Source organism: Aedes albopictus, chromosome 1 (genome assembly GCF_035046485.1).
Source record: "Aedes albopictus strain Foshan chromosome 1, AalbF5, whole genome shotgun sequence".
NCBI classification, from domain to species: domain Eukaryota; kingdom Metazoa; phylum Arthropoda; class Insecta; order Diptera; family Culicidae; genus Aedes; species Aedes albopictus.
Window position 1 is genome coordinate 225196299 of NC_085136.1, and position 72089 is coordinate 225268387.

Here is a 72089-nt window from a genome sequence, read left to right on the forward strand (position 1 = left end):
ATCATGAAATTGTGGAACAGTATTTCAACAGACGGCAAACAACACCGACAACTTTGACGAGGGATCATTTTGCTTGCTGGAATTACCTCCCACCGTTTGTCAATCACACAACTCAACCCATCCAAGCCACTGCAAGCAGGCAGTCGGTGGTAGACACTTGCACGCCATCAATAAAACTCTCCAATTACGTGACTGGATCAATAGGGAAGCAAGCGGTAATTAACGCGACACCAGTTTCCATTTTAATGTACTAGACACCCCATTGAGTGCGTTCCCAAAACAGGCGAAAAAAAAAATGGAGAACCAGCGAACGCAGGATGATACATCATACTTGCATGTGTACCTAGCCAGTGCTATATCGCGTGGGGTCGAACCGGTAAGTAAGCCACCAAAGAGTTAATTAAGCGCTTCATCGTTATTCGACTATCTACGGTTAACCACATGGACACTACAGTTCGATGCGTGTCGTCCTATTGAGTTGCTTCCAGCTGGTGGTACGAAATGCCATAATTCGGTGTATTTCATCCTAAGGGAAGATGGATTCTACGCTTGGTAAATAGCCTGTCAATCACAATCATCACTCTCATTGAAGACAAGCAGTCTACAATTATGATAAGAGTTTGATTTGATGGGCGATTGCTGCCACTGTGTGCACCCCACTTGGAGCTCACTCTCACTCTCATACTAAGTACTCTTCTCTGAAGCGCAGAGCGTGAGCTACCGAATGTGACTACGCGCAAGTGTCGAAACTTCGGCATCGTATGGTTCTATGATATAAAAGTGAGATTGAACTTCATTACACGTGCTTCTCGGCTTCGGACGTTCGACGTCACCGTTTTGTTGTGATGCACAACCGGCGCCACAGTCATTGACCTACATCGGTAAACGAACCGGTGCGACACATTTGGAGCAAGAAGCAGCACACTGAGTTGGTGTAGCGTCACATGGAGTTTCCTGACCATTCTCAATAATCGAATAAAACCTCACTTGTAATCAATTTTATTGCACTTTAATAGACTTCTCTCACTGGAATAGTTCATAACAATTTACAATAGTTTCATTAGAAGATTCACTCCGGTCACTGCCATGACTAGGAAGGAGGAAATAGCTAATGTGGCACCGGCAGCCTTCTCGTTTTCTTTCTTTAGGAACTCGTACAAAGGAGCATAGTACTCCAACAAGGCATCGGTTTTCAGTTCTGTTTCTCCGGTCATCTCCCGCAGCGCTTCGGACCAGTGGACGGAACGACCCAACGACAGACCCGCCCTCAACCGGTCACCGGCCGCTTTCGATCCGTCGATATCACATTTGTGAAGAGGTTTGTCCGAATTGTTCGGTTCGTATTCGCCGGCCACTTGACAAAGAGCCTTATGCAGCTGCAAATCTAAGATGTGGGCGATGAAGTAGCTGAAAAAGAATACCGGTTTATTATTACGAATTCATTTCCAAGTATCTTGGAGAACTTACGAAATATACTGGCTGTCATATGGAATATGATACTTTGCGCCTGGGTCGAACGCATCCAAGTCACGCTCAACTGGAGCCGATACCATCTGGTATTCTTCTCTCAATTCCCACCAACGCTTGTTCCAGTTGGGAAAATCTACTTTACCGGCGAAAATCTCCCAACGCCACATATCAATCACCAGTCCAAAGGGTAGGAAAGCCACCCTGTCCAATGCCTTCTGGAACAGAGCATTGATGTCGTTCTCATATGACTCCTCATAGTCCTCCAGCAGTCCGATCTTTCGGAAGTGAGCCGGTGTTGCCACCGACAAGGCTATCGTGTCCCCGACAGCTTCATGGAATCCTGGATTGGCGCCGGATCGCAACGTCACCGGTTGATCCTTATACAAAAGGTAATAATTGATATGGCCCATCTCGTGATGGATCGTGATAAAGTCCTCCATGTTCATCCGAGTGCACATCTTTATACGGAAGTCCTTACGATCGCAGAAATCCCATGCCGATGCATGGCAAGTCACAACTCGGTCCGTCGGTTTCTCAATCACTGCCCCTAGACTCTCGTCGTAGCTCATACTATTATCCGGAAGACCTAGACCTACGTAGAAATCATTGGAGATTTCGAATAGCTGCTTCACTGTGTAACCCTTCTCGACCAGTGCCTTCGTGATATCCAGGTCAACCGTGTTTTTGAACGGCTTAATACGATCGTACAAATTACCCCAAGCCTGTGCCCACATGTTACCCAATAAATGGGCAGGAATATTCGGATTCTTGGCATCCATCTTATCTCCATAGATCTGCATCAGCTCCCTCCGGACGTACTTGTGCAGTTCGCTGTAGAACGGCTTCAGCTGACCCCACAAGCGTTTCATTTCATCGACAAAGTTCTCCTGCTCGAACGCATCCCTCCACAAGCCTCCCATATCGTCGAATCCAGCCACTCCGGCGGCCTTATTCATCAACCGGACATAGTCGGCGTAATCGTTCTTCATCAGTCGCCCGGTCTTATCGCGCCACTCTCTCCACACGTACAGCAGTTCATCGTAATCCTTGGAATCGGCCATAACCCCATACAGATCCGGATCCAGGCTCATACTGGCGTCAGTACAATTTTGCTGCTCGTACGGGCAAATCAGAGTGCTACTGTAGATGTGCTGCATCCTGCCAAGTGCGTTGTTCAGCTGAAATAAAGAAAAGCTCCAATTACTGCTAAGAAACATAATCATTGGGGAAGGCTAAATCAATAGTCCATACAATGTATACAGGGTTTCCTAAAGAAAACTTTTGGCGCAACCTAATGGGATATTTCTTAAGGAACTCTATCAAAATCTCGGTAATTCTCGGTCAATGCCCCATGAAACTTATTTTCTCATACCTAATACATCGCTTATTACACTATCGGAGAATCTTCTGCTTCCTTACATGGAGTAAGCCTCGCAGGAATCTCAGGAAAATTAACTGAAAGAAACCAGTCTCAGGAAATCTCAGGAGAAATCTTAGGAGAGATACTGAAAGGAATCAATGGACGACTCTCAAAGAATTCCGTGGCAAGTGTCTGGAAGAATCCCGGCAAAAATTCCGACAATAATCCATAAAAAACCTCGGTATGAGTCCCTAAATGCATCCCGGAAAGAAAACCAGAAAAAAATCCAGAGCGGATTCCTGTAGAAATCATTAATAGATCATCGGAACATTTCCCCGAAGTAATCCTGAGAGAAATTGTTTAGGAAATTCCTGGAAAAATCAATGAAGAAATCGTCGGTATAATCTCTGAAGGAAAGAATCCAGGAGAAACTCCCAAAGGAATACTTGAACGAATCCCTAGAAGAACACCTGAATAAATACCGGAGGAATTCCGGAAGAAATCAATGAAAAAAAAAACCCCGGAAGAATTATCTCAAGGGATCCCGGGAAAATCCTTAAATGAATTTCGAGGGCAATCCATAAAAGAAACCCGGGAAGTATTGATGAAAGGATCCCGGAAGCACTAAATGAAGGAATCCTGGGAGGAAAAAAAGGGATTGGAGGAAAAAAGGGAAGAGGAGTTCATGTACGAATCATGGAATAAATCCCGGGAGGAATCCCGGAAACAATCCCCAAAGGAATCCTTGAAGGAGTCCTGGAAGCAATAACTGAAGAAAGCCCAGGATGAGTGCCTGAGCGGATCCCTGAATGAATGATTAACCCTTCAGGACGCGCGCTGTTGTAAAAAGTACAACACTACCAAACAACCTCGCTCGTCGTAAACAGCGCGAGCGCGGTGCAGTTTCAGTTACTTGATGGCGTGCGTCCTGAAAGGTTAAAAGAATCTCGGGAGAAATCTCTAAGGACTACCATAAAAAAAACTCCGAAAGGATACTCGGAAAAATCATTGAGGGAATTGCGGAAGAAATTTCTGAAGAAAACCCTGAAAGAAGACAGAAGGCCTCTCCAATAACATTTCTAAATGCATTTAGGAAGGAATCCCGCGAAAAATTAATGAAAGAATCTCAGGAGGGATCCCAGGAGAGATCCCCACAGAAATCCCGGGAAGAAGCCTTGAAATTAGCCTCGAATGAATCTCGGGAGGAATTTCAAAAGAAAATCTGGGAAAATCGATGAAAAAATCCTGGGATGAACTCTCAAAGAAATCTCAGAAGAACCATTGATGCAATCTCAGGAATAGCGTGTGAAAGAGTCCTAGAAGGAATTCTAGGGAAAGTCCCTGATGGGATGCCAGTAAATATCACTGAAGGAATCCATGGAAAACGAACGAGAGAAATAAATAAAAGAATTCTAAAAGAATCTAGGAAAATATCGACAAAGTATCCTGAAAGAAGTCTTCCTAGAGGACAGAATTTATGAATAAATTTACGATAGATTTCTTGAACATGTTTTCGTAGAAACTCTCAAATTAATTCCCAAAGGAATTCCAAAGTTTCCGTGGTAACTCTTGGAGGAATGCCAAAAAAAAAACTACAAAAACCCGAAGTAATTCACAAAGCGATTCTTGGAGAAAATTTTGGAGGAACTCCTTAAAGTGTTTATGAAAAATTCTGAGGGAATTTCTTGCGGAACTCCTTGACGATTTCTTAAAGAAAACTCCCCGAGCAATGATTAAAAAATCTTCTATAGAAATTTAAAAGAGAACTCCCCGAGCAATGATTAAACAATCTTCTATAGAAATTTAAAAACAAATCCTGGAAGAACTCCTTGAGGAATTCATAATGAAATTCCTGAAGGAAGTCCCGATGTAATTACTGGCGGAATTTCCGATCGAGAAATTCATGAAGGGATTGTTCAAAAAAAAATCATTTCCTTGAATTCTTTAAAAAAAATAAAATTCAATTCCCGAAGCACCTTTCGAAGAATAAATCCTGAAGGAACTGGAGACTAGAGTGAACGCCTAAAAAAATTTTCGAAAGAACTCTTCAAATTTTGTGAAGATATTCCTGATGGAATTCCAGATGGAACTCCTCTAGAGATTTCAGATGAAACAAGAGGAACTCCTTGACAAATTCCCACGATAACTCTTGGAGGAACTCCCGAAGAAACTCTTTGTGGCACTGCCGAAGGAACTTAAAAAAAAACTGAACGAACTGGAAAAATCGCACCCTAATCGCAGAACTTCGAATCATGCAGCCCATCATCGAGGAGTCTATTTTATGCTTAGCATTTTTGCCAAAGACACATTATTTATAGATCATCAAGATTCCGAGTAGTGAAATTAATAAAATTTCCATGCTTACTAGCGCTACTCAGTGGCGAAATATCAAACTTTGCGGCCCATCATCTAAGAATCTTACTATATTCCTTTAAAATTTATAGGAAAAATCAAAGATTTTATTTTATTTTCTGAATTGTACCTTTTTTGTATTGAAAATCTCAAAAATTGTTTTTTTGTAATTACGTGAGGAAAAGTTGAACATTTCAGTTGGCTGAAGTATGCTGAAATGGCCTACTTTTCACCCCTAATGCAAGTATGCCGTAAAGTACTACTTTTCGGCACTCTTAAGAGTGCTGAAAAGTAGCACTTTTCGGCACTTTTGCTTGTACGCACTTTTTACTTACCGCCATGCCTTGCGTAGATTCAGCCTCTACCTCTACATCTACTGAGCAGCTTGAATCCAAATCAGGACGATTTCAATTCGGATACGAACTTCAAATCAAGTGTAGAGGCAGCTGCTGAATTTGCTTTTGCTTTTGCCCGTGCACAACTGTTTGACAACGGGAGCTCGATCATTGGTGACGCCTACTACACCAGAGCCTACCAGTTCAAACGAAGAACCACGCCAACAAGCATAAGTGCGCACGTGGTTCCTACTGATACATGTTTGTGTTGCATGAAAGATCGCACTAAATGGGTGTTTTTCGTAATTAAAAAAAAAACTTTGTATGCAACAAGTTGCAAAATGATGATTTTTTCAGCACGAGTCGTACATTTACAACTTGTTGCATAAACAACTATTCTTACGCTTGTTTTGGAAATCGAAACAAAATGAAAATTCAAGATAAAATAATAAGAAGCATTTGACCATCCTAGGCAAGTTTTGAGGCTGAAAGTTAGTTTTCCAAAAAATAATAATTTAAAATCGAATGGAAAGGTTTCTGGTAAATTTAAATTAAAAGACATCTAACATAGGTTCGCTATGAATATTACACTCAGTGTATTTTTTTCTTAAAGTTTTTCAAATATTCTGAAACATCTCTTATTGTGATGGCCTCTTTTAGATTTACTTGTAAATATCCTAAACATTCCACGTAAACGATCAAAGAAAGTCGAACTCACCGCAGTAAACTCCTCCGCTGGCAGATGATTGATCGATATCTGCGTCAGATATTGTAGCTGTCGGCGAAGTTCTGGCTCCGTGTAATCCTCTGCTTTCACCTGGGCAAAGTACCGGTTGTAGTTATCCAGTACGAATTTGGTGTTTTCGTTCATGATTTCCGTCAGTTCCTGCAGCAAGGTAACATTTCCTACGTCGACCTGCGTGGCATACTGAGCCTTGACCTGTTTATTGCAGGCCACCTCGTACTCCTTGCTGTAGTTTTCCACCACGGTTTGCATGTCTGCATTCTTCATTTTTTCGTTCTCCTTCTTCAAAAAGTCGTATAGCGGTGCAAAGTATTCCAGCAAAGCGTTGCCGCTTATGCTCTGACCTCCAGTCAGCTTCTCCAGTGCGAACCTCCAGTCTTCACTGTAGCCTAGCGATAGGCCTTCCTTCAGTTTGTTACCTGCAGCCTTGCTGTTGTAGAAATCACACTTATGCAAAGGACTGGCTGAACTATCATATGGATTGTACTCTCCAGCTTCAATGCAAAGCGACCGGTAGAACTGGAATTCCAAGATATGTGCCAAAAAATATGCAATGTACTGCGAGTTCGCAGGGATATGATACTTCGCGCCAGGGTCGAAGTCATTTTCCGATCGCTCGACAGGAGCATACACCTTCTGATACTTCTCTCGCAGACTCCACCAGTGAGAATTCCACTGGCTCTCATTGACCGCTCCGCTGAACACATCCCAACGCCACTGATCAATCAGATAACCAAATGGCAGGAAGGCGACTCTTTCCAAAGCCATTTCAAACAGCGCATTGATGTTGTCGGCTTCACTGTCAGCGTACTCATCCAGCAGTCCAACCTTCTGCAAATGCTTTGGAGTGGCTACGGACAAAGCAATCGTATCGCCAACGGCTTCGTGGAACGCTGGAGTTGCTCCGGTCTTGAACAACTGCGGTTGATTCTTGTACAGAATGTAGTACATGATATGACCCATCTCGTGATGCACGGTTACGAAATCTTCCATATTGACGTTGGTACACATCTTGATGCGGAAGTCTTCGCCATCACAAAAGTCCCACGCCGAAGCATGACAAACCATTTTCTGTGGTTGCTTTTCAATAACTGCTTTCGGTCCATAACTCATGGCACTACTTGGAAGCCCAAGGCTTTGGTAGAACTCGTCCGACATCTCAAACATTTTAGCAGCGTTGAATCCTAGTTGTTGCATTTTGGCGGTGACATCTACCAAACTCGCGTTCGGGAAGGGCTTAATCCGATCGTACAGGTTGACCCAAGACTGTGCCCACATATTGCCCAGAAGGTGCGCCGGTATTTTCTCATTGTTCCGATCCATTTTATCGCCTAGAGAATAATAAAGAAAACATGCATAAGAACTCGATATAATCCTAGATCCAATCAACCTTACCATACTTATCCAACAGTTTGTACCTCACGTAGGTATGCAGCTCATTGTAGAGAGGTTCAACCTCTTTCCAGAGCCGCTCCAGCGTTCCTCGTAAATCCGAATCGTCATACCGAGCTCGCCACATTTCACCGTAGTCCGCATATCCGTTCAGTTCAGCCGCCTGGTTTACATAGTCCACGTACAGTTTGTAGTCATCGCGCATCTTTTTTCCGGATTCCTCACGCCACCGCCTCCAGGTGTACGATAACTCATCGTAATCATTCGACGTCGCCATGACGTGTTCCATCTCCGGATCCAGTGTCCACTTTTGTGACCCTGAAGCACAATTTTGGTCAGTGTACGGACAAACTTCCGCCAGCTGATAAGCCGCATCCATCCTTCGCATAACTTTGTTGTAATCTTCCAGATCACTGGTTGGCAGCGCAGCCGTTCCGAGGTCCTTCAACAGTGTTAGCTGCTTCCGCACCTTCGGATCCTCATAGTTTTGCACCTGAGCATCCTTGAAATATTGATCGTAGAATTCGTTCCGGAATTTGGCGTACTCCAGCGTCATATTGTTCTGCAACAGATCGAGTGAACAGTTATTCATTTACCAAAAGAAACCTGATTCAACTTTTCTACAAGAGACTGTCATTGAATCATCAACGCTCATTTGAAACTTTTTTGTATATCCACAAGATAATGGCACCTTAAACCGTCAAAAAACTTTTAATGAGCCATCACATCTGGGATAAACCCATTGCTTCCCCCACACCAACCTGTTCCTCCTGATAGGCAGTGTTCTCGGTGTCAGTGGCAACATTCCAGTTGGCTTGCACCTGTCGGTTGCAGTAACTGCGCACTTCGGTATCATACTGCTTTAGGATCTGCTTCATTTCCTCTTCGTTGAGGACATCACTTTTGACCACCACCTGGGGAAGGGGGGCTGCCCGATGGCACATGCATGCCACCAGTGCTACGACAAAAACCTGCAATAGGGTAATAGATAAAGACGTGATTTATGAGTGTTTTATTTTTGAACAAATGAAAGATCATATTGATAAGGGTATCGATTGAACTTCGAAATAAGCTGATAAGGTGGTCAAATTTTATTGTAATATGAGCCATTACACGACGACTGGTTTGTTTTCTAGATTCACAGTTAATTTCTTTATTCGAGAAATGGTAAAATTTATACCGAATAGGGGGATTAGGGGCATAATGGACACCCTAAGCAAATGAGTATGTTAGGCCTGTATAACAGATAAAAATTTAACATATTATCAGTTGGCTTATAACTTTAACATGTTTCCTACGTATTTCAATCATTTACAGCAGGTAAAATGTCATTATTGTGAAGAAATAATGAATTATAAAGCGTGTGTTTTTTGGGGCTGGCAGGAAAGGTGCGGGGCGAAATGGACACCCATCGGGGCATTATGGACACCCCTACATATTTTATGCTGTATCTTTGATAGCATCGACCAGTTAAGTAATTTGTCTACGAAGATCAATACCGTAATACGGGGTTCATTGATCAGCGGGGTAACATTGATCGGCATGACCGACCTCACGAAATGCTCAAACAAGCATTTTACATTGAATCAGTTTCTGCTATTGAATAATATATCGTAATCTGCTATTATTTAGCTATTAAATGACATGTAATTCATAAAAATTGAATTACATAACTATTGATATAAATCTATTTTTCCAAAACTGTGTTTCATAACGCCATGAGATAGATTGTCAAACATTCATGCTTGGCATGAATACTAGATACAATATGAGGTTCGAAATCACTGTATTACCTCAATATGATATCCTGGACTTGGATTAAATAAATGAAACTTCTATGAAAGTGCTCTTTTTCAATAAAATATACGATTTTTTAAAAGAAGGCATTAAATTTCTTAAGGCATTGCCTACCTTTAGGCGTTATTCGCAGTTTAGAGGTTTTTAATCTTTAAATAACTTAAAAAGTACAAAACTTGTGAGAATTTGGACAACGTATTCGAGATCAGCGTCCCCGAATTTAGTAAGTAAGGGTATTTTCAACACAAACGAACATTGATCGCTGACTTGATCAATGTTACCCCAAATCAACAAAATCAAAAATTAGATTAAAAAGTCTATTTAAACATGTTTTAAAGTTTTACAATACTTTTTCGAGTAGCTTAACATATACTTAGAGGGCCAGTACTTGTTTTAGAAATGTAAAACATGTAACGTTTGCTTTAACAAGAGAATTATTCAAGAAAGAACGAAAATTCTGATCAATGTTACCCCGGATTACGGTACCACAGATATAGGGGTATTAGGGGCATAATGGACACCCTAAGCAAATGAGTATGTTAGGCTTGTATAACAGACAAAAACTTAACATATTATCAGTTGGCTTACTACTTTAACTTGTTTCCTACGTATTTCAATCATTTACAGCTGGTAGAATGTCATTATTGTGAAGAAATAATGAATTGAAAACCGTATGTTTTTTGGAGCTGGCAGCAAAGATACGGGGCGAAATGGACACCCATCGGGGCATAATGGACACCCCTGCATATTTTATGCTGTATCTTTGAGAATATCGACCAGTTAAATAATTTGCCAACGGAGATCAATACCACAGATATAATACTCCATCTTAGGCGAGTTTACATAACTTCAAAGTTAATTAAACAAATTTTGGGCTAAAATAATCGGATTGATTTTTTTCTAACTCTCTAAAACGCCTAACAGTATGCAACGCGCGTACATCCATTCATAATTGCCAGTGTTCATTTCGCCCCGAATAGACTACAACATTGAAATTGCTATTTTCAGTGTGTTCTGATCAAAAATATAATACTTCATCCATTACTAAATCTACGTATACATGTAGATTAGCTAACAATTCACTTGTTTGTATGGTGGACACACTCAATCACTCGTAATACTTTATTTACTGCTGCTTCAAAATTATAAGAAATCCACCATATAAAAAACATACTTCAATTTCAATGATATTTTGGTTATTTTAAAGGAATATAAATGGTATTTTTGAAAAATAGAACAATGGCTTGATCCTTTACACTTATGCATTGAAAGTTTTACATAAAAGTCAGCGGTTTCGGCAAAAACAGAGGTGTCCATTTCGCCCCGGGTGTCCATTATGCCCCTAATCCCCCTAATACTCCATTTTAGACGAATTTACATAACATCAAAGTTTATTAAATAATCTTTAGGCTAAAATAATCGGATTGATTTTTTTCAAACTCTCTAAAACGCCTAACAGTATGTAACGCGCGTACATCCATTCATAACTGCCAGTGTTCATTTCGCCCCGAATCGACTACAACATTGAAATTGCTATTTCAAGTAAATTCTGATCAAATACAAAATGCTTCAACCATTGCTAAATCTGCGTATACATGCATATACCTTATTTGCTGCTGCTTCGAAATTATAAGAAATCCACGATATGAAAAACATATTTCAATTTCAATGATATTTTGGTTATTTTGAAGGAATATAAATGGTACTTTTGAAAAACAGAACAATGACTTGTTCCTTTACACTTATGCATCAAAAGTTTTACATAAAAGTCAACGGTTTCGGCAAAAACACGGGTGTCCATGTCGCCCCGGGTGTCCATTATGCCCCTAATCCCCCTATGTCATATAATTGCGCACATACAGGCTACCCAATAACTCCTCTTCTTACCTCCTCGCGGCACCAGCTGAGCTGCGAATAACCTTAGGGAAGGTCAGGTAACCAACCCCGGTGGGAGCTTTGGCCATAGGCCGACAGAAAAGGGGGTTTGTCTCTGCAAGCCTGAACGTCTGTTCTCCAGGAAGAACAGCTCACAATAAGTATAGTTAAATTATGCATCATGATCCTATGAAAAACGAAAAAAATGCACTGGGAAGGTCGACACCACGCCTGCTTCCAACTGCGAACTGATACCGCGTGCAGAGCGGTTTGACCTTCCCGCAAGTAAGGCTCTATCAGCTTGTGCTAGCAGAAGCTACAAGAACTTGCAGACATGAAGCCTCCAAAAGCCCCGGACTTTACTGGGATCCCCTTTCCATCCCGGGGCACGGATCCAACCAAGGATGTTCTCCGCGTGGTCACTAGCCTATACGTACTTTCCAGCTTACCACAGTAACTGTCGGTACTTAGGGCCGTGCCTCAAGCCATGCCACCATACATTAGTATGGATGGCGCGACACTAGCCAGACGCTAGTGCTTACTGCCATTCACCGCAGACCTATTGAACATCATCCGGGACAGTGCCACTATTGCTTTGGAGGCTCTCTTCCAGGCACGATCAACATGAATACCAAACGGTAAACTTACCGTCGATCATCACCTCCAAGTGTTTGACGCAGTGATAGTGCAATCGCCTACACTGATCATCGCTTCCGGCTGTTCACAACCAACACCTCAGTTTTGAGGTGAGCCAACCAATTCCAGTTTCCTGAAGACTCCTTTCTCCTCAACTGTCATCGAGTGAGCCGCAGTCAATTTCACTTTTTCGATCGATTCACCTTAGACTGCTTATTTTTAGTCCTGGGCACCCACGGTGGTGCAGGGGGCTGGATTCAAAGATCACCATCCTGGGCGATTGGCAGACATCGCCTTGACCTGTGGCCAGGTTAAATTTCTGTCGACTTGCTTGATTTCGTTGTTGAGGCTGAGCCACCATGAGCCTCTGGGTGTGCCTCTGCTGCGATATCCTGCTGGGTTCCAATCTAACGCTTGCTTGCAGATTTTGTTTCCGCCCCTGCGTAGAGTGTGGCCGACCCACCTCCACTTTCGCTCCCAAATTTCTGTCGATATCGGCTTTTGATGGCATGGACGACAGAGCTCCACGTTGGAGATCCAATTGTGAGGCCACCATGCCCGAATTATATACCGCAGGCATCTATTGATGAAGACCTGCAGCCGTTGAGTGTTCTCCACTGATACACACCAGGTTTCACTGGCGTATAGCAGCACAGATTTCACGTTCGAGTTGAAAATTCGGATTTTGCATACATTTCTTAAACTTGCAAAAACAGCCCTCGCCTTCTTGACCCGTGCACCTATGTCGATCTTGGTGCCGCCATTCGCCGCCATTTATTGGCTACCAAGATATTGGAAGCTTTCAACATTTCCCACTGGTTGCCCAGCTACCGTAAAGCTGGAAGGGTTGACCGTGTTTGCATCCAACGATTTGGTCTTGTTGACGTTGATGGTAACACCTGCCGCTGAGGAGCGTTTGGCAAGATCATCGAGCTTGCTCTGTGTATCAGTGCGCCGTTGAGCTAGGAGAGCAAAGTCATCAGCCAGTTCGAAGTCATTTAGGTTCTCCATGGTAATGGGCTGGCACAGCAATCCGCGATTTGGTTCACGGTCCATTGCACCTATCAGGATCTCGTCGATAACGATGAGGAACAGTAGCGGTGATAGTATACATCCTTGCCTCACTCCATTGTACTCCAATGAGGCCGATGATTTTCTCAATGAGACACTTGCGCCTGAGGGCTTCCCACAAGTTTTCGTGAATGAGACGGTCGAAAGCTTTTTCGTAATCTATAGTAATTAATTTGAATACCAACCATCTGTTCCATTTGTTCATTAAGTCGAATTTTGTGTTTGTTAACAGAAATTGATTATTTTACGATGTGCAAGAAAGTACTCATGACAGGAAATTGAATGAAAAAGGAGTGTTAAATTAGAATGTCAGTTTTCATTTTGAATCTTCGTTTTTTTTTGCGCTTTGTTCCAGTGCTCGAACCAGCCAGCGCCATCGTTTTAACTGGTGAGCCGGGTCGGTCAATAGCTGTCCAGATGTGTCTTTCACGGACATCATAGCATTCATCCCAATCCCACTAAGGCGACGTGAGACAACGTAGATGAGACGGATATCACCGGTTTTTGTGGCTTTCTCGCTTTCATCAGCTAAGGAGTTCGCCCACGTTCTTTTGTCCCGTCTACATGAGCATTTCACTTACTTCGCGAGAATCGAATAGCACTGACGGGCTACGGCTTTGGCTCCTAGTGTTTTTGCTCGCTCAATCGCGCCTTTCACGTTTCTTCTCGCTTCTTCCACGTGTCATCTGTGATCCATTGCTTTCTCCGGGTGCGTGGCTCACCCGCTGAATACGTTCTTGATGGTGCTCCATTGATCTTCTACGCTTCCACATTTCGCAATGTCCGTTGACGGCTGTTCGAGTCCGTATGACGTTGATCATCAATATTAACTTCTTTTCTCGATCAGCCTAGATAGCTGTGTAGTGTCGGTAGCGATTGTCTCAATTGGCTAAGAATAATACTACGGACCGCCTGTTCCGGTGGTAAGAACCCACCAACAGGTGACCCCTAATTCATGGTGTGATGCGGCTTTATGCTAACCGTGCCTAGGAATGAATGGCTAAGGGGGTCTAATAAAAACCTAACCGCTAATGGAGCCTGTGGAGTACCAGGGAGCCCTCCACAGTATGTAGCCCTTACTGCGCTAACCGGAGCAATGGTGCAGTGGACCTTGTGTTTCTCCGAGACAATCAGCTGCCCTTCTTTAGTCTCACTTGAGGCTAAACAAGGGCGGGATTATGAAGATGTTGTTAATTAGTTTAAATTTTCACCTATATGGTTTCGCATTATGCGATTTACACAGTGTATTCTGTGTATCCTCGCCTTTGGCGTTTTCCAACCGATACCGATTTGGTTTTATTGATGTTGTTCTTTGTTGTGCTGTTGTTGCGAAGAGTTTAATCTTACCTAGTTTGGGTAGTGGCTACGGTTAGGATAGCTCAGATCAATCTTCAGCATAAAAGAACAGCAACGATCAATCTTTGCAGACTTATGCAAAATGGTACAGCCCAAGTGGCCTTGGTACAAGAACCTTACTTTCGTAAGGGAAATTTCTATCTAGGAAACCTTGTGAACCCGGTTTTTGCTACTTTCAGTAAACATGAAATGGCAAACTCGCGCGTCATGCCTCGAGCCTGTGTGCTTGTCAACAATGCAATAGTTGCTGCACTCATCTCTGAACTAACCACCAGAGATGTATGTGCTATCACAATTGATGTATCTGTTGGAAACCTCAACAGGAAATACGTATTTTATTCGGTTTATTTACCGCATGATGAACCATCCCCTATGGATGCTTTCAAACAAGTCATCGCATACTGTACTTCAAAAGGCCTTCCACTAATTGTTGGCAGTGATGCTAATGCTCACCATATCATCTGGGGCAGCTCAGACATTAACTTGAGAGGCTCCAGTTTGATGGAGTACTTGAGTAGTACAGACCTTGCATTACTTAACATAGGCAACCGCCCAACCTTCATGGTATCTGCTAGAGAGGAAGTGTTAGATATAACGCTTTGCTCTAGCAGAATTAGTCACGAGCTGACCAATTGGCATGTGTCAGATGAAGAATCTTTATCTGACCATCGCTATATCTTTTTTGAACATTTAAATGTTACTTCGCAAACATTGCGTTTCAGGAATCCTCGGTCAACAAACTGGGATCATTTTACTGATTTGGTTGCGGCCAAATTTCATGGATACTCACCATCCATTGACACTCCAAGTGATTTAGATGATGCCGTTGATACTACAACGACCTTCATTATGGAAGCTTTTGAAGAAGCATGCCCTCTACGGTCTGTGAAGATCACAAGAGGAACCCCTTGGTGGAACTCTGATCTGGCGAAACTCAGGAAACAATGTAGAAAGAGTTGGAACAGACGACGTTCGGCTGGTTCGGAGGCTATCAGTTCGCCTCGCAAGGCCTACAGGAAAGCTCTCCGGTCTGCTGAAAGATCGGGCTGGAAAAATATTTGTACAAATGTTTCCAGCTTGAGTGAAGTCAGTCGGTTAAACAAAATCCTTGCGAAATCTAAGGATTTCCGGGTGAACGAACTTCGTTTGCCAAATGGCGATCTGACTTCCTCTGATGAGGAAGTTCTGGAATGCTTATTCAGCACACACTTCCCTGGATGTGTGGATATTACATCTTCGGATGAACCTGATGTTTTTTGTTGTAGTTATGATTCTTTCGTTTTGGCTCGGAGTATTGTAACTATAGAATCGATTGAGTGGGCACTACATAGCTTTGCTCTTTTCAAATCTCCTGGGGCAGATGGGATTTATCCTATTTTGCTTCAGAAGGGATTTGATTATTTCAAACATGTTTTGAAAAAACTACTTGTTTACAGTTTTGCTACAGGGTATATTCCCAAATCCTGGCGGGATATTACTGTAAAGTTTATTCTGAAAGTGGGTCGTGCGTCGTATGAAGAAGCAAAGAGTTTCAGACCAATCAGTTTGACCTCTTTTCTTCTGAAATGCTTAGAACGCATTGTGGATCATCACATCCGTGATGTTCATCTGGCCAACGTGCCTCTTCATATGAACCAACATGCCTACTTGTAAGTCCACTGTGACTCTTTTACACAAGGTTGTTTACGATATCGAGAAAGCATTCGCTCAAAAGCAGTCTTGTCTGGGTGTTTTCTTAGATATCGAGGGTGCCTTTGACAACGTGCCTTTCGATGCCATATTGGAAGCCGCACGGAGCCATGGTATATCTCCAATGATTTGCAATTGGATTCGTTAAATTCTCACAAACCGGTATCTCTTCTCGACATTGCGTCTAGCAGGGATTAGGAAATTGAGTGTTTGTGGGTGTCCCCAAGGGGGAGTCTTGTCACCGCTTTTGTGGAATCTCGTAGCAGATACGCTATTGAGGCAACTCAATAATAGCGGTTTTCCTACTTATGGTTTTGCCGACGACTACCTAACATTGTTAGTTGGTATGTGCATCAGCACCCTTTTCGACCTGATGCAAAGCGCCCTTCAGGTAGTTGAGGGTAAGTGTCGCCAATATGGCCTTTCGGTAAATCCGAGTAAAACATCTATTGTTCTTTTCACGGAAAGGCGAAACCGTAATGGCGTTCGACCTTTGCGTCTCTTTGATTCTGAAATCGATGTGACTGAACAGGTAAAGTACGTTGGAGTCATTCTTGATTCCATGCTTTCCTGGACACCTCACATTGAGTTCAGCATCAAGAAAGCTTGTATGACCTTCGGGCAATGCCGGCGTACTTTTGGTACAACTTGGGGTCTAAAACCCAAGTATATTAAATGGATTTACACAACTGTGGTTCGGCCAATATTGGCTAATGGATGTCTTGTGTGGTGGCAAAAGGGCGAAGTGAGAACGGTCCAATCAAAATTAGGCCATCTCCAAAGGATGTGCTTAATGACAATGTCTGAAGCGTTCTCTTAAACTCCCACGGCAGCGCTCGAAGTTCTCTTTGATGTTGCCCCACTACACATTCATCTCAAACAAGAAGCACTTTCTTGCACTTACCGTCTACGGGTACTCGGTTTACTAGAGGAAACTCCTGTGAACCGCAGTTCAACACACACCTCGTTGTTTCAACTTTCGGTGAATTAGAACAAAGTTGTTCTTGCTCCAAATGATCTTACAATTACTTGTAATTTTATATAGGACATTTTCCACGAATTTCCCTTTCCGGGAAGAGTGAACATCTGGTTATCTGGAAAGAAGTATTTCAGACGGCATCGTATGTTACACTGATGGCTCCCTTCTCGAAGATCGAGCAGGTGCCTGTGTTTATTCTCGTAAGCTAAGGCTGTATCAGTCTTACTCACTTGGTAGACACTGCACCGTTTTTCAGGCCGAAATCTTTGCTCTTATGTGCGGAGTGCAATCAGCACTTCAGCAGCACGTAATGGGCAAAGTAATATACTTCTGTTCAGATAGCCAGGCTGCTATTAAAGCACTTGCTTCGGCCAACTCTAGGTCGAAGGTAGTTATCGCTTGTCGAACTCAAATCGAGGAGCTGAATCCAGCAAACGCTGTTCACCTTGTATGGGACCTGGCCATTCTTCCATCGCTGGAAATGAATTGGCTGATGAGTTAGCTCGCACTGGAGCATCACATGACCTCATTGGCCCTGAGCCAGCTATTCCGATATCGAAGTGTTGGGTATTCAGATTCACACCTGGGCTGCCACTCAACACAGACAATACTGGAATAGTTTGGAGTCATGTCGTCAAACCAAATTGTATTGTACTGAGCCATCTCCAAGGATGGCGAAGTATCTTACAAATCTGTCAAAGCAGAATTGCAGCATTCTGGTCAAAGCATTGACTGGCCACTGCCGACTCAGCTATCACATGGCGAATATTCAGCAAGATGATTCATTTGCATGTGATAGCTGTGAATCCGATTATGGAACTTCGTATCATTTGATATGTAACTGTCCAGTTTTTGCGCAACTGCGTTTCCGAGTATTCGGTAAACACTTATTAAGTGAAACTGACTTCAGAAACCTGAATCTTCAGGTTATTCTGTTATTCTTAACCCGCTGTGGTAAAGAGCTATAGGCTCTCTTTCGCTTTATGCGTTATTACAGTACCCTTTTCAGGGCGCTGTTTGAACCCATTGTGGTACGCTTGTGCGTTAGTACCCTCTTCCAGGGTATTTTTCCTATTTCCCTACCTGTCCCTATCCCCATCCAAATCCTTTTTCCTACCTTTTCCCTCAGGTAGATGATGAAATAGGCTGTTATTTTGGCGATGGCCTTCTGATACCTGATACCTGAATGTCCGCAGCACGGTTCTGTAGCTCCTCGACGAAGGACCTTTTACCGCAGCGTCTTCCAGTCGGCTTGTGTTGAGCCGGCATCCGATTATCTAAGCAGGAACCCAACTTCACGGTGACGAGGAGCGTGTTCGCAAACGAGGCGAACGCCTCGTAGGCCAGAGTATATGTAGCAGAATTTGACCCGACGACAATCTGTATTCTGGGGGCTGAAAGTCTCTTTAATTTTTCAGGACGCGCGCCATCAAACAATCGAAACTGCACCGCGCTCGCGTTGTATACAACGAGCGAGGTTTTTTGGTGGTGTTGTACTTTTTACAACAGCGCGCGCGCTGAAGTGTTAATAAAGACAAATCAATCAATCAATCTGTATTCTCCAAAGTTCGGCCAACGGACTTCGCTTAGTCCTATGATCTCAAGCTTCATAAGGCATGCCTTATTGGCTAGTTATGATAGTTTACCCTGCTGCTTAGAGTGATACGTACATGTGACGCTTGACGGATCGTCATTGTTCGTAACCTTAGACAGACTGTAGCAAAGCGATGCTCTTTCGAACCATTGTCACGCGGCATCGCGGACGATATCGACATCCTCGGGATCGAACGTCGGGCCGTGGAAGTGGCGTGCTTCATATCTTTTAAGAGGGAGACTGCGAGGATTAGACATATACGATTAACACCATGAAGACTAAATACATGATTGCTAGTGGAACCGTGGTAGTTGTGACGAAGTGGTGCTAGGTGGTGATGTTGTGGACGAATTTGTTTAGTGACGTGCGATAATTATGTTACCCGCGAGGTGAAAAGACGGACTGCGGCTGTGAATTGAGTATTTTTCGGTTTGCGAAACCTGCTGAAGTCCCGTACGCTGAAAACGAAGACAACTTTGGAATCTTCGAACGTAAAGTACAACGAACGTTAGTCGACGGTAAAAAATTTACCAAGATATGTAGACTTGATGTAGATGTAGATTGATGTAGTGAAGCAAACAAAAAACGGCAGGCTGCGGTGGGCTGGGCACCATTGGCGTATCTAGGATTTTTTCCTAGGGGGTGCCTGGGGGGTGCCAGTTTCAGTGGCTTCCAGGTTGTTTTGCTTTTTGGTCGGCGTTAAGTCAGAGGGGACCAAGTAACAAAATTGACGAAATTTAGATTTTTAGGGCATTTGATTAAGAATTACAGAAGCTACTTGGAACATTTACCCAATTTTCTTAATGTTACAATTAACGAGAGTAATAGCACAATTTTCTTTTGATTGAACTGCAAAAATCGATAATAGTGTGCAGTCAGAAAGGACCATATCCTTGATGTCAAACGAGTTGAAAAAATATGTTATGGTTAAAATCCAATAAATATAATAGTTTATCATCAAAATGTGATACGTTTCCAAATCGTATGGCTCCCCAACGCATTTTCTGATGATTATTGGTCAAAAAAGCACGTGAAATTCCATTTTATAATGGTCAATATCGTATTTTACAGATCATCGTGTTGAAGCATATTGTGGCATTTTGCGTGCAGACAGAGTGGACCATGTGTCTCTAAGAAAAATAGTTGAAATTACCTTATTCTTCGTAATCCTTTCCAAATCAAAATATGTTTGTTTAGTAGCTGTTGGGCATCATATTGAAATGTACCATTACCCGTTTCATGAAGAAATTTATTTTACCGATTATTTAAGAATTGTGCACTTGGTTCACTCTGTCTGAACGAATTTTTGAAAAATGCCAGTCCTCTGAATAAATTATTATGAACTGTGTAACTACAATATTTCAAGAAACGTACCGAACTATGGAAATACATTCAAAAGTTGTTAGCTATTAAATGTTTAAGTTAAGAATTCTTAAATAGCTCATTAATTGACTACCCTTCATGTGATATTGAACTGTTGTACTTGGTCCACTCTGACTGAACATAAAAATTGAAAATGGTAATCAACAGTGTAATAACAAAAATATCAAAATCCAAACTTCCTGCTCACATTATACACCACTCCTATTAACTGCTGTCCTACTTGTGCATTATTTTTTCATCAAATATGTAAAAACTTGAGCGTGAACTGTAGTTGGTTGAAGGTTTTTCAAAAACCGTTCAGTCAGAGTGGACTAAGTACAATCAATTACTTAGCATTTTCTCGGTTTCAAACTTTATTTTACGTTTTTTCGCGATCAATACAGAGCGATGCTGTGATGAATAGCTATTGAGATTTATGGCAAAAATTCAAGAACATTGGTTGAAAAACTCAAAACTTATACAGTTGCAAACTTTAAAGTCATTTTTCTAGAAATTAAGTAAAAGACACATGGTCCTCTCTGACTTAACGCCGACCAATTGTAAGAGTCTGTTTTTCCTCCCCTGTTGTGGAAATTTGACCACTGTGTCCAATAAGCTGGACTTTTGTGGCATTGTAAGAGTTATAAATACCGTAAACTGGGGTGTAGTCAGACGCGCCAACTTGGTAAAATTATTGGGGGGGCAAAGCCTGTTTTTTCTGGCTTTTTGTATGGGAAAATTGAAAAATCGTCAAATATTGGGAGGGCAAACCTATGCTTGCCCCCCCTAAGTTGGCGCCTATGGGTGTAGTCGATCAGTGGGGTGAACTTGATACTCTATTACCCGCGGATGGCGACTTTTGAGGAAGCAACAATTCTTTTTCAACCTTTTGCAATCCAATGACGTAACATCAAAATGGAATGGTAACTTCCTTGAAAGTCGATATACGTGGGTAATTGAGTGATCAGGTTCCCTCCACTGATCAACTACACCACAGTTTACGGTACTTGAAATTGCAAAATCAGGATACATATTTGCATTTTCGGTTAGACTACAACATTCTACTTTTCTCTTCGGGATTCTGATTCTATGCTATAATATAATACAAGAAATTTGTGTTTTCGGCAAAAATTGTTTCTGTAATTTCTCAGGGAATATTCCCGGCAGTTTATTTGCAATTTATTTTAAATAGGACTTTTTTAAGAAATCTCTCAGCAATTCCTTTGAATTTGGCAATTTCTTCGGAAATTTCTTTAAGGATTTATTTGGTAATATGTCTGGAATTTGATACTAAACACCTTTTACGCATCCTTTGAAAATTTCATCGGAAATTGCTTTGGAAATTTCTTCGGCAATTCCACTTGGAGTTTATTTACCTTTTTTTTCTTTCATTGGCAAATCTTTTGAATTGTTTCCTCGGGAGTTCCTTCGCCAATTTTTTAGTAGTCTTTCAAGCGATGTTCTGTTAATGTCATCATAATTCTATTGATATTTGCTTTTAAAAATTCTCCAACTACTCTTTAGGCAATTCCTTTGATTTCATTCGACATTGACTCTGGGAACTTCTTCACTTGTAAATGTCTTCCACAAGTCATTCTACTTTTTTTTTCGGATTTTCGTCGATATTTTGGACTTCCATTATCTATGCTATTAGGTATTTCTTCACCAATTTCTTCGAAAACTCCTTCGGAAGTTCTTTTATAAAAAGGCACGGACAACGTCTTCAGCTTTCGGCTGTACAGACTGTTTTAAACATTAGACAACGGACAACGGAGCATGCACCAGTGGAAACGGGGAAGAAACTATTCTCACGAAAAGTTTCAACGCCCGAAGCGGGAATCGAACCCTCACCCCATAGCATGGTGCGATTGTAAGCTTGGTGACCCTAACCGCACGGCTAAGAGGCTCCACAATCGCTTCTATAATTTCAATAAATATTATTTAGACAATTTCTTCTAGATTTCTTCTGTAATTAAGTAAGGAATTCCTGCAGCAAATGATTTCGGAACACCTTCGGCATTTCCGATGTTACTTGCATTGAACATTTGTTTGGGCCTTTGTAAGTCTTTTGGAAATTTCTATTATTACTTTAGGAACTTCTTCGGTAATTCTTTTGAACATTTATTCGGCAATTTTCTTAGATATTACCATCGGGAATTTCTTTGAAAAAAAATCTCTGGTGTTTTTTTAGAAAAATATGTTACTGCAATCACTTTTGGAATTCTTTCTAAATTTTCTTCAGAAATTTCTTTGATGATTTCGGAAAATTCTTTGAGAATTTCTTCGATTTTTTTTTTGTGAATGTTTGTGGAAATTTTTATGGAATATATTTTGGCAATTTATTGTGATATTGGGTTCGGCCAATTTTTTTTAAAAAACCTTTCTATTTTTATCAGGATATCCTCTGGTAGTTCTTTTATGAATTCTTTTGGCAACTACTTTGAAAGCTCTAAGGTAATTTTGATGGATTTTTTTCCGGCAATTTCTTTGGGAATTTGTCAGGAAATTTTTCGTGAATTTCATAGGATTTTCTTTAGGCAAGTCCATTTGAGAATTTATAAATTTCCAGTTCAGCAATTTTCGTAAGTAATAATTTTAAATACAATTGAATCATGAAGAATTACGAAAGTAATCACGAGAAAATTGCCTGAGAAATTTGCAAAATAGCTGAGAAGGAAATTGCTCAAATAATTACGGATGAATAGCCATTGAAATATGAAAAAAATTGAAAGAAATTTTAGATTGCATTACAGGCGTACCTCGATAGTACGTACCCTCGTTAGTGCGTACCCTCGATAGTACGTACCCTCGATAGTACGTACATTTTGCCTCGATAGTACGTACACCAAAATTAATTTAATTTTTAATCTATAAAAATGGGATCGAAACATTAGTAGACGTATAGCAGAGACTCCGATACTATGAATTTGTGTTATGCAGACTCCTATAACACGGATTTTCAGTCATGGTTTCCCAAACTGTGGGTCGCGACCCCCCAGGGGGGTCGCCGGCCTTCATCCAGTGGATCGCGAGAGTCAGTTGAATAATTTACTGTAACCAGGGCCGGATCTAAGGGAGGGGGAGGGGCGGTTTGAGGCCCGGGCCCCGGGCCCCCACATATTAGGGGCCCCCACAAAAACCTTTTTTGGTTGCTATTATTAGCTTTATTTTTCATATTTCTCAAGTACTGTTCGAGAATGAGGAAAAAAGGTCATCCTCCACATCCGCTCGGGCCCTGGGTCCCCACAATCCTTAATCCGGGCCTGACTGTAACAGGCAACAAATGAGCGAATTTCTATGGTGGGTTGCCGCAACTGACAAAAGAGGGTCGCGCAGTTAAAAAGTTTGGGAACCTATAAGCAGTTTTAAAATGTAGCGAAATGTAAGACATGAAGGAATACGTTTGTGAAATGATTGCAGTATTCTTCGCTTTACAGAGATATTTTCTGCCAGTCGTAATATCTGGCATCATCATTCTGGCATTACATCCCAGCTGGGGAGGACTGCTTCTCGGCTTAGTGGTCCTTCAGCATTACTCCTTCTAGAATTACCTTGGTAATTTTTCCTGATACACTTCCAGGTATTCCCTCCGTGGTTTCTCCGCAAACTTATTCTAGAATTCCTCTAGGAGGGAGGTATAAACTAAGTTGCTTTTTGTTTATTCAAGAAAATTCTACAGAAACTACATGGGGAATTCCAAAAACAAAATACTCTAAAAAGATCATAATGAATTCCAGGAGGATTTCCATTACAAACATCTGAAAGAATTCCAGAAGCGTCTGCAAGAATTCCTGACGGAGCTCTTGGTTGAAACCAAAAAAGAGTCCCTAGATGATTCCTGGAAAAAGTTCTTGAAGAAATCCGGGAATCAGTTTCTGAAAGAATTCCTAGAAGAAGCTCTGAGAGGAATCCCGGAAGAAGTTCCTGAAAGTAGTTCCTGACAGTCACCCAGAAGTAATTCACGGAGGAATCCCGGAAGGAATTTCCGAAAGAATCCTGGAAAAATCCCAGAAAGTTTACCTGATAAAATTATTGTAGGAATCCTTGAAGGGATACTTAAATCAGAAGTAGCTCCCGAAAAAAAAAACCGGGAGAAATTCCTGGAGGGATCTCGGAGAAGCTTTTAGAGGAATACTGAATAAAGTTCTTGTCAGGGATCTTGTAGGATTTCTGGAAGGGTTTTAGGAGAAATTCCTGAAGAATTCCCAGAAGATACTCCGGGAAGAATCTCGTATGAAATTCCAGGAATAAATCCTTACGGTAACAATTTCTGATACAATTCCCGAAAGAACTCCTAGAGAAATTCTGGGTGAAGTGAAAATTTACAGGAATACCAGGAAAGCCCAAAAAAAAATCCGGAGACATCCCAAAAGAAACTGTTCGGAGAATCTTGGATGAAATTCCTAGAGGATTCCGGGGACTTTTTGAGAAATTCTCAAAGGAATCTCTCGAAGTCCGAACGTACACAAAAAGGTCACAAAACATCAAAAACTTAGAAAAAAATTCTTTAGCAACCGCGGCTTGCATTGTCCTATAGGCTGTACCAATTCAATTGTTTCTGGGTGAACCCAAAATGTGGAATTCGGGGAAAGACATTTCGCTTTCTCGCTTGCTTTAGGGATTTCTTCAAGTTTCAAGTTTCTTTCAGTTCCGAAATTCCTCTAAATGTTGGTTCCGAGATTTCTCCAAGAATTCTTTCTGGAATTCCTTGGGGATTTTTCCAGAGTTTCTTCTGCGATTCCTGTTGAGATTCCAGGGTCTCTTTCAAAGATTTCTCCAGAGATACCTTCCGAAACTTTACCAAGAATTTCTTCTGTAATACTTTCGGGACTTCCAGGATTTCTTCAGGAATTTCTTCCTGAATACCTCCAGGAATTTCGTTCCGGGAGTTCTCCATGAATTCATTCCAAGATTCCTCCAGAAATTCATTCCGAGATTCCTACAGGAATTCTTTCTAAGATTCATAAAATAATTTTTCCTTGAATTCCTCAACGAATTCCGGTATTCCTCCACTCTAAGAATTCCTTCTCGTAAAAAAATTAAACTCTTGGAGGTGTCCTAGAAGGAGCAATGTTCAGAAGGTTTTGAATATATCAGGGCAATAAATATTGCAGGAGAAAATAATTCTATAATGTTTCTATAACAAGATATAACTGATCCAGATCGATTTAATTATATCTAGACCAGTTTGGATGGTTCTAAAAGATGATTCAAATAAAATCAATATAAGTTCCCAGAGACGAGATGCCTCTACGAAGCATCCCCAGAGCACAAGAAGATTTTTACAATAAAGATATTATCCTAAACAAGCAAAATTACGTAATTAATAAACGGACCCTTAGGCCACATGTAATTTTTTGGCAATCCTGGCGTTCTAGAAATAACATTCTTTGATTTGAAAATAAAATTTGAAAAAAAAATTATGATTCGATAGTACGTACGTTTCGATAGTACGTACACTAAACGAAGCGGTGGTGTACGTACTATCGAGGTATGCCTGTACCAAGAAACGTAACAAGCTGAATATCAGTTTCTTAAACTAAAGTTTGCTTAATATGGTTTGCTCTTCTCCCATAAACTAAAATGTTTCCCATGAACTAAAATGTTGGTTGGGTTCTAATGAAACTGCCATAGAAATTAAAAATAAAAACATGCCTAAGGAACCCTTATAAAATGGCCATACTGCGGTTTAGCAAATACGAATCCCAACAGAACGCGATTTTTTTCCACAAATTCATCTCTCATTTTGTCAATTAGCAACATTCTGTGCCCCTTCTAATTAATTTCAAGTTTTTCCCGTGCATTCCTATAGGATTTTACTAGAGATTTCTCCAGTAATACTTCCAAGGATTTCTCTGGAAATTCCAACTGTTCCCGAAATTCGTTTAAGGATTCTAGAGATTTCTATTGAGATTCCTTCAGCTAGAATTCCTTGAAGAAGGCGAAAAGAAGTTCCAGGTGTAATTCCATGATTAATTTCTAGAGTAATCCATTAATTCCTGGATGAGTCTTTAGAAAAATCCCTGGAAGAGTCAATGCCATTTATGGAATTACCCTAGGAAAACTGCCTAGAAGAATCCTGGCAAGAATTCCAGGAGAAATCTCTAGAGTCTAGAGGGATTCCTGCAGGTATCACAGTAAAAAATTCTGGAGGAGACCTAGGAGGCATTCCTGAAACATTAGAAGCAGCAGGGATCGCGTATGGAATCCTAGGAGGAGTTCCCGGATGAAAGTCATAGTTCCTGAAGAAGTCCAACAAGAAATATTTAGAGAAATCCCAGATCTTTTTTAGGATTTCCAGGATGACACAGCCTGGGCCCATATAGCCGAGGCGGTAAACGCACGGGTATTCAGCAGGACCATGCTGAGGGTGACGGGTTCGATTCCCGGTCGGTCCAGGATCTTTTCGTAAAGAAAATTTCCTTGACTTCCTTGGGCATAGAGTATCTTCGTGCCTGCCACACGATATACACATGCAAAATGGTCATTGGCAGAGGAAGCTCTCAGTTAATAACTGTGGAAGTGCTCATAGAACACTAAGCTGAGAAGCAGGCTTTGTCCCAGGAGGACGTTACGCCAAGAAGAGGAAGAGGAGGAGGAGGATGACACAGCAAAGGTACTTCTGCAAGACTCCTAGGAGATCCCAGCAAGTTTTTGAAAGAATCTCTGGAGAAATTTTTAGAAGAATCCCTAGAAGAATTCTGTGAGGTATTACTGTAAGAATGACTGGAGGAAGAACCACAGAAGGAATAGCTTGAGAAATCCAGCTGAAATTCCTGGATGAAAGCCAAGAGGAGTTCTTGTAGGAATCCAACGGGAAATTTATGAGAGAATCCGTGGACAAAATATCTTGGATTAAAAATTCCTGGAGGAATCACCGCAGAGTTTCAGAAGAAATCACAGGAAAAATCTCAGGAGGTATTTTAAGAAGGATTCTGGGATATATCACTGTAGAAACCTCAGCTGAAATTCTTGAAGGAATTGCTGGAGAAAACTGTACAGGAACTACAGGGGAAATCCAGAGAAAAAAATCCTTGGAATACCTAAAGAAATCCCTGCAAGAACCGGTAGAGGTATTCTGGAAAATTCTATAGAGAGGGCTCTGAAGGAATCGCAGGAGGATTTTCTGAAAGAATCTCAGGAAGAATTCCAGCCATAATGCTAGGATAAATTCATATAGAAAACACTAGGAAGAATTTCTGGACGTATCATACTAAGAATTTCTGGAGGAATTGCTGGAAGAATCACAGGAGGAGTTGTTTGAGGTATTCTTGGAGAACGGCCAAAAGGAGTTCCTGCAAGAATTCCATGAGGATTTTCTGGATGAATCTTAGGATAAAATTTCGAGATGAATTCCTAGATGAGTCCTTGGAGAAATCCCTGGTGGAGCAACCAAATGAATTTCTGCAAAAATTCCAGGAATATTGCCTGGAAAAGTCTCAGCAAAAAAGCCTGAAGAAAGCTCTAGAAGAATTCGTAGCATAATTTCTGAAGTACCGCAGTTAGAATTTCTGGAGGAAGAATAGCTGAAAGAACCACATGAATTGCTTGAGCAGTCACGGCTGGAATATGTGGAGGAATTCCTAGAACTGCGGGACCTATTATAGAAGTAATTTCTAGAGAAACCCTAGAATCAGCAATGCCAGGGGTATCTTAAGAGAAGTTTCTTTAACATATTCCTGGAGGAATACCTACAGTTCTCCTTGAAAGAATCGGTAGAAGTATACTGGAGGAATCCCTGATGGAATCGCAGGAGAAATTTCTGGAGGCATCTCTGGAAGATTTCCCGAAAGTATTGCAGCAAGTAAGTATGCCAGGAGAAATCCCTAGAAGTATTTCTGAAGCAGTCCTAATGGGAATTGCTTGAAGAATTCCTGCTTTAATTCATGGAAGACGGTCAATAGAAGTTCTTGGGGAAATCCCCTGTGGAATTTCTGGAAGAACCTCTATAGAAAGTTCTCGATACATGTATGGAAGAATCTATGAAGGGATTTTATAGAAAAATCTCAGGGAGATATTCCGGAAGAATTTGCGGAAGAACTTTCCTAGTAGAATTCCAGAAGGTACCACAGTGAGAATTTTTGAGAAGAGAAATTGGAAAAATCGCAGCAGGAGTTGCTTGAGAAATTCTACCCACAATTCGCGGATGAAGGCCAATATGAGCCAAGAGAAATTTCTGGAAGAATCTCTGAATGAAATCTCTGAAGGAATTCCTGGAAGAATCTCCGAGGAACTTCTGAAAGGATCCCAGGAAGATTACTTGAATAATTTTCTGAAGAAACCCTAATAGATATTTTTAGAGCAATCTGTAAAAGAATTCCGAGAAGAATCATAGTAATAATTTTCATAGAAATTCTAGCAGAATTTTTTAGCAGAAATTCCTAGTATGTATGTACAACCCCATCAGAACTATCTGGAGTATCCTAAGCGAAGTTTTTTGAATATATATCCAGAGGAATCCATAAAGTAAGCCTAGAGCAATCACTGTACGAATTGATAGAGGTATTTCTGGAGAAATCTATGGAGAAGTCTGTTGATTGTTCTTACCAATATATACAGTTATATAAGTAATTCCGGGTGTGCTTAAGTTTTGTTCAAATGTGCCATTAATAAATATTGCAAATATTGTGTGAAGTTTTAAATTTTGGGTGACTGTCAAGAACAAAAATCTAGGGGGTGCCAAATTTGTTCTAGGGGGTGCTAGGCACCCCTGGAACCCCCCCTAGCTACGCCAATGCTGGGCACGTAGTCAGAGAAAAGACTAGCTAAATCCATATTCAGTATAGAATCAGGAAGAGGCCGTCGGGTTCGTGGTAGGCCACGCACACGTTGACATTTTACAGTTGAGAAAGACCTAAGCACTCTAAGGGCCGATTTCTTCACCTCGGCTTAACCGGTAAGCCAGGCTTACCCATACAGTTAAACCTGGCTTAACGCTTAAGCCAGGGTGAAGAAATCGCCCCTAAGCGTTCAGGACGACTGGAAGTAAGTGGCCCAGGAACGATACCAATGCAGGCGAATGCTTCATTCGGCGTAGACTCATCGCTACGAGTTGTAGTCCATCAAGTAAGTACATACACTGATAGAATAAACCTAGTAATAAATCATTAATTGTTTGTACGTCGGCGATGTTTCAATTTCACTGCTGGCCCTAATTCATCAACACACCAGCAACAGAGGATAATCTCCACACAAATTGATTACTATATGCGTTACGAATCTCGCATTGACCCCGGCAGCCGGCCGGTGCGAGCGTGCCAAACAACCCAACGTATTGACTATTATCGCATCAGACATCAAATCAATCAATCAGCGACAATCGATATGGTATACCTAACTACTTCAACACTTGTTGAACACTTCGCAGCTCGCGCTGGTCATCGTCACAGTCATAAAACGTTTAGATAGGTACACTGAAGGAAGGACGACGAGTGAGTGATTGCCCACTGTGTGCTTGTCAGCAGAACGAACGAGCGGCCAGCAAGTGGTCAGCTGATTTACCGAGTTGTTTTTACTGCGCTCGGTCGAATGGAAGCGCAATTTTGTTTTTAACGGTTATGAGCTGGCGTTGTCTTCGAATTGGTGTGTACCGGAATTTGCATATTTTCCGATGAACGAGTGTACCGTGCAACAGGGTATGTTTGATAAATGTGGGTACCGTAATCTGGGGGTAAGTTGATCACTATGAGATTCACGTCCTTCAGCCACTGAAGAAATTGTTGAAGAAGTTATGATAACTGTCATTCCATCGATTTTGTTTTTTTAATATTATTTTTTCTGGATGTATAATAAAGCTCTATGAAAGACTGGTGTCTTTCAAAATAGCGCCTCCTACCAGATGACTCACAAAACATTTTCATTCATTCCTGGCAAGTTTATTGAATTTAGATTTAGATATGTTACCATATTTTTGATTGAAAAGCAAATTCTTGCGAAAGTTTATGAAAGTTTCAATGAAATTGCCTACATTTAGGCGTTTATAGCGGGTCATTCTCTAACTTACTGAAATTTATTAATTGAAACAAACATTATTCAAATTCAGCGCCAACAATATAATCATCATACTTCAATCCTAGAATGTTGTGTCCGTGATTGATTAACTTCATCCCGGATTCAAATTTTTCAAATGTCTTTCTGAGCATTTTGCTAGCAAAATGTTTTAATTTCTTGTCAGAATTTCGTTATCAGAGCTTGAATAACGTTATCAGAGCTTGAATTACATGATTCAAAAATATTTGTTTGGGGTCGTGAGCATTGTTCCTGTTTTTATAGAAAATTATAAATAAAAAGTGAGCAACTTCCCGCAGATGGCGGTGACCAATGTCACCGCGTCTTACGGTACACAAGTTTGGAGCATATATCAATTTACAGCGGGGGTGGTGTTAGGTGAGGCATTTGAATGAATTTTCCTCTTCACTGACTCAGACAATCGACATCGATGGGTGGTAATCCGCAGTCAATTAGATTCGGCGAAATGTTGATAGGTAAGTACATTTGCAACGTGAAAAAGTGCACCCCACAATGCAAAAGGCTCATCGGCGGTCGTTGATTGTTTGAATGATTGACATTGCCCTTAATTGTTCGTTCGTCGGTGCTACCTACTGCATGTGGGCATTGTTGTGAGAATGGCATTCGATATAACAGTGCGTATCATGGCACATCGAGAAGGAAAGTGCATGTAAGTGCAAGCATGTAGAGCTAAGTGCAACGATGAGTAATAGCCTTCGATGGTTGCAATTTGCATGGCCGTGTGGTAATGGGCTGGAGCCTGTGTCAGGTGGTAAATTCATAGCTATTTAGCAATACCATGCTGACGGTGTCTGGGTTCAAACCCTGGTCGGTTCAGGAACTTTTTGTAAATGAAAACTGTGGCTCAGAATGAATGAATTAGGCTGGTTCTCAAAGGTAGCAAAACCTGTAGTTTCTTAGAAAAAATCACATTTTGTATATAAAACATTTAGAATAGGATGAAATGGATCACGTTTCGTTCCGTTTTTGGCTTGAATTTTACACTTTACAACAATAATTGGAGACCAACATATGAAAAGAGTGGAGCTACCATTGCACGCTTCAATTTCTTCCGTCACTGCTAAGCGTATTTTAATATATTCATAAAAAGTTATCTTGTTATGAGATAGAGGGTCGCTTCAGAACGTCTCTAAATTTCAAGGGGCTCTCTATCTAGGGTATTCTTGAGGGCCTCATGAGCGCTTCAAGGATTCCAGGGAAGTTCCAAAGGGTCTCAAGGGCGTTTCAGGGGGCTCCTGAGGATCTCAGGGTCGCACTCCAGAAGGGTACAGGAGATCTAAGTTTCGCTTCAGGAGGTCTTAGGAACGTTCCAGAGAGTATCAGAGTGGCTCCAGAGGGTCTTCAGGGGCATTTTCGAGAGTACCGGAAGGCCTCTGCGGCGTTTAAAGGTGTATCATGCGATTCCAAAGGGCTACGGACGTTTCAGGGGACTCACAGATGGTCTTTCAAGGCCCGAAGGTGTCAGGGGCGTTCCAACAGTGTTAGGAGAGTTTCAGAGAGTCTCGAGGACGTTTCAGAAGTTTCCAAGGGCTTCCAGGAGGGCCCCAGGGGATCTTAGAAAATTTTACGAGTGTTTCTGTGGTCCTTCCGTAGGTCCCAGAGGGTTTCACGGGGTCTCAGTCCCACTTCCAGGAGTCGCAGGGACATTTTAGAGAGCCATGGGCGTTTCAGAGGGGTTGCAGCCAGAGATGCCAGATATACAGATGTTTCTGTATTATACAGATTTTTTTCTACCAGTTTCTTTATTTTGTAGGCTCACTTGTTTACTAAAAAACTCTACCGAGCCGAAATTCATGTTAACAATTTGTTATTCTAAAAAAAACTACCAAAGCACAATCAGTAGCGAGTCCTACGAGGAACCTTCATTCTGGGCCCGGATCCGGAACTGGAGGCAGAACCAGAACCTGTAGCCGCAAATTGAGCTCTTCGTTGGCTGGCTTGTGAGTTTCGCATCGCTTCCGTGATAGCTTTCGCAACTTCTTCCAGTGTCTCCAAGCCCTCCTTACGCCGCCTCTCTTTTTCAGAAACGGCTGCTGAATTACAGATCTGTTCCACTTCCTCCGTAGACTGGCGAATACATTCTTCCTCATCTTCCTCCAGAACTTCAATCACGTCGTCCTCCAAAGCTTCCGCAATTTGTTGTTCTTCCAAAGTTGTTCCGTTTCCAGAAACGATGTCAGCATACGAACATGATCCTGAGTTTCCTAGCTTTTTCTTCTCCTTCTTCTTCCGAATTTCTCGCTGTGGGCAAGAATCTCTCCGGTGACCCAATTCTCTACACAGAAAGCAAGTGTCTTTCAGGCCTTCATAGAATATCCTGGCCTTCCTATCACCGACATCTATCGATGGCGGAATGTTTGTTTGTACACTCATGTATATTCCTCGCACTCCTGTGTACATGTGATCCAAGCCAAAACCCGGTGGGAACTTTTCTCGTACCACATGATCTATTTCGCCGAACTCACCGAGGACCGAAGAAAGAGTAACATCTGGCAGCTCCGGTGGTAGATCGAACACACGTACATACTGTGTGTTCACTCCTGCGATGGACATCCTCACTACAATACTTTTACCGTTTGCATAGGTAAAATGCCGCGGTTCCATATTTTTACGCAGCGACTCCTGCATAGCCTCCGGAGATGTAAATTTAATAAACAGCGAGCGATCTTGAGCTGACTTGTAGGTAGCTTCAATCGACGTCAGCTCCGTGTCCAATTGTTTCAAAAACGTGGCCACTTCCACCAATGACGGTGGTGGACAACCCGTCGGGAAGCGATACTGCACAGTATTTATCATCATTTCGCTCATGTCTATTTGCTGCTATTCTTACGGGACCGATAGCAGCAGCGGCGAATGCAGCAAAAGTGAACGACCGACGAACAAAACACGCGTACAGTGTAAGCGGGCCACAATGCGAAACCGAACAGAAGAGACCACAATTGATTCCGTCCGTGCTAGGCGACGGCAGCGATAGAACTGTATACAGATTTTTTACCTTCTATACAGATAAGATACAGAGTACAGAAAAATACAGATTTTTAAAATGTGATACAGATTTTTCCAGAAAGCATTAAATGTGAAATTATTTTCGGTAGATTTAATAAAATCTTTATAAATTGCTGCATAAACTTTTAAGAATTTATGAAAATTTGAACATTTCCACACATGTTTTAGAATCATAAATACCAGTAAAAATTAGAAACCAGCAGGGACAGCAGGGACGGATGTCCTGGGGCCTGACGCACCCCCCCGCTTGCGAGTCAGCCGCGTAGTTGCCGGCTAAGAATAGGACTACTAACCCCAATTCAAGGTGTCAAGCGACCCGTGCCGAGGAATGAGTGATCGAGGGGGTGAAAAAGATGCTCGATCTTTAACGGAGCCTGTGGGGTACCTGGGCACCCCCCACAGTATGCTGTCCCTTACCGCGTTAATGCAGAGCTCTGGCGTGGTGGACATTATTTCTCGTGCAACTCGTGGGAACAATGAGCAAGAATTCAAAATCAAATAATTTAGGTGGAAGTAGCGGTGCGATCAACCCCTTCGCAAGAAGCGGGTTGATGAGGTCTCCTACAAGGAGAAGCGAGGAGTCAGGTGCTGGAAGCTGCTTACGCAGCTCAAGCGTGGGAGCTCCTGTCCACTCCACGGCAAGCCAGCCGGCGGAGGTCATGGACGGAGCATGGTTGCTGAGGGCCATCAGCCAAGTTGCAGAAAAAGGACGGCCCGCATTTGAGGTGGCTGAGCAGCAGCTCGGCAAAATTATCGACTTTGCGACAACCAAGTCGAATATAAGCAAGGACCTGAAAACGGCCTTGCTTCGGCTTAGGGCGTCTGTCGATAATGCCAAGCAGGAGCACGCGGTTGCGTTGCTGGCTGCAGCAGCGGCGGAACCCGCAAAGGAGAAAGCGTCTAAGTTTACGCAAACGGAGGCCTTCTCCTTCGCGGGTAGTCCGAAGAGAGTGGAAGCGAATGCTCGCGACAAAAGCGACAAGCATTCGCAGAAGCGGGCGAGGCAGCCGTCAGGTGAGGAGCTGTCTGGCGGCGCCCGCAAGGCCAGGCGTATAATAACCCCGAAAGCCGGTGGTAACGCTGGAAAGTCGGACCCCAGCCAGGGTTCCCGGAAAGCTGGGAAGGGTGGGCCTGAAAAGGCCGGCCCGTCCCGGAATGATGGGAACAAGGGGTTGCGACCAATGGTGGGCCCTCAGCAGCCACAGAGCAGGGCGATCCAAGGAGAGGACCCTCCTTGGACAAAGGTAGAGCGGAAGAGGAAGAAGAAGGGGAATCCGCAGGTAGAAGCGCAGGTCGCCAAGCCAAGGCGTAGGAAGGCAGGTGCCAGGCGCGAAAAAGGTGACGCTATCGTCATCAAGACCGAACAGTCGAAATACTCGGACGTCTTGAAGGCGATGAGGTGCGACGCCAAGCTCGAGGGTCTGGGAGCCGACGTACGCAGTATCAGACGTACTCGTACGGGCGAAATGATCCTGGAGCTTAAGCGCCAGAAGGATCACAAGGGCGCCGCCTACAAGAGGCTGGCAGAAGAGGTCCTTGGAGATGGAGTGGAGGTGAGGGCTCTTACGCATGAGGCGACTCTGAAGGTCAAAGACCTAGACGAGATCACCGAAGCGGAAGAGCTCGTCACGGCACTGCGGCAACAGTGCGATGTTCAGGTGGCCGCCACAGCCGTCAGGCTGCGGAAGGGGCCAGCAGGGACACAGATAGCTCTGGTTCAGCTACCTGTGGCGGATGTTAAAAAGTCCGTTAAAGTAGGGAGTATTAAGGTGGGCTGGTGTGTTTGTCACCTGACATTCCACGAGCCACCTGAGGTTTGCTTCAGGTGTCTGGAACCAGGACACAAGTCGTGGGACTGCAAAGGCCCCGACAGGCGCAAACTGTGTAGGCGATGCGGCGCTGAAGGTCATAAGGCCCAAAGCTGCACGAGTCCGCCCATCTGCATGATCTGTACCGGGAAAACCTCGAAAAACAGACATGCGATGGGTGGTCCAGGGTGCCCGGCCTTTAAGAAAGCCGCAGTGAGCAACAAATCACAGTGCAGGTAACGCAGCTGAACCTGAACCACTGTGATGCGGCTCAGCAACTGCTTTGTCAGGCGGTTTCTGAGTGGGAGACGGATATCGCCATCATTTCGGACCCATACCGAGTACCCGCCGGCAACGGCAACTGGGCCTCGGATGGGACCAGGAAAATGGCGGCGATATGGACGACGGGTAAATACCCCGTGCAGGAGTTGGTGTCTACTACCTATGAGGGCTTCGTGGTCGCCAAAGTAAACGGGGTCTTCTTCTGTAGCTGTTATGCGCCTCCGCGGTGGCCGATCGAGTGGTTCACGCAAATGCTGGACCGCTTAACGACCGTGCTAACAGGGCGAAGGCCGGTGGTAATAGCGGGTGACTTTAATGCCTGGGCTGTGGAATGGGGAAGCCGTTTCACGAACCAGCGGGGTCAGATCCTGCTAGAAACACTGGCCATCTTAGATGTCGACTTGGCTAACGTCGGTACCAAGAGTACCTATAGTCGAAACGGAGCGGAGTCAATTATTGACGTGACCTTTTGTAGTCCTGGCCTAACAAGTAGTTCGAACTGGAGAGTAGATGATGGCTACACTCACAGCGACCACCTGGCGGTTCGCTACAGTATCGACTACAACAACAGCAGTCAGCGGATAGAAGAAGAGGCGGCTAGGCCAAGGCCAAGCCCTCGTAGGTGGAAGACATCATACTTCGACGAAGAGGTATTTAGGGAAGCGCTCCGCCGTGAGCGAAACTTACTCGGTTTAGACGGCGACGAGCTGGTAGCGGTGCTCTCACGTGCGTGTGATGCGACCATGCCTAGGAGAGTCCACCCTAGAAATGGGAGGCCACCGGCTTACTGGTGGACCGACGCGATTGCGGACCTGCGCCGCGCCTGCCTACGGGCTAGGCGGCGGATGCAGCGAGCACGATCAGAGGAAGAGCGAAACGAACGGCGGGTGGTGTTCGCCGCTGCAAAAGCCGCGCTCAAGACCGAGATAAGAGCAAGCAAAAAGGCCTGCTTTGAGGGTCTCTGTCAGAGTGCCAATACGAACCCGTGGGGTGATGCCTACAGGATCGTTATGGCCAAGACGAGAGGTGTGATGGCTCCTACAGAGCAATCTCCAGAGATGTTGGAGGGGATCATTGGAGGACTTTTTCCGCGTCATGATCCTAGTCCTTGGCCTCCTTTCGTAGGACAGCCGGGGACTGGGGCTGGCGATGAGGAAATGGTCACCGATGTGGAACTTGCGGGGATAGCTAAGTCCCTTAGCGTAGGTAAGGCCCCAGGTCCGGACGGAGTTCCGAACCTGGCCTTAAAAGTAGCTATTGCAGAAGCTCCCGAGATGTTCAGGTCTGCTATGCAGAAATGCCTGGACGAGGGAGTTTTCCCAGAAGCTTGGAAGAGGCAGAGCCTGGTACTATTGCCAAAGGCGGGGAAACCACCCGGAGACCCGTCGGCATATAGACCAATATGCTTGATTGACACGGCGGGGAAGGTGCTCGAAAAGATCATCCTCAATAGAATGTTGAAGTTCACTGAGGGCGTAAATGGTCTCTCGAGCAACCAGTATGGCTTCCGGAAGGGGAGGTCCACCGTAGACGCTATCTTGTCGGTTACAAAAACCGCCGAGAAAGCACTCGAGCCTAAGAGGAGGGGAATTCGCTTTTGCGGGGTAGTGACTCTGGATGTAAGGAATGCATTTAATAGCGCCAGTTGGGCTGCTATTGCTGATGCGCTCTTGCGTCTGGGGATACCGGAGTACTTGTACAAGATTCTCGGAAGCTACTTCCAGAATCGCGTACTAGTATACGACACGGAGGTGGGTCGGAAGTGCTTTCACATAACCTCAGGAGTCCCGCAAGGTTCCATCCTGGGTCCGGTGTTATGGAATGTCATGTACGACGAGGTGTTGAGGTTAGAGTACCCAGTGGGAGTGGTGATTGTCGGATTTGCCGACGATATTACGCTCGAAGTCTACGGTGAAACGATCGAGGAGGTGAAGTTGACTACCGACCACTCGATCAAGGTTGTGGAGGCGTGGATGCGGTCCAGAAAACTGGAGCTGGCTCACCACAAGACAGAGGTGACGGTTGTGAACAACATGCAGTCGGCGCAGCAGACGGAGATCAGTGTAGGAGACTGCACTATCCTGTCGAAGCGCTCTGTCAAGCACTTGGGCGTGATGATCGACGATAAGCTTACCTTCGGTAGCCACGTCGATTATGCCTGTAAAAGAGCCTCCACAGCTATTGCGGCACTGTCCCGGATGATGTCCAATAGCTCAGCGGTGTACGCCAGTAAGCGCAAGCTTCTGGCTAGTGTTGCTACGTCCATACTTAGGTATGGCGGCCCGGCGTGGGGTACCGCGCTAAGTACTGAATGCTACCGACGGAAGCTGGAAAGTACTTACAGGCTTATGTGTCTGAGGGTTGCAAGCGCGTACCGTACCGTGTCACACGACGCTCTCTGTGTCATTACTGGTATGGTGCCCATCAGCATTCTTATCAGTGAGGATATGGAGTGCTTCGAAATGCGCGGCACAAGAGGCATACGCAAGACTGTCAGGATGGCCTCTATGGTCAAATGGCAGCGCGCGTGGGACAGTTCCACCAAAGGAAGGTGGATACCGAGGGTAGATAGTTGGATTAATAGGCGCCACGGGGAAGTTTCATTCCACCTGACACAGGTCCGTACAGGACATGGTTGCTTCCGACAGTATTTACACCGTTTCGGGCATGCGGATTCTCCCGAATGCCCAGTGTGCAATGGTTTAGAGGAAACGGCGGAACACGTTTTGTTCGTGTGCCCGCGTTTTCGCACAATGCGTGACCGCATGCTTGCCACATGCGGGGAGGACACAACTCCGGACAACTTGGTCCAGAGAATGTGTAGGGATGAGATTAGCTGGAATGCCGTTTCAACGGCTATCACCCATATCGTCTGGGAGCTACAAAGGAGGTGGCGCGTGGACTCGGAGAATGGCTAGTCCAGATGCAGTACAAGAGGTGGTCCAGGGGTTCGAAGTCGGCTTCGTAGGTCATACCGGTGCCCTGCGGTCGAGATCGACCCTTACAGCGATTAAGTGGCCGCGGAGAGGAAGTCCCGGTAGCGGTGCTGTCGTGGCGTCAGTCTACTGGGTTGGATCTGAGCCCGCGGTTGGAAAGGGGTCCCCGGCAAGGGTCGGGGTAGGTGAGACCCTGCTGTCTGCAACCTACGGATGCAGCTGATAAGGCCTGAAGGGTAGTGATACCCTTGCCTTCAGCAGGTCAGATCGGGTTGCATGTGGGCATCAGTTCTTGATGTCCGCTCAGCAGTAGGGCGCGGGCGGGGTTGACCCTGCCCGCCTTCCGAGGACAAAGGGAGTGGCGAGGACCACTCGGGAAACTGGCTAAGCGCCAGCATGCTATCGTGATGGACTTCGTTGCTGCTAGGCTACGGCAGCTAACCTTGAGGGTGCGATATGCACTAGCCCCTCTCTGAAGCAATACCTTCTTGGTGGTTCCGGAGAGACGTAGGGTTTGGCGACCATAGGAATGTGTTTTAGTGGGTCGAGGAGAGAGTAGTCCTGGCTTCTACCGGCATTGTAGAAGACGGCCTCATCCCCACACTACCCTAACCTTCCTGTTAGGGTGTCTGATGAGCAGATTTATCCCCCTATGGTTTAGAAGAAAAAAAAAAAAAAATACAGAAAAATCTGTATTGCTACAGATTTTTGATAAAATAATCTGGCATCTCTGGTTTCAACAGCCTCAGTGATGCTTAAGCGATCCCAGGTGCGTTCCTAGGAAAACGTTTAGAAGGTCTCAGGGACATTTCAGGGGGTGCCAAAGAGTTTACAGGGGGTTTCATACTATTCCTTTGAAATATCACTGAACGCCCCCTTTAACTCATATAATACCTCCAGAAAAACCCTTAAACCCTCTTGAAACGCCCCTAAAATGCCATGAAACGCATCTGAAACCTCCATAATCTGATTGAAACGCCCTTGAAATCCCCGTAATCAATTTGAAATGTACACTACCCGCCATAAATATGGAATCGCATCGTCTAGTATTTCAACACCCCAATTGAATATTGCAGCACCCCAAAAAGTTTGGCATCACCTGAAAACCTTATGATTTACTAAACTATATCTCAAAAACCGTATCCTCTGCAAAGTTTAGACCTTCGGCAAAGTTGTTCATCAGGTTTATGACCTTCAAATGGTGAAATTTTTGGTACGTAGTTCCGCCGCTATATGGCGCTAGTGTGCATTTACAACAAAGTACTTTGTCATGGTTTATCTCATGATTCTGACCAACTGAAATGTTCGTGTCTTTAACAATGTTGATCAGAAGGTCTTTGGCTATCAAATGGTGGTAAGGGGCTGTCCATAAACCACGTGGTCATTTTTTTGGACTTTTCAACACCCCACTTCTGACCACTTAGAAAGTTCGTGTTTTCGGCCAAGTTTGTCAAGCGGCCTATGGCTATCAAATGGTGATATGTTTAGTGCGTAATTCCGCCACTATGTGGCGCCAGTGTGAATTTACAACAAAGTACTTCGAAATGTTTCATCTCATGATTCTGACCACCTAGTCCTACCTGTGCGCCGACTATATTTTGCTCGGCGGCAGCGTGAGCGTGGCAGCTTACGGCGGCGTGAATCGGCGTGACCAAAATTTGACCATAATGTTACATTGACAAAGCAAAGAAGTTATCATTACGCTCTAGAATTTGTAGTCTGAGCTATTTCATGACCATTGATGACATAAACTATTGATTGAATGAATACCTTTTGTAAGCCCTGTTCAGATCCGTCGCTGCGATCAGTGATTAGACCTATTATGACATTACCCGCATCCTTAGTGTAGTTCATGTTTCAATACTGCATTGCAATTGAAGGCAATACAATAGAGATTTTCCTACAGTTTTTGTTTCATTTAGAGGGAAGGAATCTCGTTTCTTCAGGGAGGAATCTCAGAAGGAATTCCAGGAGGAACCTTGAAAGAAACTGGAGAAATCCATGAAGAAAATCCTGGGCTTATCTCTGCAGGAACTGCTGTATGAAATCCTGAAGGAACTACTGCAAAAATCTCTCGTGGTTCAAGAGTCTGTCTTAGAAACCTTTAAGGACAGACTTGTTAGAATCCCAACATGGCCGCCACAATGGCCAACTTTGCTACCTACTCACGATTTCGAGGGCACAAATCTCTTCGTAAACAAAACCAGCTCACTTGATCTTCTTATTTTAGACTTATTACAAGTGAGCAAGAACAGAATAATATAATACTTTATTGTGTGAAGCTTGCTTCTTGAGATTTGTGCGTTTGAAGTTTTGATGCACTGTTAAAGCGGGATGTTAAGAAGTTTGTCCTTAAAGGAATCCATGATTGAAATTTTCGAGGAATTTCAGAAGGAAATCCAGGAGGATTCCATAAATGAATTCAAGAAGAAATCCTAAGGGATTTACAGCAGAAATCCTCGAAGGAATTCCAACGGGAATTTCTAAGGGAATTCGAGAAGGAATCCTTTAACCCGCAAACACCCGGGACGATCTACTTTTGGCAGAAATGCAATATCTTCTTTGTTTTGAAACATTTTACACTGGATTTTTTTTTTAGTCAAGGGGAATAGTTGTGCTAAGAAATGCATGGTACCTCCCCCCTTTGCACCCTCCCCCCTTTTGCGGGGAGGCGAAAATACGTGGTTTTTTTGTATTCTTTATAAATTATACATGTTTTTGCTGAAATTTCATCGTTTTGCTAATCATCAATAGTTTTCACTGATCCTAGACATGTAATGTATTACTACTCATCATAGTCTGTTGAAGTTTTGATCCCAGAGCTATTCTAAGGCCTCCAAAGTACTCCGAAGTTTGTGACACAAATCTAACATTCTCAACCAAATTTTATACACGATGAGTGATTACAGAACATTGTCTACGGTACTCAAAAAGCCTCAAAGCACCCCTCGAAAATTCATGGTACATAAATTAGGTGATCTAGGTCATCCAAACTACTCTGGAATTCATTTTCTTAAGATTTAAAACATCTACCATCGTTTGTGTTCACTCTGTCCAAGAAATTTAGACACGTTGATGTCCATTACACCTCACAATGCTATGAGCAACTTGATATTGTGGTAGTTGGACATTCCGTGAAATACAAATGGCCTCCAATAAACTTTGAAGTTTGGCTTACGATATCTCCATACTGTCTCATGCTTTAGTTGTGAAAAATTTTCGTGGAATGTAGTCTATAGTGCTGATGGAACCTCAGTGCACATCTATAATGCTTTTGGTACATTCATGGGATATTCCAGGCTATCCAAACTATTCTGGAATTAGGAACTTCAACGTCTACAGGCTCTACTATTCTTTTTCTTCACTCTATTGGTATAATTCTTTCACGATTGTGTCTGTTGCACCTCATTATATCACGAGTATCTGTATTTGTTGCTATTTAGGTGTCCACTGGCATACAAATGGACCCAATGTATTTTGAAGTATGGGTCGCAATACAGGTACTCCTAGGGTATTTCTATTGTAGCGAATGCTTGCGGAATATAATCTACGCTACTCTTAGAACCTCAGAGTGCAATTCTGATAACTTAGCAACATTCACTTGGTGGTCTAGGTCATCCAAACTATTCTGAAATTATGACCTCTTGTATATCTTTATTTTATCGATGTACTTCTTCCACGATTACCTCTGTTGTATCTCATAATTTGTTGAGTATTTTTTGTGTTGCTTGTGCATCCACTGACATACAAATGTTCTTTATGGTATTTGGAAGTGTCGGAAATTACCCAAGTTTTCCTCTAGCCGTTCCTCGGAAATTCTTCCAGGAGTCCTTCAGAAATTCATCGTGATATTCTCCGAGGATATCTCTATGAGTTCCTAGAAAATGTCTCAAGACTTCCTGTGAAATTCTTCAAGAGTTTCCCAGCAGTTTCTCGAAAATTTATTCAGGAGCTATGCTGGAATTCCTTCAGGAGTTCCTCAGGAATTACTTCAAAAAGTTTTCGAAAAATCCTGCATGAGTTCCTCTGGAATTCCTTCAGAAATTTCCCGAGGGTTCCACGGGAGTCCCCCAAGGATTTCTTCATGCATTCCTTAAAAACTCATCAAGGAAGTTTTCCCGAGAGTTCCTCCAGAAATTTCTCCTGGAATTCCTCCAGGAAATTTTCCAGGGATTCCTCCAAGAATTTTCCTAAGAATTTCTCCAGGGATTCCTTCAGGAATACCCCCAGGGATTTCTGCATGGATTACTCCATGGATTCATCCAGGAATTCATTCAGGTATTTCTCCAGGAATTCCTTCAGAGCTCCCTCAGAAGTTCTTCCAAGATTTTCTGCAGCAACTAACCCAGGAATTTCTTCAGGATTCAAGGAATTCACCCAGAAATTTCTCCGGCGGTTCCTCCAGAGTTTCCTCCAGCAATCCCCCCAGAAATTGCTCCGGAAATTCCTTCAGAATTCATCCAGAAATTCCTCCAAGACATCTGTCTAGAATTCTGCCAAGAATCCCTCCAGGAATTCCAAAAATTCCTACTGTACCTTTTCCAAGAATTTTACCAGAGAACCCTCTAAGACCTCGGGCACCAAAAAGCGGCCCGCGGGCCGCACGTGATGTCCAATTCTCTATGTTACCGTAGAATTCCTTGCAATGTTTCTTATGGAAGCTGTTCTACTCCAGAAATAATAAAGAATAACGTGTTAAATGTTTACAAATCGACCCAGGCGTTGCAATACGAGCAGTTGAAAAAGTGGGCCTGAGGATCACTGCTCTAAGATATCTGCCAATAATCCCTTCAGGAATTTCGCTACAAATTCCTCTAGGGATTTTTCAATAAATTCCTTTAGAAATTCATTTTAAAAATCCTCCAGAAATTCCTTTATGAATACCTCCTAGATTATTCAGGAAACCGCCAGAAATTCCTCAAGAAAATACTCCCGGGACAACTCCAGGGATTCCACCGAGAATTCCTTCAAGGATTTTTTTTCAGAAATTCTTTCAAGAAGTCCAACATAAACTCCCTAGTCAACACATGATCGTATATGATGTTGGATAGGATGCAAAACTGGAGGCGATATACGCACATTTTACAAGCAGTTAAATGGAAGCAAGTACGTATATGGCCTCCACATTAGCATCCTATTATACATCATATAAGACTTTGTGTTAGCTGGGTCTAATAAGAATCTATCCAAGACCTGCTCCAGTATTTTTTTTTTTTATCTGTATTAACGAGATTTTTAGACCTAGGCTAGTTCATCTCGTCCAGTATTTATGTCAAAATCCCTCCAAGAATCCGTCCTGATTGATTGATTGATTGGTTTGTCTTTATTTAAGAGACTTTCAGCCCTTGGCTAAACTAATCCGTCCTGGAATTTGACCAGGAGTTCCTTTATGAATTTTTCTAGGAAAACCTCCAGGGTTTTTCAATAAATACCTTCAGAAATTCCTCCAGAAATGCCTACTGGAATATCCCCGGGAATCCCTCCAAGAATTCCTTCAGGAAACCCTCCAAGAATCTCTCTAGGAATTTCTCCATAAATTCCTCCAAGAATTCCTACAAGAATACTTCCAAGATTTTCTTCAGAAATTTCTTGAAGAAATTTCTGGAGAGTACCCTGGTGGAATTTCTGGAGTACTTTCTGCGAGAATTCATGTAGTAATTTGTGAAGGAATTTTTAAAGAATTTCCCAGGGAAATTCTTAGAGGAATTCCTTAAGGTTTTCCTTAAACTGCGAGGAAATTTGGATTTTTTTTTTCATTTTTTTTAAATTATTTCCTGTAAGAATTCATGGAGTAATTCATGCGAGTAATTCCGAATTCACGTGAGGTATTTCACGCAAGAACTGGAATTGAAGGAATTTCTGGAGAAATTCCTGTTGTAATTCCTACACTAGTACTTAAAGCAATTCCTGTTGAAATTCCTGCAGTTATTCCTGGAGGAATTCCTAGAATATTTCTTGAAGGAATTCCTGGGGTGTTTCCCGGAATATTTAAATTCGAATTCCAGAAGGAATTCGTAGTAATTCCTGGAGTTATTCCTGAAAGAACTCCTGGAATATTTGCTGAAGGAATTTCTGGAATATATCCTGGAGTATATCCAGGAAGAATTCCTAGAGGAATCCCTGGAGGAATGACTGATGGAATCCCTTAAATAATTAAGGGGGAATCCCTGTGAGGAATTCCGGGAAGAACCCCTGTTGGAATTGCTGGAGGAATTCCTAGAGGTATTCCTGGAGGAACTCCTGGAAGAATTTTTGGAGGACACCGTGGAGAAATTTCTGAAGGAATCCCTTGATGAATTCATACATAAATAAGCAGTTATTCATGAAGAAATTCCTGGAGGAATTTCTGGAGAAATAACCCGGGAAGAATACTCGGAGAAATTCTCTGGAGGAATTTCTGGAGGAAACTCTGGAGGAATCTCTGGAAGAATTTCTGGAAGAATCCCTTGAATCCTGAAGAAATCCCTGGATTAGTTGTTGGAGGAAATCTTGGATGAATTCCTGAAGGAGCTCTGGAGGAATTCCTGGAGGAATTCCTGGAGGAATACCTGACTGAATTCCTGGAGGAATACCTGACTGAATTCCTTGATGAGTTCATGGAGGAATTCGCGAAGGAATCCTTGGGGGTATTCCTGAAGGAATCCTTGAAGAAATCCCTTAAGGAATCCCTTGAAAAATTTCTAGAGAAATCGCTAGAGGAATCCCTGGAGAAATTCCTAAGAAAATTCCTGAAGGGATCCCTGGAAAACTTCTTGGAGGAATCCCAGGAGAAATTTCTGGATGAACTCTTGAGAAAATTTCCTTGAGGAGTTTTAAGGGAATGCCTGGAGAAATCTTCGGAGGACTCCCGTGGAATTTCTGGAGGAATTCCAGAGGAACTCTTGTAGGATTTTTCGAAAAGTTCTTGAAGTAATTCCTGAGGAACTCCTGAAGGAATCCCAGCATAGCTCCTGAATAAACTTTCGAGAAACTGCTGGTAAACTCCTGAAGAATTTAACAGGAAGCCCTGGGAACTCGTAGAAGTTCACGGAGAACATCACGATGAATTTCTGAGGGACTCCTGGAGGAATTTCCGAGGAACGCCTAGAGGAATGCTTGAGTAATTTCCGACACTTTCAAATACCATAAAGATCATTTGTATGTCAGTGGATGCACAAGCAACACAAAAAAATACTCAAAACATTACGAGATACAACAGAGGTAATCGTGGAAGAATAAAGTAAAGAGATACAAGAGTGTACAGCTTGAAGGTCTTAATTCCAGAATAGTTTGGATGACCTAGATCACCAAGTGAATGTTGCTTAGTTATCAGAATTGCACCCTGAGGTTCTAAGAGTAGCGTAGATTATATTCCGCGAGCATTCGCTACAATAAAATTATCCTAAGATTTACAGATATTGCAACCCATACTTCAAAATACATTGGGTCCATTTGTATACCAGTGGACACCCAAATAGCAACAAATACAGATACTCGTAATATAATGAGGTGCAACCAGGGCCGGATCTAAGGGGGGCCGGGGGGCCCGGGCCCCGGGCCCTCACATTTTAGGGGCGCCCACAAAAACCTTTTTTGGTTGCTAACATTAGCTTTATTTTTCATATTACTCAAGTACTGTACTGAAAATAAGAAAAAACATTTTTGGTCATCTCTCCGAGGGGCCTCCACATTCCCTCGGGCCCCAGCCCCCCACAATCCTTAATCCGGGCCTGGGTGCAACAGACACAATCGTGAAAGAATTATACCGACAGAGTGAAGAAAAACAATAGTAGAGCCTGTAGACGTTGAAGTTCCTAATTCCAGAATAGTTTGGATAGCCTGAAATATCCCATGAATGTACCAAAAGCATTATAGATGTGCACTGAGGTTCCATCAGCACTAGACTACAAATTCTAGACTACATTCCACGAAAATTTTTCACAACTAAAGCATGACACAGTATGGAGATATCGTAAGCCAAACTTCAAAGTTTATTGGAGGCCATTTGTATTTCACGGAATGTCCAACTACCACAATATCAAGTTGCTCATAGCATTGTGAGGTGTAATGGACATCAACGTGTCTAAATTTCTTGGACAGAGTGAACACAAACGATGGTAGATGTTTTAAATCTTAAGAAAATGAATTCCAGAGTAGTTTGGATGACCTAGATCACCCAATTTATGTACCATGAATTTTCGAGGGGTGCTTTGAGGCTTTTTGAGTACCGTAGACAATGTTCTGTAATCACTCATCGTGTATAAAATTTGGTTGAGAATGTTAGATTTGTGTCACAAACTTCGGAGTACTTTGGAGGCCTTAGAATAGCTCTGCGATCAAAACTTCAACAGACTATGGTGGGTAGTAATACATTACATGTCAAGAATCAGTGAAAACTATTGATGATTAGCAAAACGATGAAATTTCAGCAAAAACATGTATAATTTATAAAAAAAAATTAAAAAAAGCCACGTATTGTCGCCTCCCCGTAAAAGGGGGGAGGGTGCAAAGGGGGGAGGTACCATGCATTTCTTAGCACAACTATTCCCCTAGACTATAAAAAAAATCCAGGGTAAAATGTTTTAAAACAGAGAAGATATTGCATTTCTGCCAAAAGTAGATCGTCCCGGGTGTTTGCGGGTTAAGCAAGGATTTCTAGGAGGAATCAACGAAAAATATCCAGGAGAAATCCCGAAAGATTTTCCAGCAGGAAACCTCAAAAGAATTCAAGTGGAAGTTTAGAAGAAAATTAGGAAAAGAGTCCCCAAAGGAATTCTAAGAGGAATCAACGAAAATTACCTTAGAGGTATTTCTGGAGGAATTCCAGGAGAAATCCCTGAGAGAATTCTAGGAGGAATCCTCTAAGGAATACTAAGAGGAATCCCCGCAGGAATTCCAGAAAGAATCTTCGAAGGAATCTCCCAAGAAATTAAAGGAGAAATTTATGCAGAAATCCCAGGAGGAGCCACCGAAAGAACTTTGGAAGAAATTTTCGAAGGAATTTCGAGCGGAATCCTCAAAGGTATATTAAGAGGAAACCCCCAAGAGGAATTTCCTCGAAGGAACTCTAGGAAGAATCCACTTATTCTAGAAAGAATTTCCGATGGAATTCTTGGAGAAATCACCGAATAAATTTAAGAAGGAAACCCTGAAGGAATTTCAGGAGGAATTCCATGGAGGGATCTTCGAAAAAAAAATAAAAGAGGAATCACCACAGGAATTCAAGGGCAAATTCCGAAAATATTCCTGCGTGAATCCCAAAGGAATTCCAGCAATTATCCACCAAGAAATTCCAGCAGGACTCCAGTGGGAACTTCCAAGGGAATTCGGGTAAGAATCTCCAAAGGATTTCAATAACCGATCAACGAAAAATATCCTCTGAAAGAGTTCCAGGAGAAATTCGTGGGGGAATTCTAGGAGGAATCACCGAAGAAATTCCAAGAGAAATCCCCGAATGAATTCCAGAAGAAATTCCCCAAGGATTTCCAGTAGGAAACCCCGAAGGAATTCTAGGTGGAATCCCCGGAGGAATTCAATGAGAAATTTCTGGAACAATCTCCGAAGAAATTCGAAGAGAATCACAACAGAAATTCCAAGAGGAAACTCTAAAGGAAATCCAGGAAGAACCTCCGAAGTAATTGCTGGAGGAGTTCCCGTAGAAATTCCAGGGGAAATCCCCGACGGAATGTCAGGATGAATCCTCGAAGAAATTTCAAGAGGAATCCATGAAGGAAGTTCAGCAGGAATTTCCGAAAGAACTCGAGGATCAATCCCCGAAATAATTCCAGGAGAAATCCCCAAAAGAACTCTAGAAGGAGACCCCGAAGGAGTTCCAAAAGAAATCTCCGAAAGAATTCAAGGAGAAATCTCCGGAGGAATCCCTGAAGGAAGTCCAGAATGAATACTTCGACGGAATTCCAGAAGGATATCCTGAAGAAATCTCAAGAGAAATCTCCAAAGAAATTACAGGAAAAATCCCTGCTGGAATTCCAGGGGGAAGAGGAAACCCCATAAGAAGTTCAGAAGAAATCTCCGAAGAAACTCTAGGAGAAATCCCCGAAGAAAATCTAGGAGGACTCTTGGAGGAATTCTATGAGGAATCCCTGGAGGAAATCAAGAAGAAATCTCCGTAGGAATTCTAAAAGAAATCATCGAAGAAATTCCAGGAGGAAACCGCGAAGGATTTTTAAGAGAAATCCACGACAGCGTATCAGGGGAAATCCCCGAAAAAAATTCAAGAGGAATCCTTGAAGGAATGCAACATTAATTTTGTTTGTGCACTGATCACCGGCGCGAAAAATAAAAACCGGCGGCGAGACAAACTGCGGTGTATGGCCGAGGTGATCAGAATCATAAGATAAGGGCTTGTTCACAAATGTCATAACGCTGGAGGGGGTGAGTGGGTATCCTTTATGGTGTTACATCCCGAACAAAAAAATTTTCTTTCCATATAAACAGTGTTACGAAGGGGAGGGTGGGTGTCAAAACAGGCCAATTTTAGCGTTATGATATTTGTGAATGAACCCTAAACTATGTCAAAGTACTTCGTTTTAAATGCACACTGGCGCCACATAGCGACGGAATTACGCACTGAACTTACCACCATTTGATAGCCATAGACCGTCTGATCAACTTTGTCGAAGATACGAACATTCTAGGTGGTCAGAATCATGAGATAAACCTTGTCAAAGTACTTCATTGTAAATGCACACTGGTGCCTCATAGCAGTGGAATTACGCACTAAACTTACTACTATTTGATAGCCACGACCGTCTGATCAACATTGCTAAAGACACGAACTTTCTAGGTGGTCAGAATCATGAGATAAACCATGTCAAAGTACTTCGTTTTAAACGCACACTGGCGTCACCTAGCGGTGAAATTACGCACTAAAATTACCACCATTTGATAGTCATAGACCTTTTGATTAACTTTGCTCAAGACACGAACTTTCTAGGTGGTCAGAATCATGAGATAAACCATGCCAAAGTACTTCGTTTTAAATGAACACTGGCGCCATATAGCGGCGGAATTACGCACTAAACTTACCACCATTTGACAGCCATAGGTCTTCTGATTACGGTTTTTGAGATACAGTTCTGAAAGTGATGGAGTCTTTAGGTGATGCCAAACTTTCTGGAGGTGCTGCAATATTCAACTGGGGTGTTGCAATACTAGGCGATGTGATTCCATATTTATGGCGGGTAGTGTATAAGAAACCGTTCAAAATGCCCTTAAAAGCAGTGTTGTGAAATCTTAATTATCAACTGACATATTAAGCAGAAATTGAGATAAACAGCCACTCAAAGTTATTTCTACCGTCGGGATATCAATTGACCTCTGATTCAAGAGGTAAAAAATGACACCAACGCCAACATCAGTCAAAGATCTCCGACGACTGATGACCGGCACATAACTTTTGATTGAGCCCCACCTAGCAAGCATAAATTTTGGTGTTGATTTAAAGCATTGTTCGTCAACGGTGACGTATAACCCGACATTAACCTAACATTGACCTGCTTTTGATTTCGTCACCAAACCCCCACCATAGACCCACCAACAGTTATCCACTGTGGATGCAACATTGGGCAAAATTTGGCCGATATTGACTTTTTAGTTCAGGGAGCGGACCTGGTGTGATGGTTAAAGCACGTGACTATCACGCCGAGGACCTGGGATCGAATCCCACTCCCGACAATCTCACAAAAATATGAGTTCTTCCTTCGGAAGGGAAGTAAAGTGTGGGTCCCGAGATGAACTAGCCTAGGGCTAAAAATCTCGTTAATACACATAAAAAAAAAACTTTTTAGTTCCATATCAGCAGAAGTATAATGATTAGTGTTATGGCATAGAACGCATATGCAGAAATACGTTACAGGCCGTTACAAATATTTTTTTTTCACTTTTTGTCCCACCACTCACTCTTTGACTGGTCGAGGGGAAGATAAAAATAATAAAACATTAAATTTGATAAATATTAAAAACTTATCGGATTTCTTGAAGAATTTTGAGCAAGACCCGAAATTTTGATAAATATTTTTTATCTGTCCCCTCAAAATGCAAAATCCAGCCAAAAAATTTTAAAGAGGGAGGGGGGAGACAAATAGTCAAAATTAAATTTGTATCAGGCTTATTTGCTGTAGAACATCACTCTGTTCAATTGCAATTTCAAGAAAAGCTACTACAGCACCATTGCAGATCTAATGTATTTCTATTAGGGATTCTGACAAGGATTCCTCCAGGATTGTAAACTATTGTAAACTACTCGTGGGATTCTTTCATTGATTCCTCCCAGGACTCCTTTAGGGAGGTTCCTCCGAGGATTTTTTCAGAGATATTTTCCGAGATTACTTTAATGACTTCTCCAGGGTTTCCTTCATTGATTTTTGTTGTGATTCTTTAAGAGATTTCTTCCAGGATTCAATGCAAGTTCTTTCATGGTTTATTCCTGAGATTCTATCAGGAATTATTCTTTAGTTTCTTCCGGGCTTTGTTCAGGGATTTCCTCCTGGGATTCCTTTAGACATTTCTTCCGGAATTTATTTCTGGAATCATTTATGTACTGCTGCAGAGATTGATTGAATGATACGAGATTCCTTAAATTTCTCCAGTGTTTCCTTCGAGGATTCCTTCAGAGATTTCCCCGGATTTTTTTAGGGATTTCTCTTGAAATTCTTCAATGGATTTCTTCTGGTATTTTCTCTGGGATTCATTCAGCCCTTCAGCAAAATCCCCGGTTATCCTTTCGGGATTCTATTGGAAATTCCTTCAAGGATCCATCTCGGGTTTTTTTTTTATTTCTCCTGGGATTCTTTCAGAGATTCTTCCATAATTCTGTCAATGGACCCTACATGATTTTTTCCGAAATCCCGTTAGAGATTCCTGCAGGGAAATGTTCCGCGATTCGTTAATGGATATTCCAGATTTCCATCAAGGACTTTTCCCGGTATTCCTTCAATACTTTTTCCCATGTTAACTTCCGGGATTATTTTTTGGACTTTCACCGAGATCGCATCAAAGATTCCTCCAGGATTCTTTATGGATTCCCAGGATTCCTTAAGATGTTTCCCCTGGATTGCCTTCAGGGATTCCTTTCGGAATTTCTTTATTGATTATGCCCAGGTTATCTTTGGAAATTCCTCCTGAGATTCATTTAGACATTTTTTCACGGATTATTCCCGGTCCTTTAGGGATTCTCCCGGGCTTTCTTGAGCAGTTTCTCCAGTGATTCTCTCATTGACCCTTACCGGGTTTCCTTTAGGAATTTTCCCCGATATTTCTTCGAGATTCTTTTCGAAATCCTTTAAACGCTTATTTCGAGGATCCTGTCAGGGATTCATTCAGGGATTTTTGTAGCATTTTTTTCAGTGACACTTGCTGCGATTCTTTCAAGGTTTGGGGATTCCTCCAGACATTCCTCTAGGCATTCTTACGTGGATTTCTTCGGGGATTCCTCTGGGGATTACTCTGGGATTCCTCCAGGAAATTTGTACAGAAATCTCTTCACTGATGCCTTCAGGGATTTCACCTGGGGTCTCTTCGTGGATTCCTCTAGGATTGTTTCAGAAATCACCCCCTGGATTCTTCCAGGAATTTTTTTCAGAAAATTCAAAGATTTTTAGATTCATTCAGTGATTACTGCAACATTTTTTCAAAGATTTTTAAATAATTATTTTTAGGTTTTCTCTCGTAATTTCTTCAGAGATATATTCCGGGATTCCTTCCAGCATTGCTTCAAGAATATCACCCAGGATTCTAGCATTGAGTTCTACGGAGATTCCTTTATTGATTCTTCCCGGGTTTCCATAAGGGATTTCTCCTGAAATTAATTCAGGGATATTTTCAAGGGTACCTTTCTGGATTTCTTCATGGATTTCTTCCGGATCCCATCATTGATTTCTCCCGGGATTAATTCAGGAATTTCTCCCGAGATTCTTTCAGGGAATCTTTCCATGATTATTTGTGCAGATTTTTTTTATCTGGATTCTTTTCTAACTTTCTCCTCCGGTTCCTAAAGTCTATTCCTAAATTCAGAACCAATTACGGAAAAAGAAAACTTGGTTATCTTGGACCTTTCTTACTCAACAGATTACCTTCGACGCTTAGAAATTGTGTACCACCACCAAAATTCAAAAAAGAATTGAAAACTTATATAAAAACCAATGTAACATTATATCTAAATTAAATAGCCACCTACAATCAATTTATTATAGGTATTGCCATCTGAGCCCCCTTAAAAGAGCTTAAAGCTCACTGGGGGTAATGTCAATGTATGTATGTTGAATATTTGTGTAAATAAATGTATAAATCACTGCACGATATGCAGGCATTGGGAATAAAAAAAGGTTACTTCGGGAAATTCTCCAGTATTTTTCAGGGACTCTTCTTGAGATTCAAAGCCTGCTTCTCATCTTAGTGTTCTATGCACACTAGTATGGGACACACTTGCATGAGAAAAATAAATCCTCGCTCCAGTCGACTTTTTGGATTCCATTCAGGTCCCATATGAACCGTGCAAAATTTCAGAGCGATCGGTAACACTATAATTTAGCGCAAGCGGTTCAAAGTTTGCATAGGATTTACTATGGGAAAAGTTACACTTTCAAACAAAAAATCCCAGAGGTCGCCCTTTGTCTTCATAATTCAAATCGATCAATGCTTCTTGTAGAAAAATCATTTATGAAACTTTCCTTCGAAGACCGCAAAACGATTGGATGCTTGTGGAAAAAGTTATTGATTTATTACCGATTAGTGATCCAACGAACGGCTTTTTGTTTTGTTTTATCAGCAGCACTGCTGCTGCCGTTGTTGCATCGGGTGGCGGGAGGCATCACCACCCCCAGAAACAGCAGCAGCCAAGGCAACAGCTACAGTGCTGCTAATAAAACAAAACAAAAAGCCGTTCGTTGGATCACTAATCGGTAATAAATCAATAACTTTTTCCACAAGCATCCAATCGTTTTGCGGTCTTCGAAGGAAAGTTTCATAAATGATTTTTCTACAAGAAGCATTGATCGATTTGAATTAAGGAGATAAGGGGCGACCTCTGCGGTTTTTTATCTGAAAGTGTAACTTTTCCCATAGTAAATCCTATGAAAACTTTGAACCGCTTGCGCTAAATTATAGTTTCACCGATTGCGCTGAAATTTTGCACAGTTCATATGGGACCTAAATGGAATCAAAAAAGTCGACTGGAGCGAGAATTTGATATTAGTCCCATACTAATGCACACTTCCATTGTTCCAGCAAGTCCGTCCTTTCGCCAGATAACTTCTTTCCTACAATGGCAAAACTGTCCTTTCTGATTTATCCATACTTACAAATATTTAGGAGATTGTACTGTTCCAATTGTCGTCGTGATTGCATTGGCTTTTCATACAGCCACAACACCGACTGCAGAGTGGAAAGCTTTGGAAAGCATGTCTGTGCTATGTACCTACTGTAATTGCCTCTGCTGCTGCTGCTTATGATGCGTCCGTTTGTATCGTCTATCAACTGAACTTAATCCACGTAGCTCTTTTTGTATGTAGTTCATTCTTGTTGTCCACTGAGTTAATCCATCAGTAGCCGGTCTCAAGTCAAGCATATTTTTCATTTGATCATTCCTTCCTCTGTCTATACCCAAGAAACATTTTTTAGTCAACAAGACTAGTAGAGGTTCTTAGAACCGCCATAAAATCTAATAAGGTACACCGGGGCAAGTTGAAACGGGTGGGGCAAGATGAAACAGCGTGTTAACATGATGTTATCCAATGATGGTAAACAGCTTGAATGCCATAATATATAGTTTTTGATTCAAACAATATTTTGACGAAAGAAAAAAATTCAAATTATATTGAAATCTATTTCAAAACTTCGTGTTTCATCTTTCCCCACCCGTTTCATCTTACCCCGGTGTACCTTACCTTTAGAGTTTTATGAAGATTCTCAAAACCTCTTCAAAATTAATTGGTCAACAAAATGTTACTTGGGTGTTACCACCAGATGAGTAATAGGCCTACCTTGCCGCTTGCTGATCCCCTGGTTACTACAGCATCGACTTCTTTCCAAGTCGCCAGCAAACAATTCACTAGCGGCAATAGACAATTTGATGTTAATTGCACATAACCTTTTCTCCACTTTTCTCTCCCTGGTTATTTTCCGCATCAAACAACGTACTCTCGGTAAGAAATCCTTCGAAACTAACCGCGCTCACGCCAATGTTTACTTTCCGCATAAAAACCTAAATAATATTCTTAATCTAGGCGCACTCACGCCACTGGTCACTTTTTGCGTCTGAAAACACACTCTCGGCAAGAAATCTTCTGGATCTAGCCTCACGGTCACGCTAGTCTTCGCTTCTTGTACTGAAAAACACTCTCCCGGCAACCAATCACCTGAATCTAGTCACGCTAGAGCCACTACTGTTTATTTTTTGCGCCGAAGGTCTTCCTCTCGGCCCGACAATTCAATGAACTTTCATTTAGAAATTAACAGAACTAGGATATTGGTTCCCGCATCTTCACTTTCCTGTGCCACAAACATAGCTTAAGTGTACCGACGAACATCTAATTATTATATCCACCTGATTGTTGTATGAATTCAAATACACAGAGCTCTTACACAGCTTGTACACAATTTGCCTGCTCTCTAAATTTCGGCCCTGAGAATCACCATCCAATCCAATTCACCCACTTATTGTGTAAATTGCCTTGCTTCGATGCACAATCATTCATGTGCATTTCATCAGTATAAAAACAAGATATCAAAACTCAAAATGTATGAATACCTAGAATTTATGCCATCGTTCTAAATTAAAGTCAATGTTCCCATCGCAGCTTAGTTGTATAATTTGAGCGGTTATTATAGTGAGAATCTGCATACACATAATACAAATTCGGAGCAAGCAAAGATTGATCATTACTAAGAAGTCGTTCTTACCCTCATCGTAATTGATTTCAGTATCGTTTCGCCAAAGTTTTTCACTCCTCGTCGAAATTCTTCCACTTTCAGCTCATCGGATATTCTACACGCTCCTGGCCACTCAACGGGACGTCAACGACTGCAACTGGAAACTTTGCCAAAAAAAAAAACTTCTTCGCAAGACTTCCTTCCTTTTTTCGTTCCTCACAGCGAGAAGAAAACACAACAACACTTTCGGTGCAAACACGAACGCTTGCCGTAAACAAATTATCCAACAATGGTCCTATTAAATATTTCAATCACATAATTTCTCCACCCCAAAACCCAACCCGAACTCAGCCGCGTATGGCCGCGTGTCGATGATGCTTTTTCTTTCACGACGATTTTCTTTTGAACACCACACTCACTGTAGACCTGCACGATTGCCCGGGTACCTTCTTCTATCACATAACTCACCAGCCGGCCAAAGGCGGCTTGCAGCACATATAGGTAACCAACAACCGACGACCACCTTTACGCCTCAACAAACTCCGCACGAATGATGGTTAATGACTTTCAACTTCTAGTAATAAGTATTTGTTTCGCTGTTTTTTTTTTGTGCTAAGCCTCGGTTTGGGCAGCGGATTCAAGTGCCGAACCCTAAAACCTGCCACTCGTATGTCAATGTGAATTGCATCGATAAGGGGAAGATCCATCCACCCACCGCCATACCACCCGCGCTGACTCGGGGGTCGTAAATTCCATCAAACGCCATGCGGCTTAAGTACCTACGTTTAAGCGCAACGTTCAACGCATATTTGAAAACGTTGATAAAAGCCCTCATCAGTCTTGTTCGAGTATCTCCCAATAACACCGCAATCAGGTGGCAGTTGATACCGGTGTAATTCTTAGCTATCATCACCTTAATGGGGTAGGCACTAAGGAATGATAAGAAAGGAAACGGTAATATAAACGGTACATTGAAAAGAACATATTTATATGCAAAGTAGTATACGGTTCTAGGTAACTAAATGGTACCGATTTCTTAGGACCGCGGAACTACGGCAGTTGAAGAAACTTATGGTGAACAGCGACAGGTGAAAGTGTGTAAAGCATTTTTTTTCATGAAATACTTTAAGCCCGGCTTCATCGATGGTCGCTCGACAACGGACCAGATCTTCACTGTACGGTAAAAGCTCCTGAAATTCTGTGTGACATGTCTAGCTCAGCAGCCGTGGTACACTTTTCTCGAAATCCGGTCAATTTGTGTGCTTAATGGTTGACTTCGACCAGATATAATTGTCTGATTCGGTGAAGTGATGTATGGTGGTCTTGGAGTAATCCTCGCAGGAATCCTCGGAAGTTTACCTGGAGGAAGCAACTTCAGGAGAAATCTGAGAGATTTAACCGGGTAGAGGTCAAGTACTGACGATCAAAAAGTGATATTAGTTTGATTGATATAAGAGATAAAAGTCTCCAGTTAGCCTAGTGGTTAAGGCTATGGGTCGCCAATCCGGAGACGGCAGGCTCGACTCCCGTTCCAGTCGGGAAAACTTGTTCGACTCCCTGGGAATAGAGTATCATTGTACTTGCCTCACAATATACAAATTCATGCAATGGTAGGCAAAAAAGCCCTTCAATTAATAACTGTGGAAGTGCTAAAAGAGCACGAAGTTAAGGCACGGTGTGTTGTGTAGAACAACTTTATTATAAAAAAATAAGTAAGTCTGAAATTTTGCCCAATGATACTTTGGGCCATTCCCTTCAATTTGCTGGGTCGGTGGAAAACATCCATCGAGGGGTCTAGAACAAAAATTTATTTTGAAGATTTTTCATGTAAAAACTTTTAAAAGCGCATATTGTAAATTATTGCATCTCCTACAAATAGTCACAATTTTTTTGTCTTTAAAGATAGTTATGGTTCAGGCGTTTCGAAGTAGTATGCGTAGCTGACTGTGTGAAAATTTCATTGAATTATGTTGAATGGTTTTCAAATAATAGCAAAACTATCAAACCAATAAAATACTTTGCTTAGTAACATAAGTCCAACAAAATATCTATATTTTTTATATAATAATACATGAAAAATATTTAGTTCTAAGCACCTTAAGTCATCATGATGGCGGTACTGTGGAAACTTGTTTTTCAAATGATAAACAGATACATAGTCGAATACATGAAAGGAAAACACACACACACTGCCATTATGTAGCTTTTCACTAAAGTTATAATTATTTATTTCAAGAACGTGGTTTTGCGTATACATGTTCATTTTTCCCATTTTTTTAATGATTAAGGTCTTATCTAAGTATCAAATTGCAAGCGAAAGGCTTTAGGGGAGCGTGTCGCAATAATTTAGATTACAAAAAATAAACGGTTTGTTATTTTTTCGAAAGATATAGTTTTATGTTGAAAATATTCTACTAGTAAACGACGCCCTAACAATGATCAATTACTCTTCCTCATGCTTGGAGGCTTCAAATTACACAGAAAAATATTTTTTGAGACATCATATGCAAATCGATAAGACTATTTAAATCATTGTTATCAAATTGTTTTTCCTAGGCTATATGCTGATCAGTCTAATTTTCATGCTTAATGTAGAAACATTTTCAATAAGTACTCCGTTCTTTCAACTATTCTTTCAGTACTTCATCAGTTATTTGTTAATAAATGGTGGCATAAGCAATAAACATCATATTGCTATTAAATTCAAATACAAACTTAAGTTTAGGTCCAACAGCTATCGTGGAATAATTTGGAAACTATGTTTAGTACCGTAAAGTTGCCCTTGATTGAATATTGAATTCTGTTTTGAATTCAGTTCTCGTTATTGTGTCCTTCAAGACAGTGGTTTAATGTAGACTCATACCCACAACTTCAATGTTATTATGAGGTCTTTAACAGAGTTAACTTTCTTTTATTCTTTGACTAAGGTGAAATACTATTTAATTTTGAGCTTGTAAACATTAATTCCAAAATAATTTAGTTTCTGTACTTTTTCCTCGAAACAGAGATGTTTCCCAATCCTCGAGTGCTTTTCTTGGCCTACCAAATAACATTCAAATATTTTTTTAGGGAAGGCCGACATGCTCAACAGTCATGATAATTGTGTTTCTTATAGGATTCGTTGAAAATAGAGGCATACTTGTACTTGTGAACATGTATACGCAAAACCACGTTCTTGAAATAAATAATTAATACTTTAGTGAAAAGCTACATAATGGCAGTGTGTGTATTTTTTTTCATGTAGATGACTATGTATCTGTTCATCATTCGAAAAACAAGTTTTCACTGTAGCTTTATCATAATAACTCAAGGTGCTTAGAATTAAATATTTTTATGTATTATTATATAAAAAGTATAGATATTTTGTTGGACTTTTGCTACTAAGCTTAGTGTATTGGAATGCGTTTGATAGTTTGGCTATTATTTGAAAACCATTCAACATATTTCAATGAAATTTTCACACAGTCATCTACGCATACTACTTTGAAACACCTGAAAATTTTATGGTCCTATCTTCAAAGACAAAAAGTTGTGACTATTTGTAGGAGATGCAATAATTAACAATATGCGATTTTAATAGTTTTTGCATGAAAAACCTTCAAAAAAAATTTTTGTTCTAGACCCCCCGATGGATGTTTTCCACCGACCCAGCAAATTGAAGGGAATGGCCCAAAGTATCATTGGGCAAAATTTTAGACTTACTTATTTTTTTGTTTTAAAGTTGCTCTATAAACACACCGTGAAGGGGCTGTTCATAAATCACGTAGACCCAATTTTGGCCTTTTCAGACCACCCCCCTCCCCCCTCGTAGACTTTCGTCCATAAAATATTTTGAAATTTGTATGGAGCGTAGACTTTGGCCAGACCCCCACACCCTTCTCCCCCAAAAAGTCTACGTGGTTTATGAATGATCCCTAAAGCGAGGCAGGCCAAGTCCAGTGGGGACGTAGAGCCATATAGAAGAAGAAGAAGAGATAAAAGATCTGAAAATGATATCAAAAAATGTTCCTGGAACATCTGATTAATATCAAAATTTGATATTTGAAGATCAAACGAATAGCTCGTTGCTATTGGTTAGATCTTACAAGAGCCAAATATGATATGATGATAATGTTCGAGGAGTAAATTTTAGATATTATTTTCAGTACTTTTATCTCTTATGTCAAACAACGTAATATCACTTTTTGTTCTCGATTTCAAATTATGCTATTATTGAGATTTTTTTTCCTCTACTCGAGTGCCGTATAAGGCAACGGCAAGAACCCCGAGAGAAATCTCGAGAAGAATTCCTGGAGGAAGCCAGGAAGGAATTCCAGGAGATATTCCGGTACTTATCTTGAGAGAAATGTTGGAAGGAATCCTTGATGGGATCCTGGTATGAAATCAGATAGAAGTTCCGGGACAAATCTCAGAATGAATCCTAGAATAAATCCTGGAGAAATTTCAGAAGAAACCTCCAGATGGAATCCCTGGTGGAATTTTAGATAATATCTAGAGGAATCCTAGATGGAACCCCGGAAGGAATCCTGGCAAAAATCCAGGGGAAATCTCGATTCCTCCCGGAGTTGATCCCGGGAAGAATTTCTGAGATAATCCTGCTCAAATTCTTCAGAAAAGAATGAATCCCGGGGGAAATCTTGGAGAAATCCCTGAAGGAATTTCAGAAGAAATCTCGGGAATAATCCGAGATGAAACCTCAGGATGATTTCCGAGAGAAATCCCGGGAGGAATCTCGGGAGAGGTTACGTACAAAACGCTCAATTACGAAAGGCTGAAATGACAAAAGGCTGAAACACGAAAGGCTGAAATTACAGAAGGTTGAGTGCATCAAAAGGCTGAAATAACATAAGGCTGAAATAGTGATTCGACTAGTTTTCAAACGCACCAGCCTAAAAGCTAACCTTAACACTAACAACTCAGACAAACAGATTACGCCAATTGATAAAATTACATACATTCATTGATTTTACGATCTAGGGTCTTGTACCATTTGGGCAGCTGTTCCTATTATGTGCACTTGCCGCTATAACTAAATCAAATTCAAACCAATTAATTTCAATTTTTGCAAAGGGCGATATACCGTACGTACGTCACTGTGCCAAAAATTAAGTTATTAGGTATAAATTTGACTTAGTTATAACCCTACGTGTCCAAAATAGGTACACCTTCCCAAATGCTACAAGACCCTATTTGAACATTTGTTTGATGTTCGATTACCCAGCCGTAGAACTCGCATTGGTTTTGCTTGAGATTGACGATTGACCGTCCTACCGTCCCTAGTTCATGGTTGACCAAACTAAGCCATTTTGAGGGAACATGCTTGCAGTTACAGGAAAGTTTTACGACTGACCAGAATACTATGGCTTATTGAACGCCCATATTAACTATTAACCCGAGCAAAATCTAACAACAAAATGATAACAAATCGAAAACTCGATTTGTATTCAGCAGCAAATTGATATCACATTTTGATATCAGATTGTCTTGACTAAATTTGATTTCAAATTTTGATTTTGATTTGCTGTCACTTCAAATTATTATAAATATAAATTTTTGATGTTACTTCAAAACTTCTAGGCAACATTGTAGAATAATTCTAAGAATATACCATTAGTGCAATTGTCTTATTGCATTGGAGTTTTCATATCAATCGAAAAACTGCAATATTTAAAAATATTTCCATTTTTTCGTACTGATAGCAAAAACATAATTGTTAAATGTGATAGCAGGAATTGTTATCAACTTGCTGTTACGGGAACAATTTTTTGATATTTTAACCGTTAAAACGACCAAAACGACAACAACCCGAGTTATCATAATTTGCAATATCACAACATCAAAATTTGTTTTCAATTTGCTGCCAGACTTTGCTCAGGGACTAAGACAGTATTTTTTTTAAAGCATAGCATATAATTCAAAGAAGGGAAAATCTCTGATGATATTGTTTTAGTAGCCGTAATGACAACCATCTCCAAAACAACATGGCGCAAAAGAATAGTTCATGTTTAAAGAAGGATAAAATAACGATATGAATATTATCAGTTCCTTTTTGTGTTCGTTGGTATACACCATTGGCCTTTTCACTATAAGCTCAGTTTTGAAATTATTACCCATGCTGAGGGCTACGCGTACGATTCGTGTTCGGACCACGAACATTTCATTATGAAAATTTTCTTGACTCCCTTTGGCATTGAGTATCTTCGTGCCTGTTACACGATATGCCACAACTGAGAATCAGGCAGGAAGAAGTGCTATAATTTATACATGCATTCTCGAATTTTCAGCCTTTTCAATTTTCAGCCTTTTGTAATGCCCTCGAGAGAAATCCTGGGAGAAATCCTGGGAGAAGTCCTGGGAGTAATCCCGAGATAAATCCGTGATAAAATTTTGAATGAATTCTTGAAAATACCTATTCTGCCCATAACTGCATATTTGTAACATTTGCAGTTTTTGTCAATATTGAGTTTATACCGGGGCTCATCTCCAAATCATCAGTACTTTCATCTATCCAAATAAACTTTACAAGTTTGTTCCACAAAATGTGAAAAAAAATACCAAGTCGTTTAGTCTCATTAACAAAAAATAACGAATGTAACCGCATAACAGTCACACTGGGAATACACACTGGCCTCATAGCGTACATCCAATCATATATCGCTCTGATATTTTTTTGAACTATTCGCCCAGCATACAAGAAGAGCTGTAGAAGATTTCATTGCATAGTAATTGACTTTGATTTTTTGCCAAATTTTTGAAATTTAGATCCTTTTTCATACCAGTGAAAGTTGCAAACTTTGAGCTCAATTTTCTCCAATGCCTACTTTTGTCGAATGTGACTGTTATGCAGTTATGGGCAGTATTGGAATCCCAAGATAAACTCCTAAAGCAATCCCGGAAGAAACCCTCCGAAAGAATACTGAAAAAATCCCTAATTGAACCCGGTGAATCTCTCGAAAGAACTCTAAAGGAATCCCGGAAATAATTCCGAAAAGAATCCCGGGAGAAATCCCTGAAAGAATCCTGATGGAATCCCTGAAGTAATTTCAGGCGAAATCTCTAAAGGAATCCTAGATGGAACCCCGGAATTAATCATAAGAGAAATGCCGGGAAGAATCCTGGCAGAAATTCGGGTGAAATCTCTAGAATGAATTTCTGAAGGAATTCCTAAAAAGTACCTAGAAGAATTCCAGGATAAATTCCTTCAAAAACCTCTGAAAGAATCCTGAGAGAAAATCCCCTGGAATCCGAGGAGAAATCCCTTAAATATTCCCTGGACGTTCGCCAAGAATCTTTCATTAGAAATATTTCCCAATCGAATACTCATTTGCATTGGTGACATTTTTGTTTAATGCTTGTTCAATCCATCAACGCTGATCATCGCTTCATCCAAATTAATCTTACCCAAAAATAAAATTCATGGTGAAACATTTATTTTAGATTCCAATTTTTTCGGAATTGAATCTCCAAGGAGTATGTTATTTTAACTGAATATTTCCTCGGAACTCCTCCACAGCCCCTCTACAAGATCATCTGGGAAGCACACTTAAGTGTTCAAGAGTTGCTCAACAGTATCTTAATTTAAGTTTTTCTTACAGTTCTACCAGGAACTCCTCAATAAAGTTCTGCAGTTATTCATTCGAAGGTTGCAATAAGATTTCATCATGGAATTTGAATGGCAAACGGTCAGGAATTCATTAACGGATATGTCAAGCAAGGATTCTCTTCTGCAAAGCATCTCTCTGGATTTGATATACGACGAGCTCTTCTCAAGTTTCCTCCAACAAGTTCTCTCGTGAAGGCTTTCTTCTCCAAGGTTTTTTCATGCTTTTCAGCTGTTTCATCATAAAGGTGTCCCTACATGAAGTTTTACATTGATTTGTACAGAAATTTATCCATTACTTCAAATGGGATTCCATCAATGTTTTTTTTTTCAGAAATTTGGAATAAAGGATTCTTGATCAAAGAATTCAAAAAGTTCATTCAATAGGGGAGACTGGGGAGACTTGATCCCTTTTTCTTAATTTACCTGAAACTTTAAGAAAAAACACAAAACTAGATCCGATTTCCATACAAAATGGCAGGTAAACATCTATTGCAAGTTTATACACAACAGAAGGCCTTTAAATTATTGTTAAAGTTTTCAAAACTGTGTTTTTATGAAGGCATGTCTTATGATGTATTTTTCAAAAATGGGTGACACTTGATCCCCCTTTGAGCACATGGTTTATTTAAAGGGAAAATAATTCCGGAGTCTTCCTATTCATTTTCTTTTCGAGTTTTCTTGTATTTTCGATGAATATGGAGTGTTTGAAATTGTAAGATTTCCTTAAATTTTTAAGGATATGCCGTATTTTCAAAATGGGGAGACTTGGTCCCCCTTTTATTGGTTTGTACTAAAGTTATAATTATCTGACACATTTTATCGTTGAATAGACTAGAATTCCAAGTAAATAGAGGCTTCCGAATAGAATTTTATTTTTCACATGTATAATGTGCGTGTAACAGCCTTATTTGGATAAATAAGTTGGATAGTATTTTATTTAAACTATGTGCTGTGAAGTTTTGACACGATTTGGTTCAATTTTCACAAAGTTATTGAGATTTTTCGGAATCGTCGAAAAGATTTCTGAAGGACTGAAAACAAACAATCAGCCGTTAAAAAATAATGCAATGTAAAATCGAAATCATTTGTAGCAAAATATAGTCCAGGAGTACTTTTGAAAAAAATATGCTAGAAGAAAAATGGTTTTGATTCCGAGCAAATATGGGGGGAACAAGTCTACCCAGGGATCAAGTCTCCTCAGTCTCCCCTAATTGAAGCAAGTTTTCAGGATTGCCTTCAAGGAGTTTCTTCATAAGCTTCTTTAAAAGTTTCTGCTGAAACCTCTGATTTTGATTCCAAAAGAAATTCGTCCAAGATCTTCACGAAATGTTTCTTCAGTATATTCACCAGGAGCTTCTCAGAGAGTTTTTTTTTTGATTTCTCATATATGTATTTTCTTCAGAAATTTCACTATATCATGTCAAATGGACCTCTACTAAAGAATTTATAAAATTATGCTTGAGTTTCTCATGGCTTCTTTCGATTTTTTCTTCTAAATTTACTGGAATAAGTATATCCCTTTCGTGACGAACCAGCTCAAAGGGGGATCAAGTGTCACCCATTTTTGAAAAATACATCATAAGACATGCCTTGATAAAAACACAGTTTTGAAAACTTTAACAATAATTTAAAGGCCTTCTGTTGTGTATAAACTTGCAATAGATGTTTACCTGCCATTTTGTATGGAAATCGGATCTAGTTTTGTGTTTTTTTCTTAAAGTTTCAGGTAAATTAAGAAAAAGGGATCAAGTCTCTCCAGTCTCCCCTATTGAATGAACTTTTTGAATTCTTTGATCAAGAATCCTTTATTCCAAATTTCTGAAAAAAAAAATTGATGGAATCCCATTTGAAGTAATGGATAAATTTCTGTAGAAATCAATGTAAAACTTCATGTAGGGACACCTTTATGATGAAACAGCTGAAAAGCATGAAAAAACCTTGGAGAAGAAAGCCTTCACGAGAGAACTTGTTGGAGGAAACTTGAGAAGAGCTCGTCGTATATCAAATCCAGAGAGATGTTTTGCAGAAGAGAATCCTTGCTTGACATATCCGTTAATGAATTCCTGACCGTTTGCCATTCAAATTCCATGATGAAATCTTATTGCAACCTTCGAATGAATAACTGCAGAACTTTATTGAGGAGTTCCTGGTAGAACTGTAAGAAAAACTTAAATTAAGATACTGTTGAGCAACTCTTGAACACTTAAGTGTGCTTCCCAGATGATCTTGTAGAGGGGCTGTGGAGGAGTTCCGAGGAAATATTCAGTTAAAATAACATACTCCTTGGAGATTCAATTCCGAAAAAATTGGAATCTAAAATAAATGTTTCACCATGAATTTTATTTTTGGGTAAGATTAATTTGGATGAAGCGATGATCAGCGTTGATGGATTGAACAAGCATTAAACAAAAATGTCACCAATGCAAATGAGTATTCGATTGGGAAATATTTCTAATGAAAGATTCTTGGCGAACGTCCAGGGAATATTTAAGGGATTTCTCCTCGGATTCCAGGGGATTTTCTCTCAGGATTCTTTCAGAGGTTTTTGAAGGAATTTATCCTGGAATTCTTCTAGGTACTTTTTAGGAATTCCTTCAGAAATTCATTCTAGAGATTTCACCCGAATTTCTGCCAGGATTCTTCCCGGCATTTCTCTTATGATTAATTCCGGGGTTCCATCTAGGATTCCTTTAGAGATTTCGCCTGAAATTACTTCAGGGATTCCATCAGGATTCTTTCAGGGATTTCTCCCGGGATTCTTTTCGGAATTATTTCCGGGATTCCTTTAGAGTTCTTTCGAGAGATTCACCGGGTTCAATTAGGGATTTTTTCAGTATTCTTTCGGAGGGTTTCTTCCGGGATTGCTTTAGGAGTTTATCTTGGGATTCCAATACTGCCCATAACTGCATAACAGTCACATTCGACAAAAGTAGGCATTGGAGAAAATTGAGCTCAAAGTTTGCAACTTGCACTGGTATGAAAAAGGATCTAAATTTCAAAAATTTGGCAAAAAATCAAAGTCAATTACTATGCAATGAAATCTTCTACAGCTCTTCTTGTATGCTGGGCGAATAGTTCAAAAAAATATCAGAGCGATATATGATTGGATGTACGCTATGAGGCCAGTGTGTATTCCCAGTGTGACTGTTATGCGGTTACATTCGTTATTTTTTGTTAATGAGACTAAACGACTTGCTATTTTTTTCACATTTTGTGGAACAAACTTGTAAAGTTTATTTGGACAGATGAAAGTACTGATGATTTGGAGATGAGCCCCGGTATAAACTCAATATTGACAGAAACTGCAAATGTTACAAATATGCAGTTATGGGCAGAATAGGAATTTTCAAGAATTCATTCAAAATTTTATCACGGATTTATCTCGGGATTACTCCCAGGATTTCTCCCAGGATTTCTCTCGAGGGCATTACAAAAGGCTGAAAATTGAAAAGGCTGAAAATTCGAGAATGCATGTATAAATTATAGCACTTCTTCCTGCCTGATTCTCAGTTGTGGCATATCGTGTAACAGGCACGAAGATACTCAATGCCAAAGGGAGTCAAGAAAATTTTCATAATGAAATGTTCGTGGTCCGAACACGAATCGTACGCGTAGCCCTCAGCATGGGTAATAATTTCAAAACTGAGCTTATAGTGAAAAGGCCAATGGTGTATACCAACGAACACAAAAAGGAACTAATAATATTCATATCTTTATTTTATCCTTCTTTAAACATGAACTATTCTTTTGCGCCATGTTGTTTTGGAGATGGTTGTCATTACGGCTACTAAAACAATATCATCAGAGATTTTCCCTTCTTTGAATTATATACTATGCTTTATAAAAAATACTGTCTTAGTCCCTGAGCAAAGTCTGGCAGCAAATTGAAAACAAATTTTGATGTTGTGATATTGCAAATTATGATAACTCGGGTTGTTGTCGTTTTGGTCGTTTGACCGGTTAAAATATCAAAAAATTGTTCCCGTAACAGCAAGTTGATAACAATTCCTGCTATCACATTTAACAATTATGTTTTTGCTATCAGTACGAAAAAATGGAAATATTGTTAAATATTGCAGTTTTTCGATTGATATGAAAACTCCAATGCAATAAGACAATTGCACTAATGGTATATTCTTAGAATTATTCTACAATGTTGCCTAGAAGTTTTGAAGTAACATCAAAAATTTATATTTATAATAATTTGAAGTGACAGCAAATCAAAATCAAAATTTGAAATCAAATTTAGTCAAGACAATCTGATATCAAAATGTGATATCAATTTGCTGCTGAATACAAATCGAGTTTTCGATTTGTTATCATTTTGTTGTTAGATTTTGCTCGGGTTAATAGTTAATATAGGCGTTCAATAAGCCATAGTATTCTGGTCAGTCGTAAAACTTTCCTGTAACTGCAAGCATGTTCCCTCAAAATGGCTTAGTTTGGTCAACCATGAACTAGGGACGGTAGGACGGTCAATCGTCAATCTCAAGCAAAACCAATGCGAGTTCTATGGCTGGGTAATCGAACAACAAACAAATGTTCAAATAGGGTCTTGTAGCATCCTCAGAGAGTTGTTTTTTTTTTTTGATTTCTCATATATGTATTTCCTTCAGAAATTTCACTATATCATGTCAAATGGACCTCTACTAAAGAATTTATAAAATTATACTTGAGTTTCTCATGGCTTCTTTCGATTTTTTCTTTTAAATTTACTGGAATAAGTATATCCCTTTCGTGACGAACCAGCACAATTGTGCTGTTGAACAGTAACAGGTTTGCATATTTTTTCATCTGTTTAGACTTTGTTTTAAGTGATGCAAACTGTTTCCATAATTCAGCCATTACTTGTACTTGTATATGTGAAAATAAACTTTTGTTTACGTTGCCTGTGGGATTTATCACAACAAGGTAAACAAAAAGTGGACAAAAACCGTAAAACATGAATAAGTTTTATCTATCGCATATTTTTTTATTTCCAGTCAAAGCTAGAAATCGAAAGATAAAGAGTAGTTCTTTCAAATGAGGAAAAATAATTGTTGGTTTGTTGAGAAATCTAAGAGTTCTGAAGATCCAAAGTTGGGCCATTTGTATGGAAATTTCACTTTTTTGCGCTCCGTCACGAAAGGGATATGGAGAATTTCTCAAGATGTTCATTCAAAATTTTCTCAAGGATTTTCTTCTCCTCCATTCATTCGCCTAAAAGAAGCAGGAAGTCTGCCAAGCGTTTCCCTAAAAAATACTACAGCAATAAAACTAGCAGTTGTTATAGAAACTTGTTCACTCCAAGAGTTCCTTCAGAAGTTTCAGAGGATTTCCTTCAATATTTTTTCAACTACACCCTGTTAGAAATTTTCTCTGTAAGAATTTCTTTAGGAGTTCCACAATAAGTTCCTCCAATAGTATACAAAATATTCATCCAAGATTATTTTCCGAAATATTTCCAAGACAAAAATTCAAATGAAAAATGAAAAAATAAAATGAATTTATTAAATACCCCTGAAAGGTTTTCCTAAATTATTAAACAACTATAGGAATTTTAAAAGTAATAGTTAGAAGTATTTTGAAGGAAATCCAATTGCAATCCCTGAAAGGTCGTCTTAAAAAATACTATATAAATTTCAGAAGGAACTTTTAAAGGGTCTTTTGAAGTATCTCTTAGACAATCAGAGGAAAGCCTGGAACAATTTTTGAAAGAACTCTTACAAAAAATTTTGAAAGTATTGCGAGAGATATTAATGTAAAAACTCCTGGAAAAAATCCTGAAGGAACTGCTTGAGGATTTGCTGGATGAACTCCTTGAGAAATTTCTCGATGAGTTTCTAGATAAACAACTCCAGCAAGAATTACTGCAGCAATTCTCAAAGGAACTCCTGAAAGGATATCTACGTGACCTAGAGACATATTTACAGAAACCACGGAAAATTATCGGTTAGATAGATGTTAGATATTAATGCAATAATTATTGGGAGAATATCTGATGTTCATTTAGTTAAAAAAAAACTTCCGGCAGAACTTTGGAAGCACTTTGTGGAAGAATTTCCAGAGGAACTATTAGGGTAATTTTGTGACGTGTCTTTTGGGGGATCAAAAACAACTATATGTGTTCTATTTCCAACGTTTCGATTCTTATTGGATCTTCTTCAGGGAATCGAATAAATTGTTGTTTTTTGTCTGGTGTTTGTTTTTAAAACATTTTAACTGACATTACTTGATTCAAAAATTTGTTCCTGCTGTAAAAAAAGCACGAATCACAACGAGTAACTCTCGCTCAGACCGGTCCACTGTGAACACCATGTCTTCAAAAATGTTTTAGGTGACGATGTTCTGAAAGTCCTTGCCAAAAAAGTAAGATGCATTTGGTTACTCAAATTTATGGACCCCTCGTTAGTTAGAGCCACAACCATTTTTGCGGACCCCTCAAATGGTGGCTCATTTGAAATGTTATAACTCGAAAGTATAGCCTAAAACTCCCTCAAAATGAAACGTTGTTGAAAAGAGGAAAGATAGAGCTACTACTTACCTAATGCATTTTCCTTAATTTTTTTTTCAAGGACTTTCATAAAATCATCATCTTAAGCATTTTTAAAGACAAGGTGTAAATAGTGGACCGGTCTCGGAGAAAATTATTTACCTTACCGATCAGGCTAAGGCCGGGGTGGCCTCTGCTGTACATAGTAGCCGTCTCCGTTCCACTCGGTCCATGGCTGTTTGTCTCCAGTTCCGCACAGGATCCGCAGATCGTCCTCCACTTGGTCGACCCACCTAGCTCGCTGCGCTCCACGACTTCTTGTACCGGTCGGATGACTCTCGAGAACCTTTTTAGTCGGGTTGCTATCCGACATCCTGATGACGTGACCCGCCCACCGTAGCCTCCCGATTTTCTCGGTATGGATGATGGTTGGTTCTCTCAGCAGCTGATGCAGCTCGTGATTCATTCGCCTTCTCCAAGTCCCGTCGTCCATTTGCACTCCTCCGTAGATGGTGCGCAACAATATCCGTTCAAAAACTCCAAAGGCGCGTTGGTCCTCTGCACGTAGGGTCCATGTTTCGTGCACATAGAGAACGACCGGTCTAATCAGCGTTTTGTAGATAGTTAACTTCGTGTTACGGCGCACTTTATTTGATCGTAGAGCTCTGCGGAGTCCAAAGTAAGCACGATTTCCTGCCACAATGCGCCTCTGAATTTCTCTGCTGGTGTCGTTGTCGGCGGTCACCAGTGAGCCCAATTACACAAATTCTTTAACCGCCTCGATTTCATCACCGTCAATATGAATTCGGGGTGGCGGGCGCGGTGATTCCTGGAGCCCTTTGCCATCACGTACTTTGTCTTCGACACATTAATAACTAATCCGATTCGCCTGGCTTCACTCTTTAGTCGGATGTACGTTTCCGCCATCGTCTCAAATTTACGAGCAATAATATCAATATAATCAGCAAAACCAAGCAACTGAACGGACTTCGTGAAAATCGTTCCACTTGTGTTTATCCCCGCTCTCCTAATTACACCCTCTAAAGCAAGCATGAAAGACATCACCTTGTCGTAACCCTCTGCGAGATTCGGAATTTTTGCAACACCTGGCGGATGGTGAACATGTGATCCGTTGAAGCGCGTTCACCCATAAATCCAGCCTGATATTGCCCCACGTACTCTCTTGCAATGATAGACGGTGATAGACGGCGGCATCAAATTTGAGAGAGTATCTTGTAAACAGCGCTCATTAGTGTGATGGCGCGGTAGTTCCCGCAATCCAACTTGTCGCCCTTTTTGTAGATGGGACACACGATACTCTCCATCCATTCCTCCGGTAATACTTCTTCTTCTTCTTCTTGGCGTAAAGTCCTCATTGGGACAAAGCCTGCTTCTCAGCTTAGTGTTCTATGAGCACTTCCACAGTTATTAACTGAGAGCTTCCTCTGCCAATGACCATTTTGCATGCGTATATCGTGTGGCAGGCACGAAGATACTCTATGCCCAAGGAAGTCAAGGAAATTTCCTTTACGAAAAGATCCTGGACCGACCGGGAATCGAACCCGTCACCCTCAGCATGGTCATGCTGAATACCCGTGCATTTACCGCCTCGGCTATATGGGCCCTAATACTTCCTCCTCCCAAATCTTGGTAATGACCCAATGTAGTGCTCTCGCCAGTACTTCACCAACGTATTTTGGAAGCTCGCTTGGTAGTTGATCTGCTCCTTCTCAATCTCTTGGTGGTCAGGGGCCGAAAGTCTTTCGTCCTAAGCACATACTCCTAGATCTGTTACCACGCCTCCTTCGGTACTTGCAACATCGCCATTGAGGTGCTCATCGAAATGCAAATATTCCTGTGATGATCTTGGCACATGTCACAAAGAGAATTACTCAGCGAGAATTACTCAATATAAATCACTGGATGACAGTTTGTACCCACTTAAACTTCAACTCCAACTAACTAACATAGCTTAATAACAGCTAATTCAGTCAAAATTTTAGAAATAATGCTTAAAAAAGTTAGAATCCCCAGATGGCCTCGACAATGGCTGACTTATGCACCAACTCACGATCTTAAGCGCAATTTTCATAATAAACAAAATCAGCGCATCGGGTCATAAGGAATCTTATCGTTAGAAGTTTACTCTTTGAGATTCGTGCATCTGAGGCTCTTGTGCAAAAGCTCAAGCGGAAACGAACAGCCGTGTTTTATCACCTTTTACTTAATTCTCATGGGCGATAACATGGCGGCGTTTCCTCAAACGCAGCTGTTCTAAAAGGATTTGTCGCGTAGAATTTCATACAAATAAACTTCTAGGAAAAATACAACGGCTGCACGGTGTACATTAGGGCAGTTCAGACTTCAAACATGTCAAAAATTCAAAGCTCCCATATGTTCATTACAATCCTTGGCGCAAAACTAGAGTCCTGTCAAATTTTCAGGCTTTTCGGTGGTGATTAAATGGTGGCCCAAGAGCAAAATATGTTTATATGGGAATTACTATTTTCAAGATTGATTTCCAATCACTATATTTGTAATAGTCATTTGTATCGCATCAATATAAATGATACAAATTTATGTGAATGTGGCATATCCTATGAAGACATTGATCACATTATAATTAATTGTTCTCGGTTTATTGTACCAAGGAAAATATTGTTTGAGAGCATTATTGCAGCAGGTTTTCCAATTCCTATATCTATACGGGATATTCTGGGCTCAAAAAATGAAACCATATTAAAACTTTTATTCAAATTTATAAATGAGATTGCATATTTCGTTTGATACTGTTTCCCTTTTTTTTGGTATACTTTATTCTCAGCCTTGAAGATTCGTTTTTGGTGAATCCCTGACCCCTACCCTCTCCCCCACAAGGATTTCTAGATTTCTTTAGATTCGTTTCACGATGTGGCATGCTGTCCTCCTTCAAGATTGTGGCTCTGCTATGGCTACTGCCGTGTGAGCCTTTAATTTTAAGTTATTATTGTAATGTTATTTGAAAAGATAAAGAGGTTTTGTGCCTCTTTGAGAAAGATTTCGTTTTTAGTATGTTGAAATCACTCAAAGGG

At 41.2% G+C, this 72089-nt stretch overlaps 1 protein-coding gene across 3 annotated transcripts; it reads right to left on the reverse strand.

Moving 5' to 3' along the window:
* Window positions 1–993: 993 nt before the first annotated feature.
* Window positions 994–55484, reverse strand: LOC109430368 (angiotensin-converting enzyme). 3 transcript variants are annotated; one of them, XM_029856908.2, is made up of 7 exons: window positions 55390–55484; window positions 54974–55107; window positions 8416–8625; window positions 7658–8216; window positions 6236–7593; window positions 1468–2648; window positions 994–1407 (listed from the first exon to the last, which is right to left on the reverse strand). In XM_029856908.2, the coding sequence occupies exons 2-7, from the start codon at window positions 54977–54979 to the stop codon at window positions 1047–1049; spliced, it is 3675 nt and encodes a 1224-aa protein (XP_029712768.2). In that variant the 5' UTR covers window positions 54980–55107; window positions 55390–55484; the 3' UTR covers window positions 994–1046. The 3 variants fall into 3 exon arrangements, with proteins under 3 accessions (XP_029712768.2, XP_029712767.2, XP_062702310.1); XM_029856907.2 differs by having other exon boundaries at window positions 55363–55484; XM_062846326.1 differs by having other exon boundaries at window positions 55412–55430.
* Window positions 55485–72089: the final 16605 nt, after the last annotated feature.

Excerpts from the sequence above, each read along its gene's own strand:
- LOC109430368 (XM_029856908.2), bottom strand. Across the intron at positions 8,217-8,415 it reads CTGCCTATCAGGAGGAACAG|AACAATATGACGCTGGAGTA; the intron begins GTTGGTGTGGGG and ends GATCTGTTGCAG. Across the intron at positions 7,594-7,657 it reads CAAACTGTTGGATAAGTATG|GCGATAAAATGGATCGGAAC; the intron begins GTAAGGTTGATT and ends ATTATTCTCTAG.